The sequence below is a fragment of the Lissotriton helveticus genome, chromosome 7 (assembly GCF_964261635.1).
Source record: "Lissotriton helveticus chromosome 7, aLisHel1.1, whole genome shotgun sequence".
NCBI classification, from domain to species: Eukaryota; Metazoa; Chordata; class Amphibia; order Caudata; family Salamandridae; genus Lissotriton; species Lissotriton helveticus.
The window spans coordinates 1,423,650,770-1,423,722,858 of record NC_136068.1 but is presented as its reverse complement, the minus strand read 5'-3'; the positions used below and the strand labels follow the sequence as shown (position 1 = coordinate 1,423,722,858).

Here is a 72,089-nt window from a genome sequence, read left to right as displayed (position 1 = left end):
ATTATAAACTTATAGGAAACTAGGCTACCAAAACACAATACCCAGCCTCCCCCATTCTGTCCTATGGGCAGAATGGCCTTTCACCAGTGAACATTAAATACAGTGCTTTTTACTGTCAGGAAATAGCACACACCTCAGTATATGTCCTGCCTTTTACTTACACTGCACCCTGCCCAGGGGTTACTTGGGACCTACCACAGGGGTGCCCAACATGTATGAAAAAGGAAAAGTAAGGCCTGACAAATGGTTGCACTTGTAAGGACAACATGCTAACTTAGCAAACTGCACGCAGGCCCTACACTGCAGGCCTGAGTTCCCTTCTCCACAAGCCTTTGCATTACAAGCCCTGGCACACACAGTGCACATCACTAGGGACTTTACTAGTAAGGCAAACATACCAATCATGGCCAACCAATTACCATTACACTTTACATAGGGAACACTTGTAATTTGACACTGATCAGCAGTGGAAAAGTACCCAAAGCATCTAAATTGGCAACTCTATGTCAGGAAAACGGTCTAGGGGGAAAGCAAATAGTTTAGGGAACTTTAGCTAAAAAGGCCAAGCCCTACGGCGCCCCTAAAAGATTTTTCAGGAGAGGGAAACTCAGTCCAATTCTCAGCAGAAGAAGGGTGATTTTAACTGAAATTCAGCACTGGGCATAAAAGTGAACCACATAGAAATGTTCTCAAAACACTCCTGGGCCTGTGAACATTAGAAGGACTACCCTGTTGTCTAATACCTAAAGGAAAAATGGGACTGCTTATTTTTAACCCAGGTCCCCAGATATGAATCCAAAGGTCAGTTGGTTGTCCTCCTGTTTGAGGTATAAGGATACAACACACTTCCAGAGGCCATTTCCACACAACTTACCAGCTGGCCAATGCCAACTAGACCTACCTTGGTCCCTGTTGCTGGCCTCCGTTGGAGTGAGTCCTAACGGTCAAGTGGAGCCTACTCCTGTCTTTGGCTGATGTTAGAATGTACTTCTAGTTTCCCCCAATGGCAAAGTCTAAGACTTAAAAACTTGTTGCCAACTTTCTGCCTGGAGAACCCATGTAGAGTGTGGTCACAGTCGAAGCTGCAGCCATCGATGTTGAATCACCACTTGCACTCACCGTGCTTGTTTGCCATGCAGAAGGAGCTCTGACATAAAAGTTTCCAAGTCTGAAGGTATTGGACATGTAGAGGCCTTCCGGGTACAGATTTCACCCACTCTGAGCTTTCCTTCCTTTAGTCAATGACCACACCGGGACCCCGCTCATCAGAAACCTACCGTCGTTAAGACCCAAGTCGGACCCAGCTTGCAGTTTTTGCTGCCAATGAATCATCGACGACAACTTTTTCTCTACAAAACTTCCTAAGTCAGAAGATAAGGTTTCCATTGGGACCAACATAGCCCTGTATCTGACCCACACTGCATTTTAACTTTTGATTTTGACCCGGGTTAGTGTGACCAGATAACTAAGGTTGGCAATTTGAGCTTTTCCGTGCTATTTTTAATTCAAACTTCAAAAATTCATATCTTTGGTTCTACTTATTGGATGTTTAGTTTTGGGTCTTTTTATTTATTTGATATTCTCTATTTTGCTAAATTGGTTTGGGATTTTTCTTTTGTTGGGTTTTCACTTAATTACTGTTTAAGTACTCAGTAAATAATTTACACATTGCCTCTAAACTAAGCCTGACTTCTTTCTTCCTGGATACCAGAGGGTTAAGCACCATTTTATTTACTGATTTAAGTCATTCTCTCTGACGAGTATTGTGATTACAATTTGATGTGGGTTCTCAAACCCCTCAACTAATACTTACACCTCTGAACTTGATAGTTGGACTCTGTAGGTGGTTATCTACCCTTTCTGACATGTGCAGTTTCTGTAGTCTAATTTATGAATTGCAGGTTGCCTCCTGCCTACAGTACCTTTGTACGGTAAGCACTGGACTACTGATGGTCTGGTGCCATGTAATAAAAGGTGTTTGAAGGACAGGAGAAGGACTGTTGCATCATAGCTGTTCAATCAAAAAAGTTTATTGTTTGTATTTTTTTACCCTCCCCAGCTCCTGGATCTCTTTTCTCTTCCAAATGACATATCTCCACTGCCTTTTCTGTCTACAAACCTGGCCACCCTTCATTTGCTCATCTCTCTATTGACTGTGCATCTCTTCAGTGTTCTATCTCTCTGCATCATTTGCATCTCTTCACTGTCCTATTTCTGTACAAGTTCTGCAGCACTTGACTGTCCAATCTCTTTACATTACCCACTTCTCTTCACTGCCGCATCACTTTACTGTCCCATCTCCCCAAAGCACCTGCTCATTTCTCTTCACTTTCACACTGTTCTACATCCCATGCATCACTTAAGTGTCTGCTTTCATTATAGCTCCAGCAGCTCCTCTCTGCCAAAGCTCTCTACAGCACCAGCAACTCTTCATTGCATCCTCACCCCACATCACCTGTATCCCATCATTGATCCTTTTTCCAGAGCCTCAGAGTCTCTTCAGTTTCACATACCATCTGTACAAATGCTGCAACTTTGTCCTGCCCCAAATGTCCACAACCTTATGCTTCTCTTCTCTGCCCCATCTCTGCAAAGGTGTCTACATTATACCACTGATCTATCTCTCCATAGCCCCAGCATCTCTCTATACTCCCTATTCATTTTTGGACATCTCCTGTTATTGTCACATTTTACCATAGCCTTTGCATTTCTTAACTAATTCATCTCTCAACAGCATTCTTTGCATCTTTTCACTGCCCTTCATTTCAACAGCAGCCTGACATGTCTTCATTACTCTGTTTCTCCCCCGAAATGCAGTTTACTGCCGCCCCATTATTTACTCACAACCGCTTATCTCCCACTAATGTTTCCCAACCCCATTTTCTCTCCACTGCAGCCTCATCTCTCCAAAAAGCATCTGATCAATCGTTTTGTTTTCGCAAACCCAAGCTCTCAACAGAAGTATTGTAACTAATTACAGTTTCAGCATCTCCTCACAGCCTCAGCATATTTCTCAACATAATCCTGAGTTTACAGGACAACATGGCGGCTGTGCTGCAGGCAGAGCACTAGAGAGCATGTGAGCGCGCACAACATGGTGTAATTGAACGCACCCGGCATATGCAGAATTAATGTGCCTCACCGTGTTGGCTTTGGTATCAGCGGAGGCCACAGAGGGGCTGTTGAGCAGGGACAGGAACGTCAGAGACTCGTACTAGTTCATGGGCGCCCTGGAGCTCAGGAAGAGCCACAGGGCGGCAGCGTGAGGTCTCCTGCTGGTCAGTGGGAAGCAGTGTCAGCACATACGCTGCACTTGCGGTTCCTGGAGTGCTGAAGGATTCTCTGGCTGCTGGGGAGAGTGCTGAATGCCACAAATAAGAGCTATTGGTTGGTGGAAGGAAGGAAGAAAGGCTGGAGAAACAGTCCAGGTACGGGAAAACAAAATCTTGGTAAGTTCAAAACTTTGCAAAAGGAGAAGGTTGCTAATATAACGGAGGGCGGTAAAAAACAACTCCCTGAGCAGCTCTTAAATACTCCCCCAATTTGTTTGACTTCTGAGCAAAGTGTGAAAGGAACTTACCACCGAACCCAGGTGTGTAGATCCAAGGAGAAGTCTAGGAAGGAGGCGTAAAGGAAAGGGAGAATGCAAAGAAGGAATTCCATTTTAGACCGTAAAGCAAAAATTACTCACTCGTTGAGGTCCTTTTTTAAGGTCTTACCCCCCAGTGGTGACTCTCCGAGAGCAAGAAACAGGTGCTGTAGAGAGGGTGGGGGGACAAACTAGTTTTATCAATGATGGCAGCGGAGGGGAGTACATCTAGCCCAGAGTGGCCTAATCAAGAACCAGCTTTAAATGGCTCTAGTTTAGAGAACGCTGGGCCCCAAGTGGATGATCCTACACAAGATAAGGGTAAGCAGAAATGTCCACCAGATATGGCCTTAAAAACACTAGGGAAAGAAAAAACAAATGTAGAGGCTCCAGTTGGCTCCTTAGAGACTATGTTTTCTTTGCTCACTGTTGATATTAGAAAGGGTTTCGCTGTATCTGAAGCAAATCAGGATGAAATACGCAGTTTCTGTGAGGCCCTTGAGAAACAGATTGATATTCTGTTTGTAAGGACGCGAAAGCTTGAGACCACGGTGGTGGAGTAAGAGAAGATCTGAGCAATAGTAAAATGGAACTACAGGTGCTATGGTGGGATCAGCAAGAATTGCAGGAGAAACTGGCGCAGCTGGAGAATAACTCAACAAGAAATAACTATAGGATATTTAATGCCCCTGAAGGGAAGGAAGGAGACAAACTAAAAGCTTTTGTAGTCTCCCTTATAAAGGCAACGGTTCAGATTGATGAGAGTGAGGTGGATATTGCAAAATATATTCAACAAGTACATAGAGATCCCTTCAGAAAAAATCCAAAAAGGGTTAAGCCACAGAAGATTCTCCTTAAGTTTAAGACATACGCTCTAAAGGGAAAAATTATTTCATGTGCATTAAAATTGAAGACATTAAGGGGGAAAGACTTTTCTTTTAAAAAAGTAGAAGCGACAGCACAGCTTACATTTCCTGCATCCCTTACAGTTATGCACAATAATACAATGCATGAGTTAAGAAGTCAAAAAGCAGCAGATGACCTATTAGAGGCCATCAAGAAAGGAGGAGCTGGAAACTAGCAGATGATATGTGTACAAGTGGAGCTGTAGGACAGGGTGTGCCCTGTTTTTTCTTAAGAATTGAAAGGGGGGTAAAGGTGGCCATATGAATTTGTTTATGTTCTGGTGGTGGATGCCTGTGGTGCTGGGAAGGAAAATTGGCCTAACATAATGTCCAGAAGGAAGTATGGGTGGGTTCTCCAAGGGAGGGTGAGGGTATAAGGGAGGGGTACACTCGATGGAGGGCATGTGGGAAAAACACTATACAAATGTCCTCAAAAACCTCTGCGAGATATAAGGCATTTAGAAGAGATATATGTGCTCAAACGGAGGGTAGGGAGAAAAAAGCAGGAAAGTGTTGATTCAGGTACTAACATGGAATATCAATATAGGGAGGAGGGTCAAGATACTACAATATCTTAGAGATTCTCCTGCCCATATTTTTATCCTGCAAGAGTCACATGGGGTGAAAAAGGAATAAGTTGAGCTATTTCAAAAACAAAGATGGATACAACAGATGGTATGTACGGATTAGATTGTGAATATAAGAGGGGTAGCAATAGTGGTGAAAAAATATGGATAATGCATACAAGGGTGGATAAGGGCGGCAGGTAGATCATAGCAAAAATAAAAATAGGTGATAGATTACTAACATTAGCAGGATATTATGGTCCAAACTTGGATGACTGTGAGCCACTAAAAACTGTGTTCACCAATCTGTTAGATCTTTCAGGGCCCGTAATTGTGGCTGGAGACTTTAACGTGATAATGAATCAGAATGTAGATAAACCAAATAAAAGCAAAACTATACCTACTCCCAAATCACATGCATTTTTTAAATGTATGATGAAACATGCTCTTTGCGAATTGTGGAGAGAGAGGGTCGGCTGCTTGCAGGGTGCCTCATTTCATAATAAGAAATATGGACATAGATCGAGGATAGCCTACTTTTTAGTAGATGGAGACTTAGACAGGATAACCTAGACATTAGGATTAAAACAGCCCATCTATCAGACCATTCAGCAGTAGCATTAACAATCAGGGATACTAGCAGGTTTTCAGAAAGGAAGTGGACACTAGGACGTACCAGACTAGTGGATACAGAAGTAACTGAAGCTCTGAAAATAGAAGTAGGAGAATTCCTTAAGATCAATAGTAGCTCTGCTCCCATTGGGATAATATGGGACACACTCAAAGTCTTTATTAGAGATAAGATTTCAAGTGCAGTTTGCTACAAAATTAAACAACTCAGGAGTGAGGTGTCTCGTTAGAGGATGAAATGGAAAAGTTAGAGACTGAAATAAAAATAGATCTAGCAGATGATAGTAGGATTTTGGCAGAGACAAAACTGCATTAACTAAAAAACCAAATGGAAGAAATCCTCCAAACTCAGATTAAAAAAAAAAGGATGCTAGTAAGTTAAGCCCATTTTGAGTATGAGAAGGGAGCAGGGAAGCTATTAGCTTAGAAGATTAAGGTAGGCCAAAATAGAAATCGGATTAAGGAAATCAAGGATGGGCAATCAGGTGCAATGCTGACCAGTGAGATTGAGATAGAAGAGGCATTTAAGGACTACTTCCGGGATCTATATTCGAAAGAGGGAACAGTACTAGAAGAGGAGGTTAATGGTTGGTTAGCAAGCTCTATTAAACCCTTGGACTCACCTCAGAAAAAGTTTCTAAACAAGGACATCACAGAGGAGGAGGTCAGAATGGCCGTACAGTCAAGTAAGGGGGACAAAGCCGCAGGACCCAATGGCATAACAGCAAAGCTTTATAAAATGATAGGGGAGATGTTAAACTCATATATGACAACAATGATCAGGGAGATTTAGCTCTTTTCTGTCCAATAGTAGTTTATGACTTGAGCATCTCTCCAGAGTTGTATTTATCAACAGCCCCAGTGTCAGTTTACAATCACACTACAGAAGGAGCGACCTCCTGTTCTGGTTTTCTTGATGTGTGGTACCGTAGCGAGGGAAAGCTGGGCTGAGCGGAGGGATCTTTGGGGTCCGTTGAAAGAGAGGCGGTAGTTCATCTAGACGGGGCCGGTGTTATGGAGGGCTTGTGGGCGTGGGTGAGAAGCTTGAAGGTGATTCTCTTTTCTACAGGGAGTCAGTGTAGTGTCTGCAGGTGTTGGGTGGCGCATTAGTTTGAGAACTAGTCTGAGGGTGGTGTTTTGGGGAGAGTTTCTTGTTGATCCCGGCGTAGAGTGCATTGCCATAGTCCAGTCTGCTGCTGATGAGGGCGTGGGTGATGGTTTTCCTGTGTTCGAGGGGTATCCAGTAGAGAGTTTTACGTAGGAGACCGAAGGTGTGAAAACAGGAAGGGGTGACAGCGTTGATCTGGCGGTCCATTTTGAGTTCTGAGTCCAGGATAATTCCAAGGTTGCGTGCGTAGTCCATGGGTGGGGGTGGGTTCCGAGGGCAGGGGGCCACCAGGTATCGTTACAGGCATCACAATATGGGCCTAAGATGAGTACTTCGGTTTTGTCTGTGTTCATTTGTAGGTAGCTCTTCTTCATCCACCTGGCGACAGCTTCCATTCCTTCTTGAAAGTTGAGTTTCAAGATGTGGGGTTCATTGGATAGTAAGAGGATGAGTTGTGTGTCTTCTGCGTACGATACGATGTTGAGTCCGGGTGCTTTGACGATGGAAGCGGAGAGGGGCCTCTCCCTATCCAACGAGCCCAACACCGCCAGACGCAACTTTCGAGAAGGCATGGAAGCCGTCGCCAAATGGATGAAAAACAGCTGCCTACAACTAAACACCAACAAAACAGAAGTACTCATCATGGGCCCAAACCCCGACGCCTGGAGTGACACCTGGTGGCCCACCGCCCTCGGAAACCCGCCAACCCCCACAGACCACGCACGCAACCTGGGAATCATCCTGGACTCCGAGCTCAAAATGGACCACCAGATCAACTCTGTCTCATCTTCCTGCTTCCACACCCTCCGCCTCCTTCGTAAGACCTTCAAATGGATCCCCCTCGAACACCGAAAGACAGTCACTCACGCCCTGGTCACCAGCAGACTCGACTACGGCAACGCACTCTACGCCGGAATAAACAAAAACCTCATCCGCAAGCTACAGAACATCCAGAACGCCGCCGCAAGACTGGTCCTCAACCTGCCAAAACACTGCCACATCTCCCAGCACCTGCGCACACTCCACTGGCTCCCCGTCGAGGCGAGAATCACCTTTAAGATGCTCACCCACGCACACAAGGCCCTCCACGGCACCGGACCAGCATACCTGAACAGTCGACTCAAATTCCACGCACCCCAAAGGACCCTACGATCAGCCCAGCTTTCCTACGCTGTGGTCCCCCGCACCAGAAAGACCAGATCGGGAGGCCGCTCCTTCTCCTTCCTCGCGGCCAAAGCATGGAACGCCCTTCCGCTCCACCTCAGACAGACAACATCGCTCCCCATCTTCGCAAGAAACCTCAAAACCTGGCTCTTCGACAGACCCCCTCCTTGATGGAATGGAACCATGCACACCCCGAACCCCCCCCCCCACCCCTAGCGCCTTGAGACCCTTACGGGTGAGTAGTCGCGCTTTAACAAACTCCTGATTGATTGATTGATAGTTGTTGAACCGGGTGGGGCTGATGTAGGATCCTTGGGGATTGCGTAGGTTGTTGGCGTGGGCTTCGAAATGAAGGGAAGTCTGATCCGCTAAACTTTTGGCCAGGCCCATGCTGGCATTCTAAAAAATATTAGGACAGCTGCAAGTGGGAGTAGAGCAGATATAGCAAGTGAGTCATCCTAGTCACAATTTGTACTTTCTGAAACAGAAAAATTTTGGGAAGTTCAAATTTTCCATGGGAGCATGGTCCAAAGCTGAGGGAAACAACCTTTACAACGCAACTTTTACAACGCACTACCATTACAACAAAACTTTTATAACGCAACATCCATTGCATCGCATGCCATTACAACGCAACCATTACAATGCATGACACTACAACGCATACCATTACAACGCATACCATTACAACGCATACCATTACAACGCATACCATTGCCATCCAACATTTACCCTACTGTTGCACCCCCTGGAGTTAGAATAATAATTTTTACCCCTACACTATCCAACACTTACCCTACTGTTGCACCCCCTGGAGTTAGAATAGTAATTGTTACCCCTACACTATCCAATACTTACCATACATGCAATGTAATGTTATGTGTTGTAATGGTATGCGTTGTAAAGGTAGTATGCGTTGTAATGGAATGCGTTGTAAAGGTAGTTTTTAAAAATTCGTTGTAATGGCTTGCGTTGTAATGGAATGCGTTGTAATGGATGTTGCGTTGTAAAAAATGCATTGTAAAGGTATGCGTTGTAAAAGTATGCGATGTAACGTCATACAACCAAAGCTGTTGCAGGTGAGAGTCCATCGCAGCCAGATATGTCATGGCATACTCTTGTTGAACTCATTGGTTTTGACAGAGCAATACTCAATGTCATAGCTGCTAGTGTCATTTTACTGCTGATATAGATTTGACACCTCATTCCTGTTTCAAGGTTGAAAAAATTATTAAATGTCACTCCTGGAAATGTTTTTCAGGTCCTCAGGCTGGCTTCTAGGCACCAGATCTCTCTGCAGTCAAGGATATTGCAGGGTCAAGTCCTCTGTGGTGAAGTGTGCCCTTTTGAATTCCAGAACTCTTCTGCTTTTTCTGTCTATGGAGCAGGTAATCAAGAGATCAGCCACCTGAACCTTGGAGAGAAGTTCAAGTCACTGGGTGCAAGTAGGAGGCAGGGGATTTTAATTTCTTTTCTTCCAGCACGGTCTTTTTTCTTCAGCTGTTGCCTATCTAGAGCATCCAGAGCACGATCCAGTGATTGGAATATTTTCCTACTTATTCCCGTCTACGTCTTTCTTTGTACCTAGCTCCTATTGCAGCACCTCCACTTTGCTTTACTGTACACATTCTCATAATCCATATAACTATAATGACTAATCCCTTCCTCCATCAGAAGAGGTTCTGACTCTCCATAAACCACTCTCCTTTTAAGAGTAGGTATCTTCCCTTTGTTAGGGTCAAAAACTGTTTTCCTCTTGCTGGGACTGGAGCTAGCCTAAGAGTTTAGGAGAACACAGGGAATGAATGGGAGCAGATCCTGCTATCCCAATTTGGCACCTGCAAGTGAAAAGAGGCAGTGTGAAGGCTATCCCTTCTCCATACTATTACTGTCTCATTTGATAGTGGTTAATTCCTGTGAAGTGGGCAGTTTTAGACAACACCCAGGCATTTCTGTACCCAAAGCCAGGGCTATTTTCCTCTAACGAATGAGGTAACTCCAGCTAGCTGAGATAAGTAAAAAAAAGTATTATAAGCCAGTTTTGGATAGGCACCACAAAGTACATTCATGTAAAGTTACTTGTACACTAAACATAGCAAAACACTACTTTCCTCATAAAATCCATTTTTACCATTTCAGAATTAGTGGAGCATCACTTTGAATATTTTTTCTAGAACTTTCCCAGGTGGAAAAAGAGTTTTATTTATACCAAGGCTACTTCATAGAGAATGTAGCTTGACCTACAGAGTGAAAACAGCATTTGACTATTTACTCACTGGAAAGGCACATGTGACATTTGTATACATTAACCCCTTCCATGCTTGTGACGGAACCGTTCCGTCATCAGTCACGGCTGAGCTGTGCTGATGACGGAACGGTTCCGTCACGACCGCGCCCTGTTCTGGAATGTCCAGCACAGGGGCGGAATCGGCGCCGCACGGAAGCGGTTAAGCACCTAGCCCTCTGGGTTTCAAGCCATGCTTTAGGGGTAAATTACCAATATATGAAAATATTGTTTTTCTACATGACCACACATGACAAGACATTTTCTTGTCTTTTTGTAGCTGTAGGGCAGCCTAGCCAGAGCACAATGGTGCTTTCTGGAGTCATATATATATATATATATATATATGTTTGTGACATATGTTGGTGGCGTATAAATGCACAACAGTCCACTTACTACATGTAGGTTCCAGGCTCTTGGTGCAATTTCTGTGGCAACTAACAATGGACAAAACTGAAAGTTAAATAAGAGTGGGCGACCCATTTAACAAGCTAGTTTTTGCTTTAGATTCAGGTTATGCTAATGGGTTGTTGGCTACCCCTGTTCCCATGTCACATACTTTCAACAGGAGAGGGTTAGCAACTACCAAAGACTTTATTTTAGCCTCACGTTCGCACGCGCACATGTCCCTCTCTATTACCATGGGGGAAAATGCCCTGAGCGACCACTTCCCCCTTTCCTTATTGGTTAAGTTACCCATCTTGAGACCCAAAATTTCTAACAAGACTACACAAGCATTAGAAAATATCGAACTGGACAAAACAAATGGATACACCTTAAGGTGGGTGAAAGTAGATCCTGACACCCTGGCTAAAAATGTGGTTACGAATTGTAAGTCCTCAATCGACACCTGCTTAAATGTTTTAGCGCCCGATGCTAACATTGTGCGCTCCTTTTATGAAATTTCCAAGGAGGTTAATAATCTGCTAACTATTCAGTATCGTAAGATTAAGAAAAATCATGGGTGGTTCGAAAGGAAATGCACCTAAGCTTATTCTAAGATAGGGACAACGACGCTCCTTTCCTGGTCTAGGGACAACGACGCTCCTTTCCTGGCAGGCAGGAGGGTACCGGCTATCATGTTCGCCGATGATACCCTCCTGCTTTCCAAATCACCGATGGGGATCCAGCGGATCCTAGATGGATTTGGTCTTTTCTGCAGACAACATGGTCTTGAGATCAATACAGAGCAGACCAAGTTCATGATATTCAACCCCTCCCCTAAAACTAGACCTAACCCATCCTTGGGCTCAGCAAGACTGGAAAGGGTTAAAGCCTTCCAGTATTTGGGTGTAACCCTACATGAGAATTTATCTTGGGGCCCTCAAATAGTAAGATCCCGGCTAAAGCTTTGTCAATTGTCTGGTGCAATTTTGAAGGTTGCAAACACTTCTACTTTCAAACCTATTGGCCCGGCAATAGAAATGTATAAAACTCAAGCCAAAGCGGCCGCTTCTTATGGTAGTGAGCTATGGGGGCATAAAGCAGGGAAAGAACTTCTTAGTGTAGAAAATAATTTCCTCAGACGTCTCCTAGCTCTCCCCCGTGGCACACCCCTGCTCCCCTTGAGATTAGATTTGGGTCTCCCCTCTATAGCTGAGGATCTGGAACTAAAGCCTTTACGATTCTGGCACAGGCTTTGGACCACCAGCGAGCTTGCTCATTATAGGCAAGACCTCATTCATGTAATGAACTTGAACAAGCGTGATAAAATTCCTTGGTTGGTCTTCATTAAGAAAGAACTGTATCGCCTGAGACTCCAGGAGTTATGGGAGGTTCCCGAACAAGGTTGCCAAAGGGTCTCCCGCAAAAGACTGGTGGAAATACACAAGGAAAAAAGTTTATTTACTCAGGTGTCCTCACCCAAAACCGGCATCTTAACAGACCGGTTTTTGGATTCCAAAAATTCTTATCAACTTGAAGGTTTTATTTTCCCCATTTTAGCACGAAAACTGTTCATCCAATGGAGGTTGGGCACACTGCCTATTAAAACTAATCATGATGAGGAGGAAATTCATGTCCTGTTCTTTTACCCAGCCTACAATAGACCAAGGAAATATTGGCTTGTGCCATTATGTAGGAACTTGGGCATAAGGAGCCATTTGAACTCTTACAGAATACTGAAAACTAGTACTCTGCCTTACATAGTCTTTGCAGTTGCCAAATACATAATGGCCATGTGGCTGATAAGGAATAAACTTCTAAAAGACTGAACATTGATATGAACTGTAATGTACTCCCTCTCATGAATAGACTTCTAAGGAATCTGGGGGCATATTACAAACGTTAAGCGATATTTATCGCTAACGATGCTTAGCAACAAATTTTTTAACGCTAAGCATCGTCAGAAATTATCGCAGATAAACCTTGCTAATATCAAGGTTTATCGCAAATGCGATAAAAAACGGCCGCAATGCATGAATATCGCTGAAAAGTCAGCGATATTCATGCATTACCGAGCTAATGCTCTTAGCCATGTTATCCACCTCCCATTGGATAACATGGCTAAGAACTGCTCAGGGCAGGTGTTAGTTTTTGGAGATATTCGCGCTTAGCGCGAATATCTCCAAAAGTTGGTAATAGGAGATAGCGATGTTAGCGACTGTTTCCAGTCGCTAACATCTTGGCACGCCCACTTTGCATGTCATTAGTGATAAATATCACTGACATGCAAAGTGGGGCCCAAGATGGTCGCTATCTCCTACTAGCTGTCGCTAACTGGTGATAGCGACAGCTAGGTAATAGGGAGATAATTTTATCTCCGCTTTCTTGGCATTAAAAGCCAAAAAAGCGGAGATAAACCCCCTTGATAATATGCCCCTTAATTTTTATGCAATGTCCTTCACATAAGGGAATGGTCTTTTTAATGTTTTTAATGTTGAATGTTTTTATTGTATCTTTTATGGTCTAATAGACCGAAATAAAGAATTTTTGGATTGGATTGGATTATTCTAAGATAAACAAGCATTTACAATGCAATGGTCTCGGCATCATTAAAGGTAGAGCTATTGGCATTGCTCATGACATTTCTTTTTTCTTTAAATCATAAATAAATGGCATTGTCATTTACATTGCCAATACACAGCACTCTGCACTCAACAGCACACAGCACTCTGCACTCAACAGCACACACCACTCTGCACCTGCACTCACTGCTCTGCACACTCACTACTCTGCACTCACTACTCTGCAATCTGCACTCACTACTCTGCATTCTGCACTCACTACTCTGCACTCACACCCTGCACTCACTACTCTGCACTTACTACTTTGCACTCACTACTCTGCACTCACTACTCTGCACTCACTACTCTGCGCTCACTACTCTGCACTCACTACTCTGCACTCACTACTCTGCACTCACTACTCACAACTCTGCACTCACAACTCTGCACTGACAACTTTGCACTCACTACTCTGCACTCACAACTCTGCACTCACTACTCTGCACTCACTACTCTGCTCTCACTACTCTGCACTCACTACTCTGCACTCACTACTCTGCACTCTCTACTCTGCACTCACTACTCTACACACTCACAACTCTGCACTCACAACTCTGCACTCACTACTCTGCACTTTGCACTCACTACTCTGCACTCACTACTCTGCACTTTGCACTCAATACTCTGCACTCAATACTGTGCACTCAATACTCTGCACTCTGCACTCAATACTCTGCACTCTGCACTCAATACTCTGCACTCTGCACTCAATACTCTGCACTATGCACTCACTACTCTGCACTCACTACTCTGCACTCACTACTCTGCACTCACTACTCTGCACTCACTACTCTGCACTCACTACTCTGCACTCACTACTCTACACACTCACTACTCTGCACTCACTACTCTGCACTCTCTACTCTGCACTCACTACTCTGCACTCACTACTCTGCACTCACAACTCTGCACTCAATACTCTGCACTCTGCACTCACTACTCTGCACTCACTACTCTGCACTCACTACTCTGCACTCACAACTCTACACTCACTACTCTGCACTCACTACTCACTACTCTGCACTCACTACTCTGCACTCACTACTCTGCACTCACTACTCTGCACTCACTACTCTGCACTCACTACTCTGCACTCTGCACTCACAACTTTGAACTCACTACTGTGCACTCACTACTCTGCACTTACTACTCTGCACTCTGCACTCTGCACTCACTACTCTGCACTCACTACTCTCCACTCACTACTCTGCACTCACTACTCTTCACTCACGACTCTGCACTCTGCACTCTGCACTCACTACTCTGCACTCTGCACTCACTACTCTGCACTCTGCACTCACTACTCTGCACTCACTACTCTGCACTCACTACTCGGCACTCACTACTTGGCACTCACTACTCGGCACTCACTACTCGGCATTCTGCACTCACTACTCGGCACTCTGCACTCACTACTCTGCACTCACTACTCTGCACTCACTTCTCTGCACTCACGCTCTGCACTCACTACTCTGCACTCACTACTCTGCACTCACAACTCTGCACTCAGTACTCTGCACTCACTACTCTGCACTCACTACTCTGCACTCACTACTCTGCACTCTGCACTCACTACTCTGCACTCTGCACTCACTACTCTGCACTCACTACTCTGCACTCACTACTCTGCACTCTGCACTCACTACTCTGCACTCACTACTCTGCACTCACTTCTCTGCACTCACTACTCTGCACTCACTACTCTGCACTCTGCACTCACTACTGTGCACTCTGCCCTCACTACTCTTCACTCTGCACTCACTACTCTGCACTCACTACTCTGCACTCTGCACTCACTACTCTGCACTCTGCACTCACTACTCTGCACTCTGCACTCACTACTCTGCACTCTGCACTCGCACTCTGCACTCACACTCTGCACTCACACTCTGCACTCACACTCTGCACTCACACTCTGCACTCACTACTCTGCATTCACTACTCTGCACTCACTACTCTGCACTCACTACTCTGCACTCTGCACTCACTACTTTGCACTCACAACTCTGCACTCACTACTCTGCACTCTGCACTCACTACTCTGCACTCACTACTCTGCCCTCACTACTCTGCACTCACTACTCTGCCCTCACTAGTCTGCACTCTGCACTCACTACTCTGCACTCACTACTCTGCACTCACTACTCTGCACTCACTACTCTGCACTCTGTGCTCACTACTCTGCACTCTGCACTCACTACTCTGCACTCTGCACTCACTACTCTGCACTCTACACTCTGCACTCACTACTCTGCACTCACTACTCTGCACTCTGCACTCACTACTCTGCACTCTGCACTTACTACTCTGCACTCTGCACTCACTACTCTGCACTCTGCACTCACTACTCTGCACTCTGCACTCACTATTCTGCACTCACTACTCTGCACTCACTACTCTGCACTCTGCACTCACTACTCTGCACTCACTACTCTGCACTCTGCACTCTGCACTCACTACTCTGCGCTCACTACTCTGCACTCACTACTCTGCACTCTGCACTCACAACTCTGCACTCACAACTTTGCACTCACTACTCTGCACTCACTACTCTGCACTCACTACTCTGCACTCACTACTCTGCACTCTGCACTCACTACTCTGCACTCACTACTCTGCACTCACTACTCTGCACTCACTACTCTGCACTCACTACTCTGCACTCACTACTCTGCACTCACTACTCTGCACTCTGCACTCACTACTCTGCACTCACTACTCTGCACTCACTAATCTGCACTCTGCACTCACTACTCTGCACTCTGCACTCACTACTCTGCACTCACTACTCTGCACTCACTACTCTGCACTCTGCTCTCACTACTCTGCACTCTGCACTCACTACTCTGCACTCTGCACTCACTACTCTGCACTCACTACTCTGCACTCACTACTCTGCACTCACTACTCTGCACTCTGCTCTCACAACTCTGCACTCACAACTTTGCACTCACTACTCTGCACTCACTACTCTACACTCACTACTCTGCACTCACTACTCTGCACTCTGCACTCACTACTCTGCACTCACTACTCTGCACTCTGCACTCACTACTCTGCACTCACTACTCTGCACTCACTACTCTGTACTCTGCACTCACAACTTTGCACTCACTACTCTGCACTCACTACTCTGCACTCACTACTCTGCACTCTGCACTCACTACTCTGCACTCACTACTCTGCACTCTGCACTCAGTACTCTGCACTCAGTACTCTGCACTCTGCCCTCACTACTCTGCACTCACTACTCTGTACTCTGCACTCACTACTCTGCACACTCACTCTGCACTCTGCACACTCACTCTGCACTCACACTCTGCACTCACTACTCTGCACTCATGGAATCTTCCACCACACTTTCTAAAACTCTATAGTCCGAAGCATAATAGGCACAGGACCAAAAGAAGGGTAGACATTTGCTTAAAATAATCTTATTGTATTTATGAGAAGCAAAAGCGAGACTGTGAAATGTGCTGAATATCAGTTTGTTACGAATCAACAGAGTGGAGTTAGAGAACCAAGAAATAGTAATTTAGAATCCGGGTTAGAAGGAGTAGTAATCACAAGCTGAGGATCAACGGGCGCGAAACAGCGTGGTGGGCGCGCACGAGACGCAGCATGGGCGTGCACATCAGCTGAAGATCGCCGGAGAAGACACCGAGTCTGCCTGCTGCCGTGACTGACCCGCTGCGGAGGGAAAGAGCCCGGTGAGTGGGGGTAGAGGGTGGGCGGCAGAGAGGGAGTGGGCAGAGATGGAGGGTGTGTGTGTGTGTGTGTGTGTGTGTGTGTGTGTATGTGTGTGTGCGTGTGTGCGTGCGTGTGTCTGTCTGTGTGTGTGTGTCTGGCGTGTGCCTGCCTGCCTGCCTGCCTGTGTGTGTGTGTGTCCACAGACCCTGGTAGGCTCGTGCACCGCTCTGTCTTCCCTTGAGAGCGAACTCGGCGACAATAGGTCTCGATGCCGAGACCTAAAAAGGAACTGCATAAGCAGCCCAGATCATTACTCAGAGTCAGACAGGCTAGATCAGAACATAGAGGGGCGGTCTTAGAGAGGAAGCGTACTTTACGTAATGAAGCATGGTACTCCCTTCATAGTGCGGCGTAATTGAAGGATAGTGCTGCCTTTTGGAAAGTTCTGAGGGCCCCTTTTCTGTCTTCTAATGATGGCCCATCTGTAGACATAGCCATTTCTGAAGAAACTTGGATTACCCACTTTTCCGGGTTGTATAGTGACCAAGGAAACCAGGGGTCGACATTGACTGACACTACTAGTGACAATTACGACCGGGTCGATCTTAAAATTACTAGAGCCAAACAGGGTAGCCTGTTCTGTGCTTTTGTGGAACTCACCGCGCCTTTGGCTCTGTAAGACATGAAAGGCTGTGGGAGGTCCTTGAGGCAGCAGCAGCGGTGGATCCCCATATTATTGTTTTTTTAAGACGCTTATATAGTGGAGCTGTTGCAAGTATGCTGTACTGTTAGACGGAGACCTGGAGGGTCGGCCGAGCACAGTGATCGCACAGACAGGTAACTTCCCCCCCACAGATGGACACCACACAAAGATCAGGGTAACACCTTTTATAGGCACTTCTGGTAGTAGAGTGGTACGGTACAAGGCGATCAGGACACGATGATCCTCTCAATTCTAGTCTCTAGTAAGGGAAGGGGGTAGCGGGGCAGTCTTGGTACCTACGGGTACTGAGGTGTAACGGTGATAGCTCACAATCCTCGAGCTCGGTGTTCGGATGGGTCGGACCACGGCAGCGCCTGCAGGTCCCGAAGAGGTCGTAGGTGGCAACGGGCCGCGGCAGTGCCAGCAGGTCCCAACGAGGATGAAGGTTACAACGGGCCGCGGCAGCGCCAGCAGGTCCCACGAGCATGCAGGTTGCAACGGGCCGCGGCAGCGCCAGCAGGTCCCATGAGGATGAAGGTTGCAGAGGGCCGCGGCAGCGCCAGCAGGTCCCACGAGGATGAAGGTTGCAGAGGGCCGCGGCAGCGCCAGCAGGCAGGACAATGGTTCACAAGGCAGGGCTGTGGCAGCGCCAGCAGTCCGTCAAGGATGAGTTCTTCTCGGTGTCTCTCGACTCCAGGATACAACTGCCTTCCTGTCCTGGGGCTGCCTCAGTTATAGGTCTGGCGCCCTTTGATGTCCGGACCCTCGCTCTTGGAGGTCGGGAGGTCTGGGATGAGGGAGTCCAGACACCCAGCAGGGGGGTGGAGCCAGCGCCCGAGGAGGCTGGGGGTGCTCGGCACCTGGCGGGGGAGAGCCATCGACACTTCGTACTCCCATTGACCTGCCAAGTGGTCCGTTCACCTCCTGGGTGGAGGGTGGTGCCGGGATGTCGGGGCCTGGCCAGGCCCAGGGTTGGGGTCGGGCTGAGGCCGCGCGGCCGCGTGGTGCCGTGTCCAAGATGGCGGCTGGGCCGGGCAATGGTGCTGACGGTGGCCCGGGCCCTGTCCTGCGGGGAGGGAGCGAGCCCTTCATGTGGCCTGTCCAACATGCGTCCCCCCCAGCTGAAGGCGGGGAGAGTCACCCATCTTCTTGGGGACTTTCCTCGTCGAGGCGGAAAAAGCGGGACAGGCCGTCCGCGTTGGCGTGGTCTTGGCCAGGGCGATGTTCCACAGTGAAGTCCATCCCCTGCAGGGAGATGGACCATCGCAATAGTTTGGGGTTCTCCCCCCGCATCTGCATGAGCCATTGCAGGGGCCGATGGTCCGTCTGTACCCGGAAATGGGTTCCGAAGAGGTACGGCCGGAGCTTCTTGAGGGCCCATACCACAGCGAAGGCCTCTCGCTCAATGGTGCTCCAGCGCTGTTCTCGGGGCAGTAGGCGTCTGCTGATGAAGGCCACCGGTTGGTCCACCCCTTCGGTGTTCAGTTGGGAGAGGACGGCCCCAATACCATGGTCGGAGGCATCGGTCTGCACGATGAACTCGCGGCTGTAGTCGGGGGCCTGGAGTACAGGAGCGGTGCACATGGCGGCCTTCAGCGTCTCGAAGGCTGCTTGACAGTCGGGCGTCCAGTTGACTCTCTTTGGGCTGTTCTTGGACGTGAGTTCCGTGAGGGGCCCCACAATGCTGCCATAGTCCCTCACAAACCGCCGGTAGTATCCGGTGAGCCCCAGGAAGGCTCGGACCTCTGTTTGTGTCTCGGGGGGTTGCCAGGACTGGATGGCAGCTACCTTGAGTTGGAGGGGAGCCACCAGACCGCTCCCCACTTGGTGTCAGAGGTAGGTTACGGACCCCTGGCCGATTTGGCACTTGCTGGCCTTTATGGTGAGGCCGGCCTGTTGGAGGGCCTGCAGGACCTCTCGGAGGTGGTGGAGGTGGTCTGCCCAGTGGCGGCTGTATACCGCGATGTCGTCCAGGTAGGCGGCGCTGAATTCTTCGAGGCCCGCCAATACCTGGTTCACCAGTCTTTGAAAGGTGGCTGGAGCGTTCTTCATGCCGAAGGGCATCACTCTGAAGTGGTAGTGTCCGTCCGGGGTGGAGAAAGCGGAACGTTCTTGGGCCCTGGGGGTGAGGCCGATCTGCCAGTAGCCCGCTGTCAGGTCAAAGATGCTTAGGTAGCGGGCTGCCCCCATGCGGTCGACCAGTTCATCTGCGCGGGGGATAGGGTGAGCGTCGGTTCGGGTGACCGCGTTCAGCCCCCGATAGTCGATGCAGAATCGGAGCTCAGGTGTGGTGCCCGGTGCCGCGGCCTTGGGGACCAGGACGACCGGGCTGGCCCAGGGACTGTCTGAAGGTTCGATGACTCCGAGGGCGAGCATCTTGGAGACTTCTTCTTGGATGCATGTACGTACCCGATCCGGTACTCGGTACGCCCGGTGTCGGACAGGAGGACTGTCCCCCGTGTCCACGTCGTGCAGGCACCAGGAGGTGACTCCGGGTGCGAGGGAGAACAGATTTGCGAACGGCAGCAGGAGGGCCCGGCAATCTTGACGCTGCTCTGGGGTCAGGGCCTCGGAGAGTCGGACCCCGTCCACCGAGCCATCCCTTTCCCGAGTCCTCAGTAGGTCAGGGAGGGGCTCGGAGTCTCCTTCCGTACCACTGTCGGTAGCCATCAGCAGGCTGAGTTCTGAGCGCATGAAGTGGGGTTTGAGCCTGTTGGCATGGAGGACCCGGAGGGGGTTCCCGGGGGACTCCAGGTCGATGAGATAGGTGACGGGACTCTTGCGCTCGATCACCTTGAAGGGCCCCGTCCATTTGTCTTGCAAGGCACACGGTTCGATGGGGGAAATCACCCATACCTGCTGACCCGGTTCAAACTCGATGGAGGAGGCATGTTGGTCGTACCACTTCTTCATGTCCTCTTGACTGGCCTCTAGATTGGCTTTAGCGAATTCCCTGAATTTCCGGGTCTGATTGCGGAGGGTCAGGAGGTATTTGTAGACGTCCGGGGGGGTCTTTAGGGGGGCCATCTCCCATTCCTCCTTCACTAGGCTGAGAGGCCCGCGAACGGGGTGTCCGTACAGGAGTTCGAAGGGGCTGAAGCCGAGGGACTTCTGGGGGACTTCTCGGTAGGCGAAGAGGAGGCACGGTAGTAGCACGTCCCACTGGCGGCGTAGGGGTTCTTCCAGCCCCATGATCATCCCCTTGAGGGTGCGGTTGAACCGCTCGACTAGTCCGTTCCCCTGGGGGTGATAGGGGGTGGTGAAGCGGTAAGTGACTCCGCACTGCTGCCAGAGGGATTTCATATACTTTGAAATAAAGTTCGTACCCCTGTCGCTGACGACTTCCCGGGGGAAGCCCACTCGAGAGAAGATCCCCATCAAGGCTCGACCCACTACTGGGGCTGTTATAGTACGAAGGGGGACCGCCTCAGGATAGCGGGTAGCGTGGTCCACCAGGACCAGGATGAAGCGATGCCCCTGGGCTGTTCGGGGGTCCAGGGGCCCCACAATGTCTATTCCCACCCTTTCGAACGGGGTGGTCACCACGGGGAATGGTTGTAGGGGTGCCTTGAGTTTGCGGCCGCTCTTCCCGCTGGCCTGGCAGGTCGGGCAGGACCGGCAATGGTTGGATACGTCATTTCTCATTTTGGGCCAAAAAAAGTGAGTCACCAGGCGGTGGTAGGTCTTGTCTTGGCCCAGGTGCCCGGCCAGGGGGACATCATGGGCTAGGTTCAACAGGAAGTCTCTGAAGTGGAGGGGCACCACCAGCACTCGCCCGGCCCCCAGTTCTGCGATTTTCTGTTCGCTGTACAAGAGGTCATTGTCCCAATAAACCCAGTGGGCCCCGGTGGTGTCTCCTTGGCTCTGGGCGAGCGCTTGCTGTCGCAATCCCTCGAGGGAGGGGCAGGTCTTTTGCTCCTGCCGGAATTGTTCCTGGGTGGGCCCCCCTTCTTGGCGCCACTGAGCCAGGTCGGGAAGCTCGGGGGGCTGTGTGGACCCTTCTGGGGTGGGGTCCGGGTGGTCGGTCTGGAGGAAGTCTTCTTCTGAAGTGATCGAGGGCGGAGGTGCTGCCCATTCTGGTTCTTCTGGTCTAGGGATGGTGCGGGTGGCCATGGACCGGGTGGTTACGCACGCCCAGTCCGGGAGACCCAACATCCCCAGATGCTCTCTTCTTTCCACAGCGGCCCACGGGGAGCTCTCGAGATCGTTCCCCAGGAGGCAGTCTACGGGGGCATCGTCACGGACAGTTACTTTCAGCATGCCGGACACTCCTCCCCATTCGAAGGGGACGCAGGCCATCCGACACAGGCTCTCCGAGTTATCTGCCGATCGGACGGGGCAAAGTACGTTTGGTAGGATTTGTTCTGGGGTCACCAGGTGACAGCGGACGGCCGTCACACTGGCCCCGGTGTCACGCAGGGCCTCGGCCTTGCGCCCATTGATGCTCACCCATTGGCTGTACTTCCGAGTGTTGGCGGGCAGGGGAGTCCGCGGGACTATGTCTCTTCCTCCTAGGCATGCCAGGGTCATGGCGGCGGGTTCCCACTCGAACTGCTCCGACTCATAGGTCTCCGTGTCTTCGGAGACTTGTTCTTCTCCCAGGGCGGCGGCCGCCATCTGGCGGGGCCCGGGGGCCTGGTTTTTCGGGTAGGTCGGGTCACTGGCATAGTGGCCGACTCGCTGGCATCGATGACACGTCACGTTAGCTCGGAACCCCGGGCGCATCGGGGGGTTTCCCCGGCCTGCTGGGGCCGGGGTGGCGTTAGTGGGTGCGGCCGGGACGGCGTCTCTGCCCCGGCCCGGGCCTCCTCCTCCTCCTCGGGGACGATGATGACCTTGGTTGGTTCTGTTCTGCTCATTCGGCCCACTCCGGGCCACTCGGGTGCTCTCCCACCGGTCAGCCTCGGTGGCGAGCTGCCGGGGTTCAGTCAATTTACTGTCGAGGAGGTGCTGCCTGAGCTCGACGAAGCAGTTGTTGGAGAGGTGCTCCCACACAATGATATTGAAGAGTTGTTCGTAAGTGGTTACGTTGTTACCCTTGATCCACCCCTCGAAGGCTCGGCTGAAATAGTTCACGTATTCCAACCACGTCGTACCTGGGATCCGGGTGCAGTTGCGGAACCTCTGGCGGTACATTTCGGGTGTAAGCCCATATCGACTGAGGAGGGCGGCCTTCATGTGGTCATAGGACGTCATTTGATGGTCCGGAAGCTGCAGCAGGGCATCACGACCCTCGTTGACGAATCTCCCCCATAGACCGGCTCCCCAGTCACTTCGAGCGACCCGGTGGGCGGTCATGGCAATCTCATAGGCCTTGAACCACTGCTGTATGTCGTCATTCCGGTGATATTCTCGGACCACATCCTTGGGGATGTGGACCTTCTGCTCGGTAGGACCCGGGGAGTGCGGTTGCTCGGGCACCCCTAGGTTTTTGTTCAGTTTGCGTATTTCTATCTCCGCTAGTTTGCACTCGTGCTCGTATGCCAGTCTTTTTTCTTCGAGGTCTCTCTGTCTCTGTTTTTCCTCTCGCTCTTCTCTGAGCCGTAAGTGTTCTAAGTTTATTTTTTGTTCCGCCAGTTTCAATTCTCCGTCTAATCTGAGTCGTGCCAAGTCTAACTCGTGTAATCTATTTTTTTCCCGCTCTTGGACCTCTTCACGGGAAGGGCCTGTTCTCCGTTCCTCCGTCCGGGTGGTGTTGACTTCCGGGGCTGCGGGGTCCCGGGGGGTTGCGGTATTTGTCTCTGCCCAGGCCTCTAGGGCGTTTTTGAAGTCTTCTTTTGTGCTTAGCCCGGTGGTAGCAATGCCTAAGTCCATGCAAAATTGTTTGAGCTCTCGGTGGTTGTATTCTTCCAGCTTTTCCATCTGGAACTTCTCCGCCGATCCGCTCTCTTTGGTCGTCATTGTGGTTTTAGTCGTAGGGTGAGTTACTGTCTGTACGGTACGCGTTGGTTCGGATCGCGCCGCTAGCCACCAATGTTAGACGGAGACCTGGAGGGTCGGCCGAGCACAGTGATCGCACAGACAGGTAACTTCCCCCCCACAGATGGACACCACACAAAGATCAGGGTAACACCTTTTATAGGCACTTCTGGTAGTAGAGTGGTACGGTACAAGGCGATCAGGACACGATGATCCTCTCAATTCTAGTCTCTAGTAAGGGAAGGGGGTAGCGGGGCAGTCTTGGTACCTACGGGTACTGAGGTGTAACGGTGATAGCTCACAATCCTCGAGCTCGGTGTTCGGATGGGTCGGACCGCGGCAGCGCCTGCAGGTCCCGAAGAGGTCGTAGGTGGCAACGGGCCGCGGCAGCGCCAGCAGGTCCCAACGAGGATGAAGGTTACAACGGGCCGCGGCAGCGCCAGCAGGTCCCACGAGCATGCAGGTTGCAACGGGCCGCGGCAGCGCCAGCAGGTCCCACGAGGATGGAGGTTACTACGGGCCGCGGCAGCGCCAGCAGGTCCCAACGAGGACGAAGGTTGCAGAGGGCCGCGGCAGCGCCAGCAGGTCCCACGAGGATGAAGGTTGCAGAGGGCCGTGGCAGCGCCAGCAGGTCCCACGAGGATGAAGGTTGCAGAGGGCCGCGGCAGCGCCAGCAGGCAGGACAATGGTTCACAAGGCAGGGCTGTGGCAGCGCCAGCAGTCCGTCAAGGATGAGTTCTTCTCGGTGTCTCTCGACTCCAGGATACAACTGCCTTCCTGTCCTGGGGCTGCCTCAGTTATAGGTCTGGCGCCCTTTGATGTCCGGACCCTCGCTCTTGGAGGTCGGGAGGTCTGGGATGAGGGAGTCCAGACACCCAGCAGGGGGGTGGAGCCAGCGCCCGAGGAGGCTGGGGGTGCTCGGCACCTGGCGGGGGAGAGCCATCGACACTTCGTACTCCCATTGACCTGCCAAGTGGTCCGTTCACCTCCTGGGTGGAGGGTGGTGCCGGGATGTCGGGGCCTGGCCAGGCCCAGGGTTGGGGTCGGGCTGAGGCCGCGCGGCCGCGTGGTGCCGTGTCCAAGATGGCGGCTGGGCCGGGCAATGGTGCTGACGGTGGCCCGGGCCCTGTCCTGCGGGGAGGGAGCGAGCCCTTCATGTGGCCTGTCCAACATGTACGGTCTGGGTGGGAGTGTTCTAAGACTTTTCCTATTAGGAGAGACAGCAGAAAAGGCTGTGTCCCCTTCCTTTTTAACCTTTACATTAACGGACTAGGTGAAGTACTAGTATCGAAGAGTAAACATTTTCCCTGAGCCGGAGGCCGTCCCATACCGTCACTCCTTTATGCGCATGATGCTGTGATAATGGCTTGCACCCAAAATGGCCTCCAGAGGGTCTTGGATAGTTTTAGCGAGTTTATGACAGACGATGGTCCTAATATAAACATCTCAAAGACCTTTGAGCTGGGTCTCCCTTACATCGCTGATCTTATAAAACTAGAGCCAATACTTCTGTGGCACAGAGTTTGGTGTAAATAGGGAGATCCTGCAAGATAGCTTGAGTGTGGAAGGGGCGCTAACGATTCCCTGGATCAAGTTTGTATATGATTTCATGAACAATTTGGGACATCCAGAGTTTTTCCCTGATCCAACCACTCTGCTGGCAATTCCAAATAAGACTTTAAGATAAGAGGGTCTCCATTTATTGGAATCCAGCAGAATGGCAGGGGAAGTTTCCAAAATTAGTGTAAGGCAACATCAGTTGCTAATCACAACCCCGGGATTGGACCATACCTAATTTTTGTACCCGAGACATTTGATAGATTTCTTCAAACAAGATTTAGGCTGGGTAATGTCCACAGATTAATGTCTTGGTCGACAATGAATAATTGGTCCCATGTACTGCCTCTATGTCCATGTGATAATACCTGTGAACAATCTACAATTCACCTAGTCCTGTTTTACAAATTTTATATTGACCCAAGGAAAATTTGGATAATTCCATTCTTAAGAAATTCAGGTTTACGGCAGTGTTGCCCAGCCCTGATTTTACTCCAGCTACTGGAAAATGAGCACATAGCATGGAGAGTACCTATGTTTTTATAGAAGGCGTTTTATCTTAGTAAACGTATTACAATCATTGAGCCGTAAAATGCATATGTTCCTCCGTGGGTACGTGATTTTATTGCAGTAAAATTAATTGGAATTATTGAAATCTTGTATTCTTGTACTCATCAAGTAGAATTTTAAAATCTTTTGTTATTTTTGCAAAATTAACATGCAATGTAATCGATTTTATGTGCTTTCATGACTGCTTAAAAAACAGCCGAATAAACCTTTATTTGAAAAAAAATATAACTCAACTGGGCAAAACTCATTTACAGTACCAGAGCACATACATTATGACACAGTGCACAGCCATAACACCAATAAAAATGATGTCCTGCTGAAACGTCTAGGTAGGGTGGCAGTGAGGAAAGGTAACATTGATACACTATATATTTATCTGTGTTTTAAGTGCTCTGTACCAAAATAGCAAAGCTTCAGCACGTTCTGAAACTACAGAATTGTCATGTAGCCTCTTAAATAGAAAACCTTAATACAAAACACGAAGGAATGTGATAGCATTCATCTTTTAAATACAAAATGTGCTAAACATTACGAACTGAGGGGCATATTATCAAGGGGGTTTATCTCCGCTTTTTTGGCTTTAAAAGCCAAGAAAGCGGAGATAAAATGATCCCCCTATTACCTAGCTGTCGCTAACACCAGTTAGCGACAGCTAGTAGGAGATAGCGACCATCTTGGGCCCCACTTTGCATGTCAGTGATATTTATCACTAATGACATGCAAAGTGGGCGTGCCAAGATGTTAGCGACTGGACGCTATCTCCTATTACCAACTTTTGGAGATATTCGCGCTAAGCGCGAATATCTCCAAAAGCTAACACCTGCCCTGAGCAGTTCTTAGCCATGTTATCCAATGGGAGGAGGATAACATGGCTAAGAGCATTAGCTCGGTAATGCATGAATATCGCTGACTTTTCAGCGATATTCATGCATTGCGGCCGTTTTTTATCGCATTTGCGATAAACCTTGGTAATACCAAGGTTTATCTGCGATAAAAATCGACGCAGCTCAGCGGTAAATTTTTGTCTCTAACCAAGCAATAGCGATAATTATCGCTATTGCTTGGTAATATGCCCCTGTGTTCTTAAAATCGATTTTTTTGCAGTACTTTGACAGTAGCGCAAATATATAAGTAAGTGAGTGGTTTTGCCTTTGGTATTCGTTATGTATTCTGGGTTCTTATTTCGGCCCTTCTTGGCTTAATGACTTTACAATCGTGTTTCATATTTAGGTGATGATACCATAGATGCAGTGGGCTACGCAAAACTTAAACTGCCAGGAGATTTACTCAAATGTCAATGTACAATTCCCTTTACCACCCACTGTAAAACCTGTCAATTTTTCGTAAACAAATTATCTGAACATTTGGTTATCTCCAGCCACATCCAAAAAATAACAGCCAAAAACAATGAATTATAAAGTTTGCTTCACATTTATTACCCTTTACACTTGTGTGTACATGACAAGATTTACAGTATAAACACAAAGAAGTTCATATTCTATGCACTTCTTCTGCTTCTAACGGTCAGGCCTTCTCATTATTCAGCTTTCTGGAATGCAAATAACAATACAATAATTAAGGATAGTAAGCATCCATTTCAATAAAGAATAATAACGCTAAGTGATAAATAATTCAATTAATGTGCAAGAACCCTTTTGAGATAGCAGTTCTTCAGTCTTGTAATCAGAGGGTAGTAAAGGATGTGCTAAATGATAACTCCGTCATCAGTGATAATCTGTCATTCTGCCCCCTTACACCCCAAACTCTGTGACATGTGGAATGGCTGATATCTATTTATTATGGCAGCAGCATATGCAGATATGGAATCAAATACTAGTTTATACTAAGATTAGACCGTTAAAGTGTGATATTCTGGATTCCATGCTCCCTGCGAAACAACCCGTGTGGCCCTTGGTGCTGGCATTGCCAGTGTATGCATGCTTCCTAAAGCATTGTCTATGGATTTATTGGTGCATGCAACCCAGTGGAATACAAAGCCGCTGTTCATGTGCAAGTCCTCCAGGCCACACGTGCTTTTTCTCTAATTCAACAGAATACCCAAAGCCCAGCTCTTACCTTGCCCATGCCAATGTCGCGGCTCTTCACTCTCATCTTGTTGACCTGAGACTCTGCAATGTCTGCGCGCTCTGAAGCCTCCTCCAGCTCATGCTGAGTCTTTCTGAATCTAGACAGGTGGGTGTTTGACTGTTCCTCCTGAAACCGGTACAACATAGTGTTCTGTTAATGCAGTCTGAGTAAGTGTAACTCATTATCAGCTTAGAATGTTTCAGTGTATGACTTCCCATTTACTCACTAGTTCCATCATTCACATCTAAACAATACTGAGTGTAACAAAGAAGATGCCCGAGCACTAAAGGTGTGAATGCACCTACATGACTGATCTCAGATTAACATATGTAATAACACATCAACCCATATATGAGTACATACACTTACATTGGTTTTCTACATCGTAGCTGATCAGACCCCACACACTTACTAGGGCAAAAACGTTTGCCTTGAAACTGGTCCTTTGTACATCTTTATAAAATGGTACATTTCATAGTTTCAATTCTACTGTATGCCTCTAAATCACATTTACCATCAATTTTATATACGAGTATGGACAAACTGAAAGGACGTATGTTCTCCTATAAGAAAGGTAATTCCTTAGAATGTTCCAGACTCTGATATTTTCCTTCCTCTCTTATTCTTGATCCAGAATGGAAACACCAGTGTGGTAAGCTTAATTGCGGTTCACTATTGTTTCTTCCTACAACGATCTAAGTTAGCTTTTTCTACCCCAGTGCTCTAGAAAAGGCTTGCCAGTGCATTATCACACGACTCCTCTTAATACTAACACTGTTAGGTTTAGTAGGTGGCATAACTGGAATACATATTTTTCCATGACTCATTTTGAAAAAAAATATTTTCAAAATATTTGACTGAAATGATTGCAATAAGCTCTCAGCTTGTCAAGGACGATACAATCCTATGGTATATAGTGAGTTGGAATTCGTATAAAATACTTACAGCATCCTCTACTTGTCTCTTGTATGCTTTCACCTTCAACTGCAACTTGTCCACCAAGTCCTGGAGTCTAAGGACATTCTTTTTATCCTCTTCAGACTGTAAGTAAAAGCACAGTTCGTCATTCCATGTGAAAAAATGACAACATTGTGTTATTATTGCCCAACAAAGCTCCCAAAACCCAGTCCACCGTAGTTACCTGGTAGGTGACCTCCTTGAGGCGCCTCTCATACTTGCGCATTCCCTTAATGGCTTCTGCTCCGCGCTTCTGTTCTGCCTCAAGTTCATTCTCCAGTTCATGCACCTGCAGGATGACATTTTTTGTGAAATTACTATTTCATTTAGTGCTCTTGAACAGTTCTTCTGCTTTGACAAATTTTCAAAATGTTATTCTAGTCTTCATTCTTGTTAACATCTGGCCAACTTGTCAGGACTGGTTGTATGTTTAAGGACATCTTTGACAGGTTTACATGACCAGACATATCCTGTTGAGCTGTATGGCAATGTCTATGCATGGCACTTTCATTCACTAGCTAGAGACCATATGAGAAAACGTTTTTCTATATTTGTGAGTTTACTCCATTATTTGGAGCTAATTTCCAAATATTTTGAAATGTATAAAAAAACTTGAGAAGATGTGATAGGTACAGCTACTGAGGATTACTTATATGCATCAGAATGAGTAAATGTAGCAGATGTATATTTACACAAATATTTAGGTAGCCACTATTTATGGCTCACATTTTCCTTATTACCCACTCACCCTGAGAAGAGAATACTTTTTCTCCAGGGAGAAACCCATTTCTTGCCCACCCCGGGGTGTACATCTCATCAATTGACACACTGACTGCAGATTTACCCCTGTCCTTGACAAGAATAATAGTAAGTCGTATTTAGACAGGCAATGTACCAAATGCCTGTGAAGTTCTCCCTAATTTTGAATCCATCAACACCCACTCTCTGCTCCTGTGAGGACATTTACTCATGCCATTTAATGTGCCTGTGTAATTTCATTTGTGAGTACAAATGCACATTCTGTGAAAAACAGCTATGAATTTACAGTCAAACCCCTCAAAGTATTATAGGGAAGACTTACTTTCCCTCTGCCTTGGTTATATTCCGATTTAGCCAGCATTTCTACTTATATTGATAGTTTACATATGTTTGTGATAATGTTGTACAGATATTGATAATGTTGTAACGAGATTGTGCAAGTATTACTCATATGTGTATAGAATAAATATTTTGATGAGGAGACATTGAAAAGAATGAAGGATCAAGTGGTGCCCCAAACTGAGTATGTATTGTGCTATTAATGGCATAGGCATCAGAGGTCTATACCCTGGCTTCCAGTTTCTGAAGCTGCTTCTTGCCACCCTTCAACGCCAGCTGCTCAGCCTCATCCAGGCGGTGCTGCAGGTCCTTCACTGTCTGATCCAAGTTCTTCTTCATCCTCTCGAGGTGGGCACTTGTGTCCTGTTCCTTCTTCAGCTCCTCAGCCATCATGGCTGCCTGTGTATGGAAAGCAAAAGCCATAATAAGCAAGTGCCACCTCTTTTGTAATACAAGTTTCACTGAAAAATGAAGTGTGTTGTACACAATTTCATTATGCATATATAATGTTAAGCTACTTGCTTTAACTCTTAAGTTCTGAGAAGTAGATGGAAGTGAAAGAGTGAACAGTTTACCCAACTGTCAACTGGAGTTCGTGATAGTATCTTAATTGAACTGAGTTAGACTATCATAAGCAAAAATATTGTCTGATACGAATATCATCTACAGAAATATCAACCCATTGTGGATTTTCCATTATTTATTACAATTGGCTAATATTTTTATCACAATGTATAGGAAACAATTTTTCTGTCAAATGATATTTTAGTTGCGATATTCTGGTACCTTAAGAATTTTTTAGATGGAAACATCTTAGCAATACCTGCTGGGATATCAGCAGTGACCATGAGTACATCTACTGCACTAGCTCTGAGACAGTGAAGCTGAAAATGTGTTTCGGCTGCATTAAAACTCTTCTTATGCCTGAGTGGGGACCACATTTAACACATCTTATGCACAGCAATGAGATTACATCTATCTTTCAATAGCCTTTTTTGAAAAACTGTGATGTCACCGCGAAACCCTTGCAGGGGTTGACTAAAGTACACCGCTGTGGCCAAGAGTCATCATCCATTGCTCAGAGGAATGAGGAGTAGGCCTTACTCCTCAGTCCTTCCAGCAGGAATGCTCTCTTTACTGAGGGTTTTCCTAAAAGCCAGATGCAACTGACAAAAGAGGAGCTCGGAGAAATAACGGGTTTCTTCTTTTGCTACCTCATCTGGTCATCTTTATAATTCTGCCTACACTTTGGGATTTTTCAAGCTTTCACACTGAAAACGCACCTTAGGGAAGTTTAATCAATAAAATGAAGATGAATCAGTGTAAGTACCATGAACCCAACTGCCATGATATTGCAACGGAGACTAGGAACTCACTGGTAAAAACGTCTGGTGTGGCCCTTAATGCTGCTAAAGTACTGTCACTGAAAGACGTCATGTTTTTCCAAACTGTACATTGAGTATGTACTGGGATTATTATCTGAGAAGCCACTTTCAGTATAATGTTTACATCTGGATGCCCTGCTACGGTGCCTAATTTGTTAAAGAATAGGGGCTGTGATAAAGTTTTGTTCAGAAGTAGGCACCCAGCTTTATCAAATGTCAAAGATGCCACATGCCAAGGCTGCCTAATCCGGATCCACCTCATGTCTCCTTCATCCACCACAGACACTCTCTGCCCATATATGTAGCACTTTCTGGCTCTTTTCTCATCCTTGCTTTCTTTGTCGATGATTTCCACCTTTTTGTTCCTTTCCGCCTGTAACCCGAGACTAAATTAAGCACTACTCTGCTGAAAATAAACTGCTTTGCAAATTTAAAGTTAATAACTTGGTAGAGGTAGGTGCCCTACTTGAATTAAGTTTACTTTTGGAGCCACCCCGGTGATGCATTTCCATTCATGCCCTTCACCGACCTGAAACAAGTTTAAAAAGAAATCCTGATTCCCAATTGAATTACAATATTACTAAAGACAACAAGTACTTACATCTGTGATTGCCTTTTTCGCCTTTTCTTCTGCATTTCTTGCCTCCTGGATGCTTTCTTCTACTTCACTCTGTAGCTGAGAAATATCCGTCTCCATCTTCTTCTTCGTATTGATGAGACTGGTGTTCTGGGAAGTAAAGGGGTCATTGTCAATTGAAGCATTAATATTAAAGCAAAGCGCATGAGCAAACATGTCAGCACCGAGAAACTTTCAGTATACCTGAGTGTGTAGCAGCTGCACCCTCTCAGTGACATCGAGAAGTTCCTGTTCAGCCACTTTGCGGCCACGCTCAGTCTGTTCCAGAGCAGCTCTCATCTCCTCAATTTCTGCAGCCATCAGATTGCTTCTTCGCTCAACCATGGCCACCTGTTCTTTCAAATCTTCATTGCTTCGAAGAGCATCATCCAGGTGAATTTGGGCATCCTTTGTGGAATGGAATAAACAGAGTGTGATTTGCAATCTATTGACAGTTGGTAGTACAGCTCAGAAAAAGTAAAGACAGCCAATTGGATCATTTACCTTGAGTTGCGCTTGCACATTCCTGAGCTGTTTCTGTGCTTCAGCTGCCTGGCGGTTGGCATGTCCCAACTGAATTTCCATCTCATTGAGATCTCCTTCCATCTTCTTCTTTAGCCTGAGGGCATCATTCCTGCTCCTGATCTCAGAATCCAAAGTGCTTTGTAGGGATTCCATGGCCCTCTGGCTATTACGCTTGATTTGATCGATTTCCTCGTCTTTCTCTGCAATCTTTCTATCAATCTCAGATTTCACCTGGTTCAGCTCGAGTTGTACACGCAGGATTTTAGCTTCTTCATGTTCTAAGGATGCCTGAAAACATTAAGAAGTATTGCAGCACTTAAATTAATCTCTACATAAAAACATAAATAGTTTTGGCCAATATGGCCTTAACTGTATGTACTTGCCTCAGCTTCTTCCAAGGCAGATTGGAGTTCGGATTTCTCTTGCTCAGTTTGTTTCTTAGCTTTTTCCAGTTCATGAATACTTTTGCTGCCTTCCGCAATTTGTTCGGTTAGGTCAGATATCTCCTCTATAAATTTGAAAAACCATGCGTTGTATCTGGCATGTCAGTATTAAAATTAGCCATTCGGTACATAGTATGGAGCACTAATTACACAATATATTATTAAGATAAACAGTTGTGATTTGTTATCGATATATGCTAGAAAATCATGAGTATTCCAGTTATTTGAAAAGTCAATAGAAGACAAAAAGGCTTTCTTCTCTACGGCCGCCTTGAAATATCATGACAATCTAAGGATATTAACGTGTATAAGCTGAACCCTTACTTTTTGAAAACATGAATCTCATCATGATGATACAGCACCCCAACATTGTAACATGCCTGGGACTTCTTCTCAGTACAGTTTTTCACCCCCATTTACCTCATTGAAGTGCTGGAGACTGCTTCTAAAACTACCACGCGTATTAATAATAATTTGCATTCCACTTAAAGGTATATACACCACCTTTGTGACATATATGAACCCATATTTCCACTTGCAATACAAAAAACGCATAATCCACTGAGGTTTCCTTCTAAGGCTGCTTCCTAATACCATTATAAAACATCTGCCGTACCCTACACTCCATCTGATATTACTGCACTCAGCTCTCTCAAAGTACAAGAGTTGTCTTTTAATGCTTCAAAATCCTATTGTTATCATGTACATAAGAGTCTATAATCTTAAAAATAGAGCACCAGTCTTATAGTTTTACAACACAGTCTGAGTCTATCTGACCAAATATTCATAAACGGTATGCTATCCTATCAGAGGATATTCCAAGTTGACTTTACAATATAGATGCACATTCTATCAGAGTCTGTGCCATTTGATCCTTATACTATAAAAGCGCTCTATCATGAGGCACCACCATATACTCATCATGATGATGTCATTATGAGGAGGCTAGAGCAGCCCACTGTAATGATGTGCATGAGGATCTCAATGAGGTCAGAACACCTTACCCCATTGACACTACTGACATAATTTCTCGTCCAAACCGCAATCCACAAAAGCAGGGGTCCCTCAAGGTTCTATCATTCGCCCATGCTTTTCAACATCTACATGAAGTCTTTACCAGTACTGATCAATAAATTTCACCTCACATTCTACAACTATGCAGATGACACGTAAATACTCCTTCAACTGGAATGCCCGAAAGACATTGGAAAATCACCAATTTTCAGCTGCCTCAGAGCCATGGATCAGTGGATGACTTGGAGCCATCTCAAATTGAATGCTTGAAAAACTGAAATACTCACGTGTGGCGATTGGAAAAATTACAACCCGCTTGCCGCATGGCCTGATGAACTGGGATCACTGCCTAAAGTATCGAAGGAAGTAAGAAACCTCGGAATGACCATAGACTCCAAGCTGTCGATGAATGTCCAAGTGGATAAACTAGCAAGATCAAGCTTTGCTACTATAAAAACGCTGCGACGAATTTTCCCTCATTTGGGAATTCCACACAAGGTCCAAGCTACCATCTCCCTTGTTCTATCCAAACTCGATTACGCCAATAACCTCTTCCACGGATCACCTTTAACAACCATGAAAAGACTACAACGGATTCAGAACTCGGCTGCCAGACTACTCTTGCATATCAAACCACGAGACCACATCTCCCCTGCCTTGAAAGCCCTGCATTGGTTAACGGTTGCCAGAAGATCCACGTTCAAGCTGCTTTGTATTACCCACAAAGCAATACATGGAATAGGACCACTCTTCATCAGGAATAAAATCACCAAACACATTCAACAAAGGAACCTCTGCTCTACAGGAGCATCTCGCCTCAAAATCCCACCATACAAGAAAAAAAACATGGGTGGCTCTTCCTTCTCTGTTCAAGCAGCCAAACTATGGAACTCTTTACCCCCCAACATAAGATCCACCGACAACCACCTTATCTTCAGAAAACTACTCAAGATCTGGCTCTTCCCCACATAAGCACCATACGGAAACAGACATTTACAGCATATCCCTCTGTATATAAGCATTTGTTTTCACTATAGATGTGTACCTATCTTTGTGTATTACTTTATAAAACATGTAACATACTTATGTTGTTTAGAGAAAATAAAAAATAAAATAATAATAACAATATTAATAATAATATTCATCTTTGGTCTACATGTACATACTTCTATTGTGCATCTATGTACCTTCCATGTACTTGGATCTGTGTGTCTGTTACTTTTCTCCTGAAAAAACATATCCAATGCACTACCCTATTTCTCATCCTGTGCCTCTATCAATATATTTAATCTAAATATACTTACTTCCTTTATGTATCTATATACTTTCAATGTACTTATGGATCTATATATTTATCACTTTCTTCTAATTTAGCATTTCCAATGCACTAGCCTATTTCTCAGCCTATACTTCGCTCAATATATCTTCTAGCCCGACCTTCTGACGCATCTCAAACTTCTTTCTACTACTCCTTCTAATGCACTACCCTATCTCTCATCCTATACATCTATCAATATATCCTCTACATCCACTCTCTCATTTATCCCAAACCCCATAGCACTACTATGATCGCCAAAATAACCCTTTCTAGACTTTCTCCTGCTCTACCCCTCCTTGCATTATCTGACATCTCTTTTTACTACACCGATCCCCTAAAACAAACCTTTCTAAATTCTCCCCTCTGACTCCTTCCCTCCAAAACTCCTTTTTACTCATCCAAAAGCCTCTCCCTACTGCTAAGACCTAAAAAAAAAGAAAAATCCTTCACTCTTTTATCCCGCAACTATCCTTTTTCAATCAAAATTAACAGACTAACATGTTCACTTCTCAAATTCCATATTCCATATTTAACTATACTAATATACTGCCCAAATAACTGAATAACATATCTACTACTCAAATTACTTTATATTTATACTATACTAATTTTCAACACTAATCCTTTATGGGTTCCGGAGTGGCGTGCTACTCGCCAGAAAAGCGCTTCAATACCCATCAGGGGTAACAAGTGCTATATGAATGCATATCTTTCTTCCCCTTTTATCCATCCGCTATCCTTCTCACTCCAAGTAACAGACTAATATCCACCACTGAAATTACCTCATATTTCACCATATTAATTCACCACTAATCCTTTATAGGCTTCCTGAATAGCATACGTGAACAAGCGAGCGATAAATAAATACAAACCTTTGTCCTACTCTATCCTTCTGCTATCATTCCAAATCCAAATAACTGACTAACCTATCCACCACATAATATGTACTTGCATGTTTCACTATACTAATTCAACACTAATCCTCTAAGGGTCCCGGAGTAGCGTGCTACCCGCCGAAAAAGCGCTTTGACGCCTCGTCAGGGGTAGTAAGCGTTATATAAATGCAATTACAATGCAATACAATAGAATAGTTTATTAAGTAGGGAGTAGCATCAGCAATGTCCCATCCATAATGGCAGTCAGCAGATACATGACTGACCACATTCTACAGCTCTGTAACATTCTAAGCAAGCATTCTACATTCTACAACCCACATGTACTAACCAAGGATACCACACTTTCATTTTAAGTATGTTTGTAACCCCTATATGAGTAGACGATACTGTATTATACCAAACAACCCAAATAGGATGAGGAAAAGTCTGAAAGAGTAATGAAATGTATTTGTGCACTTAGCTTTAAAAACGTACATCTATAAAATATGTATTTATGCCTACAAAGCAAGGACACCCTGGCTGAATCCAGCACTTACGCTGAAGGTTTTTATTTTCTCTCTTGAGAGTCTCAAGCTGGTCCAAGGATTCCTCATAGGCATTCTTCATTTTGAACAGTTCTGTGCTCAAGGACCGCGTCTCTTTCAGAGAGGCTTCAAGTTCAGCCTGGGCTTCATCATGCTTTTGTTTCCATTCTGCCAGAACCTATGGAATCATACCATTTACAAGTTATAGAACACATGTTAATCTTCCGTTACACTTGAATCTTAACAGAGTTTCTCTCAGAATATCTGTTATCTCTCAGACGAAAAGTCAAATAATTGTTCTATTTTCTACCCAAATCACCCAAATTCCATCTGTGTGCTCCTGAGCTCTCCTGAACTTTTGCTTCTATTGTGCATACAACATTGTATGTCACGTTACAACATGTAATTCCATATTTTGCCTCCACTTGTATTTTTTAGGATTGGGCAGAAGGGCCTGATTTGTCTTTTCATTGCATCGGAAAACTAGTGTATGAGTTCACTGCCTTCAAGGTCTAGATGTCAGAAGGATACACAATTCCACAATCCTCATATTCTCTCACGAGTTTTGATTATTATGCCATAGACCAGTCCCATAATGTCACCCTTCGAAACTGCATGTGCTTGAGTGAATATTTACCCTCGCAAACAGTGGTAAATAGCCAAGTGTGCCAAGAGTGCAAAGGGGTTGCATATTCGCTGTGTTACCTGAGTTAGCATTCCTAAATGCTGAAGGATAAGGTGTCCACTAAAATGACATTCCAGTCTATGGAAATGAGTGTGTTAAGACTTCTTTCTAACGCATTTAGTAAAGCACCACATTATTTGAAACAGTTATAAAATGTGGTACTCTCTTCCATCAGTAAGAGCACATTTATAGTTCCTTGTTTCTGATGTGTTGTTAAGAAGAGGGATGCTTTCTTGTTTAGATGTCCACTTTTGTGGACAGCTAGACGTCAGATCCTCTCCTCTGAAACTTTTTCTACAAGAATACACGACCTCCATTCTATATTCAGGCCATCTGGTATTCTTAAATATGTCCATCTTGAAGTCTGAAGTCATGACAATGAACATTAAGGGTCTGTTGGTCCCTTCTAGAGGTAGAGCCAGAATAGCTTATTGTCTGTAATGTGGCATGAAAAGCTAGAAGTTGGTGCTTATTTACAATTTAGTCCTGAACATCTTCTTAAATTACACAGCAAACTCAGGATTATGACATATTAGGATCTGATTTATAAACTAAAATGTAAATTCAATGTTTCTGGTTTGCATAAAGGAAAATAAGCTTGGGGGTGTTTTTCTAAATTACAGTTCAATATTGGACCTCCCCCAATTGCAAAGAAGAGAATTTGAAACTTTGTGTTTTTTAACTAACAAACAGAAAACGATGTGTCCCACCTAAAACAATGTGTTTACAGAAAATAACTTTTTCCTATAGATCTTCCTAAATACACTGCTAACGTTTTTGAGGAATTCAGTAATGTAAAATTTAAGATATTCCACAAAGGTTTTCCCAAATCACCTTATCAAAGTTCTTCTGCTTCTTGTCTAGAGCTGCACAGGCTGAATTTGACCTCTCTACGTCAATCATAAGATCTTCAACTTCATTCTGAAGTCTCTGCTTTGTCTTTTCCAATGAGGCACATTTAGAATTAACTGCTTCAATTAGTTCTTCTGCATCCTGTAGTCGCTGAGCAAGCTTCTTCCTAATGTGGATAAGAAGATATGGACTGTATTCTGGTGCATTTGTTTCATGATTTGTATACATAAATCCCCTGAACCAAAAAGTTATTTCAAAACAGTGAAAGACACAAGACATTTTTTTAAATGTGCAGTATTTGGCTCTAGACTGACCGCTATCAAATCATTGAAGGCATAAGACCTACATAGGGAGTTGTTGGATTTTTAATATCAGAGTTTATTTTAAAAATGTTCTGAGAGTATTTCACTGACCAAGATCATTTCTCAAATTTTTACATTGTAGTAATACATTAAAATATTTTCAGTTTACAAAAATAAGTTTTCAACCATCAGAAATGGTGCCGGTCCTTCATGCGTCTTATGTGTTTGTTGACATAAATATCTGTCAATAAATCAACTTAAGATTTAAAAAGGCTGGTGTGACACCTGCGCTATCAAGACCTCAGAAGTTCCTTTGCAGAAAAAATAGCTCTTATGATTGAGAACAATATCTTAAATATAATGTTTTAAAGCATCCCAAGAAGAAATGTTAAAGCCAGGCCTGAAATAGCCATTTATTATATCCAGAATCATAAATGTAAGTAACTGTCATAAGTTTTACAAAGGTCAAACACCTTTGCTTAAATCACGAACATTTTACTTATGTTTAACTCTCGCATGCCCTAATCCAGTGATACACAAGACAATACTAGACATACATAAAACATATTTGTTTGAATATGGGTCCTGAAAATAAAGTCTGTTAACATTGGATACAAATCAAAAAGACTTTTTATGACGCAAATAATAAGCTCCCTGTGTGTCTCTGGTTTGTATCAGCTGTATATTAATAACTATGCCAATGGGCAAAAATGTTTGCACCGAACCCAGCATGACGATTCTTTGAGCATCACTCAGATACTCATATGCAAACGGAATTACCAAACATTTGTTTGACTGGATTTCAAAGATCATTCCGGCATCTACAGATTTCCTCTAGTGCAATTGTTTGTAATTATGAAAGTGCTGTCGCTTTTCTCGACAATAAATCAACTGATTTTCTGTAAATACATATAGAAATAGGAATGCAAGCAGTTGCAAATGTCACAGAAACCTACTTGGCCTCTTCCAGCTCCTCGGTGCGCTGGATGGCGTCTGTCTCATACTTGGTCCTCCACTGAGCAACTTCTCCATTGGCTTTGGACAGGGCTCGCTGCAGCTCAGCCTTGGCCTCCTGCTCCTCTTCATATTGTTCACGCAGTAAGTCGCAGTCATGACGCGCAGATTGTAAACCATGCGCAAGTGCATTCTTAGCCTAACATATATGACATAAAATATTTATTTGGATCAAAATGTTTAAGTGAGTCACCCCCATGGTTCTGGGGTGAATTGACAAAATTGTGTAGTACAAGTCAACAATTAAAGGCTTGGAAATGTCAACATGTTCAACATGTAGTAGCTGACATCAACCTCTACTTACCACAGTCAGGATCATAAAATGGACAAACAAATACATTTCAACAATTAAAACATCAAAATACGCATTACAGGGATAGGTGCCATTTTCCACCAATTACATATTCAAATGTGATTACATTTTATAAGTGAATATAATGCCAGAAATACACTCAAAAGCAGTGTATAATCATTTTAAAAAGCCTATTGCCTCATTAATAAGTGTGGGCAATGGAGTCTGACAAATGCTGAGCATTGTGAAAGAATTTGTTCAAAAGGTACTAAAAGCTTTCTAGCACCAAGGCAACTACTATTGTAGACATGCAGGGTGCTCTCTTCCCTCAGTAAAAGTCATGGAGATCAGAAGCCAAACTGTGAAAAAAATACCCAATTACATTTACTTCATTCAATTTTATGATATTCAACATTTCACCACTGTGTGCTAGCCATGAAGCGCCATAAAAGATCAGTCACTGACTACAGAAAATTAGCTTGGCTGCCCTATAAATGATGGGAGTGCAAAACCCCGTATTGGGTGCACTTCATGAGCATTTTGGCTGTGCATTTTGGCTGTGCACCTTGTTTTCAGGATCAAAAACATCACTTGCCTGCTCACTCAAATAGTTCACACTTGTGCCGGAGATACTGTAGTGCATATATGCTTGGATCTGCCTTTACCTTCTCCTCTCTGTCTGCGTTTAAATGACCCAAAGTCATTGTGGGGGGCACATGTATGTGGTGCTTATAGGTTATGGCAATGAAATGCTGAACAAGTATTCACCAATAATTAGCTACTAGGTCTTTCATGTGTGTTTCACATTTTTCCACACTACTTTTGCTTAAACGTATTCCAATTCGAAGAAGAAAGCGAAGTGGACCAGAGTTTTAATTAAGGTTGTCAATCACAAAGAGCAGCTCACTCCCTGATACACATGGAATTGCAAGGATTAGCTCAAACGCACAAAAATATGTATCAACATTAAATAAGGTTACTGTGCATAGAATGAGAATACAGATAAGAGCAACGTATGCTGTTTTACATCAATTACCTTTAGTTCTTCTTCCAAGTGTCTTTTCAGCTCTTCTAGTTGCTGGGTGAAGGCTTGCTTACCTCTACTTAACTGAGATATTAAAGACTCTTTCTCATCTAGAAGCCGAGAATATTCGCCTACAACCAGATTTATCACAAAATCAGCTCTTTTTACCCATGTTCCAACAGTTTAATTGTGCATATAATATAGAAATGTACACTACACGTGCCCTTTGTGTACTTACCATTCTCTGTTGACAGGCGAGCTTTCTGGGTATTTAAATCATTAATTTGGCGCTGATGTTCTTCATCTTTTGACTTAAGTTCAGAAAATTGGTCTTCCAGAGTTCTGCACATTTTTTCCAGATTAGCCTTTGTTTTGAAGCAAAATGAGAAGAGTTTAGATAAACATGTTGCAAAACTATAGCTGCAACTCATGATACTCCCTGGGATTGAGAAACAAAATAATTACCTTGGTTTTAGAGACAGACTCCATGTTACTTGCGAGGTCATCAATCTCCATCTTCAGTTCACTCTTCTCCTTCTCTAGTTTCTGCTTGACTCTCTGCAAATTGTCGATTTGCTCCCCAAGTTCTGCTGCACTGTCTGCATGCTTTTTGCGCAGAGTGGCTGCTGTTGCCTCATGCTGCAAAGTTGACTCTTCCAGGTCACGGCGCATTTTCTGGAACTCTGCCTCTCGCTTTTTGTTCATCTCAATCTGAACTGAGGTGGCCCCACCGGCCTCCTCCAGCCTCTCACTAATCTCTTCAAGTTCCCTGGAAAAATCTGATCTCTGCTTCTCTGTTTTAGCTCGAGACGCTCGTTCTGCTTCTATCTCCTCTTCAAGTTCTTCAATACGAGCCTAGAATAAGCATTTTAAATATTACCCACTGTTGTATAGCCATAAGCTGCCTCTGCTTCAAACTGGCATTTGAAATTAACAAATACTCCATCAAACTCGACAGAGCTAGTTGATAGATCTCTAAAAACCTAAAACTTTAATCTGAAAAAGAGGTAAAAATGGTTATTCAGAATTTCACAGAAGCATATATACACCATTTTACACACACACATACACTCATACAGACATAAAATGTTGATATTTATTCTGCTTATTAATTTGCAATATTTTTCCATGTTTGATTGAAGGTTGGGGTAAATATTGCCCCTCTCACTTGAATAATATAAATGTATGTAAGCATGTATACATAGAATTACCTGTAATTCCTTAATTTTCTTCTGTGATTGAGCCCCTAGAATCTGTTCATCTTCAATCCGGCTTAGGAACTGGCTAATCTCAAACTCCTTTCTGTTTTAGGGGAAAACAAATACACATATTGATTGTGTCAAAGAAAACATGTTGTCTAAGGATGTTTATCCATCGCAACCCTGATTATCTTCCGAATCATAAATGTGCCATTACTCCCCTTGAAAAGGTCTGAGACTCAGGTGGTATTTTCACACCAATATTTTCCACCATAACAAGTGATATATTCCTTTAAACGAGGTAGACTATGATAAATTCACCATCTGTCAGACTCTAGGCTTTGCCATTTATTATAGAACCCTCAATCACCACCACCACAGAGCAATGACAATGGCTATCATATTTATTTCCCGTTGTCTTTGTTGAAGCAACATTATATTATTTATGTTTTTACTTTTTGTTCTTTTCGTCCAGTTGCTGCTTGTCATTTTCCATATCCATTAGAGACTCCTGGGCAAGTTTGAGGTCACCTTCAAGCTTCCTTTTTGCTCTTTCAAGGTCCATGCGCAGCTTCTTCTCTTGTTCCAGAGACCCCTCAAGCTAACAAAACAGAAAAAACACAAACTATCATTATTCTGGCCTACATGATATGGATTTTTGCCAACTGCCACTATTAGTACAGTAGTAGTCTTACATCATCCACTTGCTGCTCCAGTTTAGATTTCGCTTTTGTTAGGGTATTGACTTTATCTTCCTCAGCTTGGAGATCATCCAGCGTTTGCTGATGGGCTTCTTGAAGAGCCTTTTTCTCCTTGGTGAGCTTGGCAATGCTTTCATCCAGGCCAGCCATTTCTTCAGTAAGATTTTTAACCTAAATATGATTGAAAGATTTGCATATGTATCCATATTTTAAAATAAAAGTGATGTATGTCTTTTATTTACTTTTTCTGTGCATGCTTCCCACAACTCCTTAAAACAATTGTACCTATAATTGTGCATAGACAATGTATTCTATCTTTAGCAATTAAGCAAAAAGTAGCAGCATGTTATTTTAACTGAAAGGGCAAGATAAGTTTAGGCTACCAGCATACATTTTTGAAATATCCAATTTAATACATCATTGCATGCCAGTCTCTCTCACAGGTAAATTATGGTGACATATTTAGTTTGTTAGTTTTATGATCAACTGAGGGACACGTGGTGGCACAATGGGCGTAATGCATAGGCAAAGGAACTTGATATTTTAATGTTAAATTGAATCTATTTACTGAGGACACCAACCCAATGATTAAATTGTGAACCACATAAAAATCTTGTCTAGATATCACCAATCTGCCAGATAATTTCTGATGATATAAATAACCTGTCCAGGCCCAATATATGTATGTGGAAGAGAATGGAAACTGTGGCATCAACATAGCCCAAGGAAAGGTCAAAGACATGGCCCAAGTAAATATCGATGACGGTTCTGCATTTCAGCAGTAAGACAAAGGAGAATTTCATGTGTCATTTCTCTTTAAAACAATGTGTCCACATTTCTGTATCACACAGTGTTCAAAGGTTGGACACCTTCTGATGAAGCATCTGCTCAGTATGACATACCTTATTCTCCGTGGCATGTTTCTCCTTTTCCACCTTGGCCAGTGTCAGTTCAAGGTCATCAATATCTTTTTTCAGTTCAGAGCACTCGTCCTCAAGCTTCCTTTTCTTGGCTGTTAGCTCAGCATTGGATTCTTCTTCATCCTCAAGCCTTTCAGTCACTTCCTTGATTTTAGCTTCAAGACCAATCTTACTTTTAATGAGTTGATCACACCTCTCCTCAGCATCAGACAGATTTTCCGATTCCTTATATAGGTAAAACAGAAATTTAAAACATCAGATTCAAAATGTAATGCTATATGCCAAAAATCTAAAGTATCAAACATAACATTTTATGTGGTTGCTTATGCCTTTTGGTGGATGCTGAAGCAACAGATATAAGTACTCATGTTGTGGTGAAAATTGTTAAAATTAGCCTCTGCCTTAACCATACTATCTTTTCTAATCATGTCCCTCCTTACTTGGCACAGGTATTTACCTAACTCTACCTTCCTGAGATTAAATTAGCTGGCACTTTATGATAACATCCCTACTATTGCCTACAATTCACAACATAACCTCTCACAGTTGACACTGAGCCTGCTCCATTCTCAAAGGAGAAAGAATATTCAGGTGTCATCTTGTATTTTCTTCCTATATGTATGTAATGCCATGTGCCAGAAGCATCAAGCAAGTTAGGCCATTTTACTGTAAGAATTTTTTTTATGCCACAAAACTGCAAAGGAGGGCAAATGGGAGCTCATATTACCTTAATGTGCATTGAATGAGCTTTTGTTCTTTTCTCAGATATATAGATTTTCCATGTAACACCCTCCATCTTCATACATGCGTATCACAGATACATATGAAAATAATCTTGAGGGAGATAAGACTTTCACACTCTGACTCAACTGATTCAATATGCATTTTGAACAGCTCAGTACTTGAAAAATCAATTATATCAAGTAATTTCCAATTAGTGCTAACTGTTACATAAATCTTGACTTGGAAATTCACTAGGAGTTGTAATGGAATTCCGTAATGCAATGCATTAGAACAATTGAAATGGCACTGAATAAGTACGGCAGAAGAAAGCTGGGGTGAATTGACAAAATCACTCTCAACAATATTGTTGAACATAAATGCTGTGTCCTAATTACTATTTGCAAAAATCTTATCTAATCGGGTGGAGATTTTCTATTATTTAATCAAGTGGAGAGATATGTTTCTAAACAATATTTTTGTCAGAATATATTTGGTCCATGATATTCTGGTACCATACCGAAAGCTGTAGGGCCAATGTACCAAGTCAAAACACGTGCTGAATAACAAAGTACTGGAGAAGTAAACTGAAAGGTCAGTATATACATGGAGCTGCTAAGAGAACATCATCGTTTACAAATCTGCATTGAGATCGCATCTCCAATTGAACTTAATGTGTGCATTGTTCCTAAGACATATTAGCCCAATTAGACTAAAAGTCTCCTACTATCAACTAAAATGCCATGTGGCTAATCACTTGGTTGGTATGCAAAGTATCACTTTAAAGACTACATTTAAAGTTGCAAAGTAGAAGCTCCAAAGATTGAAGCCCTTGCCAATTGATGTCAAATAATCCTTGAAAATATTTGTCAGTCAAAGGCATATGCTGAGTTTTTTCTATTTAAATTAATTTATAAACATATCCTTCATTTAAAAGTACTCGAATGAATGTCAGTGGGCTTGGGTTAATTTGAGATTTAGAGGCACATCAAGATTAGCTTTTTACAGTTACTTACAGACTGGACATGGAGAAGCAGATCATTCTTTTCCTGCATAACTGCAACCATTTTCTCTTCCAGTTCTTTCCTTTTAGCCTCAGATTTAGCCAGATTTTCTTTGGTTTTCTCAAATTCTTCCTTCATGTTGGCCATCTCCTTCTCAGATTCTGCACTCTTCAGGAGCGGCTTAATCTTGAAGTACAGCTTCATCCATGACCAATGTTTGACATTCATGAATGAGCGGATGTTGTACTGAATGGTGAAGATGGACTCCCTGAGAGTTAATAACATAAATTGGTAGGTATTCAGATAAAAACAACAGGAATAACACATTATTGTTAAACCTTTATGTTCACAGTAATATAATGCACTTAAAAGGTATGTAAAGTTACATTTACACAACAAGTCACCTTCTCAAAGTACTGTTTATATTAGTTTCCCTTTTCTGATTTCCCTAGATTACCACACTGTTCTAATCTAACACAGTAATATGAGAAACAAGAGAATAAACATCCTTCAATAGTCAATCCATATGACTTCTATTTTATGTTACCGACATGGGCAAATGCTTTTCTGAAAACTTCATCCTTACCTAGTGTACTCAGTCCATATATAATTTTCTTGTTACTCCTGACTTCCCAGTCATTTAAACTGTTGCCTTTTTCCATGGGAAGAAGGTGAACACAGGTTATGTTCTCACACTGTTTTACCTAAGGACTAACAGGTTAATGTCTGATGGAAGGATACAACCCAAGGAAATCACTGATAGAAAGTGTGCAGAATAGAAGGAAAATGTATGGAAATGTATGAAGTATTGGGAAATAATGTAATTTATCTGCATATATGGAACAGGTGCATAGCAGGAATTCAGTCAATGAGAGCACCACCTTCTCATGCCAGTACACATTCTTAGTGTTCAATACATAAAGTGACTTGTACTGTGATCCACACTTTGGAATGAACTAGGAATCTAACTTACCTCAAATTAACAGTTCAAAGCTAAATTTTACTTTAATATTTGCTTTTCATGTTTGAAATCTTAGAACGGCTAATTTCAGGGTTACCAGATTGTGTCTTAGAAATATCATACAGTCCTTTATTTTTTTAAGTTTTATATAGCGCAAACTTGTCCCAAAGGTATCAGAGCACTTTACGCTAGCGCCAGTTGTTTTAGAGATGGACATATTCATTTTTGTTAGGCACAAGGAGATTAAGTGATTTGCCCAGAACCACAAGAGGTTGAGCATCCATGCCAAGACTCGAACCCGGTTCCCCAGCTTCAAGGTCAACAGCTCTAGGCATTAGGCCACATAAATCCTCAGTTATTCATTCAGCCTCCTGTATTTCCCATTTATAGCATTTAAAGCACACAAGTGATGGATTGGGACAGAATGAATGCAAGGTAGCCATTCCTAAGATTGAAACCAAAGGTATCTTAAACCATTTGCCTGTATTAACTGTCCTCGTATTTGTCCAACAAGTAAAATTTACACTTTCTATACAGCATTGAAATTGATTGTAGATTGTTAGGAAAGATTTTGGAAGTGACCTTTGATGATCGGAAATTAAATGTTTACTATATCTCTGTTTTTCTACTATATCGATTTAATAAATGTAGTTGCGTTTTGAGATGAGGGCTCAGGGAGTATGGCAGCCATGATAGGGTGTATAACCTAAGCATTGGGACATGTGGGGGGGCGCTCTAAAATAAATAGGAATGTTATTGCTAATGTCTTTCCTTTGAAGGCTGATTTTGTGAGATAAACTGATCTTTGTTTAAAGGTGTCTCACTTATGGAATTATCCAGATTAAGGACACACTTACAAAGATGCAGATTGAATCAGTGATCCTAAGTATTGTATCATGTATTACATTTAATTTCCTTTTACCTAAACATGCAATCTGTATATGTTTTGCATGTCAGTATCACATGGAATTGATGTTGCCATTGTAATATTAGTGACTCCTGATTTAGTGGATGCAAAATACATTACAATACATTAGATTTGACATAGTGCTTGGTTACATGCAGGAGAAATGTTTTCACAATATCACTCAGTTCTCACCTCCTTTGCATCATCTTTTGAAATTCTACTCTCATGAGGAAGCCACGGCACATAGCCTGAGTGCGAGTTATCAACTGGGCTAAGCGTTCATCTCTCATCTCTTCAAGGGTACCCAAAATGCCAGCTTTAAAGAAAACCTATTGTGCAGAGTGAAAGGTTGGGTAACAGCATATACAAAATGCAGAAACCATAACAATAGTAAGTATGTACGTAATTGGCATTTGAAATTGAAACTTGCCAAGGCATCAATTTCACCAATTAATATACATATTGGTAAGTTGTTTAAAAACGTAATTTTACACAATGTGATGCAATAATTGTGTGCAGCAGATATACAAGCACAAAAGGCACAGAGAATAGTGATGTGTAAGTAATGTAAGTTACCAACAAGAAAGCAAGTTGTGCCTTTGGTTTTTTTATTGTGACACAATCATCCCATAGCATCAGTACCCAACGTGTTTTCACCATGTTGGGTGCACCATTCTCCTGCCCATAATTATCAGGCAAACAGATTCTAAAGAGAATTGAAATTCATCTAGCAAGTAAAAGAATTGCAGTCTCTTGCATGGTGTTTGGAAGGGTATGTTTCTCCAATGGCCAGATAATGTTTTGTAAAATCTGTACCTCTATGGGGCCATTTTCTAATGACATAAATGTCAGCAATCTATTGCCCACTAAAGAAGATATTTAACACATTCATAGTTGTTTAGTGACATTAGCTGATGTTACAGATAACTTTGGTTGACTTCTAATCTAGCTAGTTTCTAAAACAAGATGATATGAAGAAGTACATCACTGATATTTCAAACCCTGAGCAATGTAGATCGATGATTGAGGACTGTGTTTCTAATTACATGATTTATAAATAAATGAACACATATTTAAGATATGTGTCAGCAACATATTTTCAATTTAGGCACATGTGGGTATCTGCTTCTAATATATTATTATATAACAAAATAAAAAAACAAAAGTATCATAACATTTAGTATTTATTGCAGCATAAATATATATATTCAGAGAATATGCGATAAAACATTAATAAAAGCTATTTACCTTTGTATGCCCAAATTTGTACTGAGTATGGTCAATATCTATAGATCCAAGAAGCTTCTCTGAAGCTTTCTTACTGTCAATGAACTGACCTTCGGGAATTGCACTTGCATTTAAAATCTTGTACCTGAAATAAAGTAAAAGAGAGAACAATGCTTTGTTCATAAATGATGGAGTGGATTAGCCAGATCATATCAGCACTAATCTGCATTCTGATGAATAAAGATGTATGACTTGCTAGACCCTGTGCTTCCCCCTTCATGTTTGGAGAGGGTATAACCATAACCTTGACCAGCCTGGCCACCGTGAACTCTTTAAATCCATAAACATCAATGAATACCCACTTAACACACTTTTGATTAATGTGATTAAAACACTGTGTAGAATGAAGATATTATCTACTCAACTGGAACAATATATACCATCTCATCATCGGCCAAGATGATAATCTCCACAGCCCTACATCACTGATCCTAACTAGTACTCCAGAACAAGGAATACAGGCATGTTTGCACATTTTAATTATATATTCCCACTTAGGTTAGACACACGCTCTAATTGTGATCATGAAATTATTCTTTTCCAAATTCTCAATCCATTTTTGAGTTATCAAAAATTTTGCTTTGCTTGCTAATAGATCAATAGATGAACGCACCCTTTTGAGATTTCTATAGACTTTTCATATAGACTTTTTCTATTAGTATTTGATTTTTGATTAATGCTTGATCAAAAAGTTGTCAAGGTTTTCCTTTTAACATATTTTCTTGTAGGTATCACACCTGGGGGAAGTTGCACTTTTGTCTCAGAAGTTTCTCCTTACAATATAAATGTGACTTAATTCTTTGCTGTCTTAATATTCAATTGATGCTGGCATTAAATAGGTGTCAGTATAAAACCCACCTAGATTGAACATTAGAAGTGACATGTGAAAATAGCAGAGAAATGCAATGATAAACAAAGGTGATATTTATGTAACATATACCGTTGCTTGAAGTCAGCATATAGAATTCTGCTTGGGAATCCTTTTCGGCAAATTCTAATACCTTCCAACACTCCGTTACACCTCAGCTGGTGGATAACCAAATGGTGATCCATGGCGCCTTACAGAAATCCAAACAAAAAATAGCTTTAAAACTAAAAGTGCACATTTAAACATGTACCAAATTGTATATATCAGCGCCATTTACATTGTAGACACATAAATCATCATTTTATAAATATTCTGTCATATTGATAAATCGTAAGCCCATGATGTAGAGCCCGGTTCACAGAGCCATTTTGACCATGAGCGTGTGTTATTCATATATACCCTTTGATGCAAAATAGTTACATATGCTATACACAAAAGGATACTAAGCAACTGTAAGTTCATTTATTCCTCTGTAATTGTACACCGACTGACTGTATGAATGAAGGATTTATAGCCTTCCATAAAATCTCTCAAAGTCTTCTCACTACCAATTGGCAATTTAAATGTTCTCTTACCAGGCGTCTTTGTTTCATTGGGAATGAGACAACGCACAAAGTGGGGGTGGGTGCTTCTCAGGTTGGACATCAGTTTGTTCAAGTTTTCCTGTGGTTTAAGCATTGAAAATGGTTGCATTAATTTCGCTATATATTCAAACAAAAATAAATAAATCTGTGAATGTGGCTTACCCTGAACAGAGCTGACACAGTCTGGAAAGAACCACCCTTCTTCTTGCCGGCCTTTTTGCCAGCGGTATCTTAATTGAAAAGAGGAACAAGGTAAAAGTACTGACATGATAATTTATGGCTGTAAACATGAGCAAACAGATAAAAAAGTATGACATACTGTGTCCCATTAAGCAGGCAAAAAGCAACACCATAGTGTCACAGTGGTCGTTTTTAGTGTCAAGTTTTCTGTTTCTTTATTTTTGCTCCATTCTTTATTATGAAACTTTGCTGATATATTTCTAAGGACTTCACTGATTGTGGCATCATTGTGTGCAATAACACCCACAAAAATGGAGATACCATGGAATTCGATATTACTCTTGTGCAGTATTACCTAACCATTCTCAGTGCCGTAGTTCGGAAAGAGGGATCACACAGTAATTCCACAAGTGTTCACCCTTTTAGAGATGCCATACTCAGTATATTGGTTTTTTACCCATGCACATTCCAGCATTGCTGCCGTTTATTCTGCAAAATCTGTGTGGCCAGCATTGTTGGAGTTTATTGAGCAAAATATGTGTGGTAAAAAAAATCCATGGTCAATGTAACCTTTGTGCACAAGTTTTAATTGTGATTCAAGCTCATTCTTATAGCAGCCTTCAGAATGACAACCAATGTGTCTGATAAAGTGTGAGAACACATCAGTGATATCTACCAAATTCTGCCCCTTACTGCCTTAAGCAGTATTGTCATTTGGGCATATGTGTATGGGGGAGGGAGGGAAAGGTGATCTTTCCCACATTTAGGGTCTCATTACAAGTACACCGGTCCCAAGTGGGCTTTTTTGGTTCAGTGCGCTGAATAAATGAATATAATGTTAACCATTACCGCCTGCTCTTGAAAATAAATGAACTTCCAAGTTGTCCATTCTTTTAATAATTGCAAAGCATCCTTCAAAGAAATGGTTCACTTCATAGCAGTGCATTCGTGATATGACACTTCACCTGTTAGATTTTGTGAAATTGTAATTTGTTATATTGCATTGGGCAGGATTCTTGTATTATATATAATTATATGAGATGTTCACTATGACCTGCAACTATTTAACATACAATCTAGCCCCTTCGGTGATGCAGCAAGGACCTTCACTGGTCAGCAGCATAATATATTCTGACTGTAACAATTACATGCTGCAAGTTCTTCGGAGCTTGCTAGGTGAGACCTGCTAAATTCCTTCTTTTCATCCACACAGGAGAACTGAGATAGATAGATAGATAGATAGATAGATAGATAGATAGATAGATAGATAGATAGATAGATAGATAGATAGATAGATAGATAGATAGATAGATAGATAGATAGACAGACAGATATTTCATCTAATGTTATACCTTCAGCACCATAAGAAGTATAGAGGAAGGACAAAAGCTTCACTGATGCTTTCTGGTACAGTTGAATAACAGAGTCATTCAGTGGATCCTTGTTCTTTTCAAGCCAGCCAGTGATGTTGTAGTCCACTGTGCCAGCATAGTGCACAAGTGCAAAGTGGGCTTCCGCTTTGCCTTTCACAGGCTTGGGCTTCTGGAAGTTGTTGCACTTGCCCAGATGCTGGTCATAGAGCTTGTTTTTGAAAGAAGTGTCTGATGCCTTGGGAAACATGCACTCCTCTTCCAGGATGGAGAAGATGCCCATGGGCTGAAGGATGAGAAAATATAAATGTAGTGGTTAGGCATCAGATATACTTGAATAAATAGCATGACAAAAGAGCTTAGTAAAGGGAACTTCCTGTAATTTGTAAGAGGGAGTGTGGAGTTGTAGGGCAACAGTAATCTTTATTACCATGTATAATGAATTAACAGTATAATGTCAGTGCCCATATGGGAAGCTACGGCCACTGATCTATAATGAACAGATATAAGTGCTAAACAGGACTGAATGAGGCAACATTGCAGTGTGCTGGATAGTATGCTTGACAGGTAGTTTGTGCCATTGTATCAATAGACAATTGTACAACTTTGCTTTTCTTTCTGTGGTATATTTTATTAATGAATGGTTTACTCATTTCTAGATTGTTTTATTTCTAGATTTTGGGTTAGGTGTAACAGTCACGGTACTGATCATTTTTTCTTTGTTTAATGGTCATATTGTTACACAATGGAGTTAATGTAGTACAAGCTTAATAGCATCAACTATGCAAGGGGTGGCAGCGCCTCTTATTAACATTAAAGGATCCATCACTTTAGATGTCTAGCAAAGAACACAATAGAGCTCTAGCAGAGTAACTACATCACTTTACCTTCTCAATAAGCTCAATGCAGGCAGCCAAGTCCATCCCAAAGTCAATGAACTCCCACTCAATCCCCTCTTTCTTGTACTCTTCCTGTTCCAGGACGAACATGTGGTGGTTGAAGAATTGTTGCAATTTTTCATTGGTGAAGTTGATGCACAGCTGTTCCAGTGTGTTGAACTGAACAACCAAGAGGCAACACGTGTTTGTGAGTAGAAGTATAAGAAAAGTACTCATCTTCAAATTCCTTAGGTTACAGATCTGTCTCACAATATTTCTATTCCACTTACATCAAAGATCTCAAACCCAGCAATGTCCAAGACGCCAATGAAGTGCTGTCTTGATTGTTTGGTGTCCAGCTGCTGGTTGATGCGAACAACCATCCACAAGAACATCTTCTCATAGACTGACTTAGCCAACGCGCCAACATTGTTGTAAACCTTAGTAGAAATATTATTTTAATGAGTACGCACATTTTTTCATTGCTAGTGCTCAACAGACAAACACTGACAAAACTACTGTACCTGTGCAACAGTTTGGCCTTTGGTCACATACTCATTCCCGACCTTCACCCTTGGGTAGCAGAGAGCCTTAAGCAGATCTGCTGAATTTAGACCCATCAGGTAAGCAATCTTGTCAGCGACTGCAATCATAAAAATACACTTATTGAGGATATTTGGAACAGTCAAAATAATTGCACGTAACCGAGAATTATCACAAATTATCGGTAATATTCAAAAACACACGTAAACATGCTACCAGTCCTAAATAATGCTAAATACAAAACAAACCTGGAACTGTGAGAGAGATTCTTTTACATATGGTGTATGAGTGTCCTGCAATGTACCTCTTTCACATACACTTTTCCAGCAAAATAAGGAGGGCATAACAGACTTGCCTCTGGTATTCACAGTCATAACTTTATGAGTTTAATCCAAACTTGGGCTACCACTTGCTTTTTCTTCTGACAATGGAAAGTCAAGAGGAAAAGTTGTACGACATAATTTATCCTTGTAACCTTTTGATGAAAATAGGGATTAAGCTATGAAAGGTTTTGCATATTTTTTATCACGACAGTCCCATTCCATACCATTCATAAAATCCATATTTCTTCTGAAAAGCAAGCCTTGGCATTTATGTTTCTTTTGTTTGTTTAAAAGCAAGGACTCCAGCTGAACATGTGTGTATTCACTCTATTTTTCTGTTATCTATTTTCCTGTCAATTCCGCTATCAGTAGTTACCATTGAGCAGAAGACAGCAAAGAATGCGATTGAAAATCTTGATTGCGTAGGTGTGGTGCTCTATTTTAATGCCAGCTTTTGATTTGGCAAAATTAACATTTTTGTGCCGGGAGTTCCGACAACACATGTGTAAATCCAATACCAAGTGAACTGGAAACGTCAGAACAGTGTAACATTTACCTTCAGTGCCATCTGGCTCCGCCTGCTCCTCTCTTTGCTTCTGCTTGAACTTCATGTTCCCATGGTGCATGACTGCACCAGTCAGTTTGTAGATGCCCACTTTCTCATCTGTGTTGAAGCCCAGGATGTCAATGGCACTCTGTACGTTAAACACAGTTTCATTAAAGACATGCCGGGAGGGTCAGGATGCAGTGCACAACTTAGAAAGAGAACACTTGGATGTTAAATTTAATGCTTTACAGTAGATTGCTTCTTTCAATAATGTGGGTCTACAGTGCACATGTACTGTTTATTACCCAACATTATGTGATTGTCTTATATGAATGAGATCGTCCACTTTGAACTGTGTGTTTGTTTGCAGTGTTATTGAAGAATAAGCATGTTTACATGCCAGACTAAAGAACTACACAGGAATTCAAAAGGCCACAGATGAAGATTATATCCAGCAGTGTTAATGCTGCATAAGCAAGTGTGAATCTGGTAAGGTTTGTTAAAGGGTTTCTGAGAAACGGGCCTGGCGAGACTCGCCTGGTGTGAAATTTCAACATTTCCTCTTACAGTGTTTTGCATCATTGGGACTTGGAAACCTAATCACAGGTTGGCCTCATTTTTTAGAATGTTTTTCCCAAGCAAAGCAGGATTAATTTTTTTTTGCTGAGTTTTATATAGCGCGAACTAGAACAGAACCGAATCAGTTATCAGAGCGCTTTACATAGCACCAGTTACGTTACATGAGGACACACTTTCATTTTAGGCACGGGGAGATTAAGTGATTTGCCCAGAATCACAGGGGTTTTTTTTTGGCGTCGTTACCGAGACTCGAACCAAGTTCCCCAGGTCCGAGGTCGAGCGCCTTAGCCGTTAGGCCAACCCCTCTCCCAAGCTCCCTAACCTCTAGTTAGGTCTGCATTTAGACAACCATAGAATGGGGAATTCCAGTCGAGTTTTCAGAAAGGCCTAAAAACTTACAACAACTCTACTGTCACTTGTTATATGTACATTGATACTCCTGATTTAATGTTACTATCCTCTGGAACTTAGAGGTCAAGCAGGGGCTCATAAACATTTTAGAAAAGGTATGTCAACGTTAACACTTACATCAGTAGCCATTAATTCCTCCTGGTCATCGATACTGGCTACAGTAATTTCACCTTGGCTCACATATCCAAAGTCATACGGATTGGTTGTAATCAGTAGCATATCTACAAGAGATGTGGTGATGTTTAGTATTAATCAAAGTGGATAATGAAGAGTGTTTTCAATTTTAGATTTCATGGATGGAGCCATGCAGACTCATACTTACCAATAAGCTCTGGTTTCTTGTTACACATGACCTGGTAAAAGATGTGGTAGCTTCTTTCTGCTTTTAGCTGGAATGTTACTCTGGATTTTTCCAGAAGATCTGCCAAATTTAAGAAATATTAAAGGCATTATTGTTTTCATCCTTGTCATTGAACTGTAAATTTGCCACTCTACTACCTTGTTATAACTTACAGGTTTCAATATCAGCTGAGGCCAGTTTTCCTGTAGCCCCAAAGTGAATCCTGATGAATTTACCCTGTGAAATAATGATAAATACATGTCGCATTGAAACGTCCACTATGGTACAGTGATATCAAGTGCTTTTTCATCTGCTTTGGAACGACACATAATAATATATTTCAAAGCAAGGTATTAAAAAATTACTCATGTGATGACAGGTAATGCACAACAAGACAAATAGAAAATATAGACCCCTGTCACTAGCCTTCACAAAAGGCACAGCAACAGAACCTGGCCAAAATGAAATATAAACATGTCAGCTCACGCCTGTGCTGACAGCAAGTGAAGCCGATATCATGCAAATGCTCTGCATACTTGATTCATAATGTGTGGTTCTTCTGCTTACAGGGTTTTCCCCTTATTAGAATACAAAACTGCTAAAAAAACATGCTGTTTTGCCTGCGCTCTAGTAACCAAGGTCCCCACTACAAAAGATCATTGATTATTCCCAGATACACTCTTGTATATGAAGCATTGTGTGTTGTTTGAAGATGTATGCCTGCTATGCTCAACGTAGGGTAGAATTCCTGGTAGTTTTCGATCAATGTTGGGAGGTTTTCCCTAAATCCCTCAAGCTATTTCAAGGTGGGCAATTGATGGATAGGGAGCATGAGGTAGATAATTGGGTCCTCCACTTTGAAGTGGGGATTCTGATGTAAATGCTGTCTTTTCACTATGTCCCTTTCTATGTCCTCTTCTCACCTTATCCAGTGCATCAACATACACTGTGATGTGGAAATGTGTGTGATTCGGGGGCTGTAGTGAACTACAGGCAAGACTTATGGTCTAAAGGCAGGGAGATGTAAGCCTAACTCTTCCCACACAGTTTTGCGTAATTCTCCATATAGGTGTGAACAGTAGTTCCCATCTAGGTCATAATATAAAATAAAGATATGGGCCTTTTGATGATTACAATTGTGTAAAACACAGTCTTGCAATAATAAGATATCTGCTTTTCCTAATTACATTTAACAGCTTGACCTAAAGAATACACATAACAGTAGACAATGAAATATCAATTGTATGTGACACCTGATTAAGAGGATGGGGTACACATTTAACTCCTGATATATATATATATGCGCACACATATCTATATGCATATGTTTGTATGCGCCTCGCCAGATAATGGTATTGTGAAACAGGATTTTATCAAACTTTTTACTGCTCTTTCTCATTTTAGACAAATCTTTCATTAAATATGAATGAAACTTAAAAACAGTAGGAGTAACAGTAAGAGTCAAGGTGGATCCTAGAAATATAGATATGGGATAGATGGAGCGAAAAGGAGAAAAAGTGAGTGTAAAGGTAAAATAAAGGCAAGAGAAAGTAGATGGGGCAAGGAAGAGAGAGGATAAAGTAAAAAAGGATTATATGTATAGACAGGGAAAGAGAGCTCAAGAGCTATCGGGAGGAGAAGAGAAAGTGAACAAATAAATAATTTAAGTGTGAGAAAGAGGTGAGTGGCCTGTTTCTTTAACTAAAAGATGTGATGAACGTCCATAGTCTTAAATATATACTCTGACTCAAAGAATTGAGGGGCTTTCCACAGCTAAATCACTTTGTGAGGGCCTTTCCTATGTATAATTTATTCTCTAACTCAGAGTCTGAGGGTTCCATCCCTCTGAATGATTTTCTCAGAGAAGAGTTAACTAAAGCATTTGCTGATGTTACTTGAAAATGACTGAAATAAGCTATGGAGAGAAAATTGCTCAGTCATAAACTTACAAAACGTGATGAGTTGTCATTTCTCACAGTCTTAGCATTACCGAAGGCTTCCAGCAGTGGGTTAGCTGAGATGATTTGATCTTCTAGGGTGCCCTACAAGAAAAACATTTTAGAATTGTGAATTGCCATTTTGAATATTCCACTGTGTAATAATGTCTATATTTTTTTGAAGAGCAGTGTAGAAAGTAATTTGCAATAAAGTAAAATCTGATTCTAGATCCTCATCTTCTAAAAATGTTAACTATGATCAAAGGGCTGTCATATTGGTCCATAGAAGGTTAAGGAGTGCAAACTCAACATCATTTGCAGATCATGGATTTCTAAAAATGACTCTGCTGAGTCTTGTAGTATATGATCTTACTCACTTCTATACCTGTGTCTGACTCACTCAATATGGACTCTCCCTGCAACATGTGAGTTACACAGTAACGAGTGCGGACCCATGAAGAGAACATGGACTAAGTCAAGTTTATAATGTCCATTTCCATTACCCAGTGGGTATTACAGTATTATGCTGTGTTAAGAACATCAGAATGGGAAATAAAGCAGTATCATTGTATGTTTCTGCGGTATATTTCGGTGGGAAACTTGGGATCATATAGATTCCTCCACCTAAATTCTATAGATCATGTGAGTAATAATTACCACACTACCTGGAATCCAGATTCTGGACAAAACTATCTTTTGTACAAAAATCAGAATTTCCTTAGGACTCAGAAGGAGGACTAAAACTTGGGTTGAGCCAAGTAAGCTGAAGGACAAATAACAGTGACAATATGAGTATGATTAAATACATCTATTCTAAATATATTAATCATTAAAAACATTGTTGAGGGATATATTTATTAAAATAGAATACGTAATTCCTAGGGGTATCTGCTGAGACTGGGCTTAACTAGATTACTATGAAGGCTCATGACTTTTCTACCAAACTCTTCACTTATCTGTAGTCAGCAAAGGAGACATTGGTAGAGGTGTATACCTTCCATATCTCTTATGTATGGTGAGTGTTCACAGAGCTCACAATGACCAACTGAAACCTAACCTCTGGCTTACAGTTATTCCCGCCCTGGTTCACTTAGCATGCTCAAGCCAATTTTAACTATAATGTGCCAACATAAAGGCTTTAAACTCTGAAAAGAGACTAATTGAGCATAAATTGGTCCTGAGAGGAAACAGAAATGTGAGCGTAAAGTTTCACACATAACCTGCTGTTGCAGAAGGCCCAGCTGCAACAGCTCTGATGTAGTTAAGTGTTCCCCATATGGTGATTCCCTCAAACATATTGAAAATGTCCAAAGTAGCCACACCAGGGGCAGGACAAAGAATGGGGTATTATTGCTGCCCACACTTTCTTCTGAAGGAGCAAGATGGATTTATCTACCTCACTTGAATGTTGTAATGATGCAATATTTTATAATCAGTTATTAGCAGAATGACACAACTATTCTAGTTCAATGTCCTCATGAAAGGACATTTAGCAAGGTTCCTCTGCTTTACCTGAATCTTTCCAGGTTGTGGCTCCTGTTTCTTCTTGTCAGAAGAGGCTGCAATTGATGCAAAGTACTGGATGACACGTTTCGTGTTCACAGTCTTTCCTGCACCAGATTCTCCGCTGTGGAATACAAAGAAGGCTATGAAAAAAACATGCAATTCAATAACGCAGCCTATTTAGTTATATTAATGAAAGCACACTTACGTGATAAGGATTGACTGATTTTCTCGGTCTATGGTTGGAAACAATTAGGAATAGTCAATTAAAATGCAGAACAACGCAAAGATTTGCAACAGAAAATATTTCTTCTAAAGAAGAATTCATCGAAAAGTTATTTTTTGGCAGACAAATAGACATAGCAGTCATCTGACTCTCTATTCAGGTATTTACCCCAGCTTACTTATGCTTGATACTCTTGTATGCCTGTATGCATTAGTTGCTGCAAGAAATTCCTGGAAGTGTCTGTATCTAAGCAAAGATTCAGCCTATGGTCTGGGAGATTACTTACCAGTTAACATGGACTGATAGGCATTGTCAGAGATGGAGAAGATGTGTGGCGGGGCCTCTTGACGCTTCTTGCCTCTGTAGCCACTCACCACTTCTGGGTTGTACACCGGCAGCCACTTGTAGGGGTTGACAGTTACACAGAATAGACCTGAATAGGTCTGAGGGAAAACAGAGAAGAATGCATTGGTGTACATTGGTTGGGGCAAGGTAGTGAGTGACACATAAAAAAGAATGTGACAGTACAGGTGCACAAAATATGGCAAAACCCTTTTGGAAGCATGTTTGAGGAGAAATTAGTATGTGTGTTTGTGTATGATTGTGTGTAAACATAAATACGTCTGCTTGCTGTAAGAATGATGCCCTTAAATCAGGTAGCCTTGTAGAGACTCTGAAACATGCCCACAAAATGAAAAGAAATAAATGCATGAAACCTGTTTGTTCTGCGCTGTGATCTCTACTGTGAGCCATGAATGCAGAAATTAAAAGGATCACTAAGGGCCTTACATCAGTGAGGGGCTGGCAGTTAGAAAAACATTTACTGAGGTAATGAGTAGGGGCAGATGGCGGTAGAAAAAGTGCAGAGCATCGCCTAAGGAATTGGTGTAAGTGTCTTAAAACTTTAAGTGCTGTTAGACGGTTGTAAAGGAGATGGGTTGAACACTTCCAACAATGAACAGGTCATGGGATCCAATCTAAGTCACTGGCTATAGAAACAGTGTCTGTAGATGGATCAGTGACGGACAATGCAAATTGAAGAGTAAACTTAGATCAAATGTCTGGAGCTGAATAGCTTGTTTCACACTACAAAGTATCATTAGACTTACGTAGATCATCCATGCTGCATAGCGCTCTTTGAGGTTATACAATACGGTTGCTTCATTCAGGTGAGTCATCATAGCCATGTCCTCAATTTTATCATACTTTGGGGGATTCATCGGGAAGACTTGATCATCCTTCACGGTGAGTGTCTGTGAGTAAGAAGAAACAGTTAAAGGTTTGCCAGACTGTGTGCGGAGAATCATACCTTTAGTGGGTCAGCAACTGTGTCCAGTGTTACTTACTAGACCACTTTGTGTCTTCACAGTGACTTTGCCACTTTCTCTACTTTGGATGACACCCTTCAGGTACATCTCCTTTGGCTCCATCACAAAATATGATGTTTTTGCATCAAAAGGACGATTCTGGTCCTCAATTCTTTCCTTCTCAGTCTTCCTGAGAAACTGGGCAGCCACCCCAAAGATGGCCATCTCAGCATCTGAACTCATGGTTGCAGAGTTCCTGTCAAAGAGAAATAGTTTTCAATAAAAATTCATTATGCATTTAACTATTTATCCTTGTGACTTAGAATATGCATATCTGAATGTATATCCATCTGTCTCTCTATCTTTTATTCTGTACATCAGCCTATCTACACGCCAATCTAGCTATACATCATTCTACCTACTTTTTTTAGCTATCTATGTCAGAAAAGTGTAGGAAATGCACCCTAACATATTTTCTAAAAGAGAATTTATAACAGGGAAGTGACCACCTTTTAGTTGCGAACCTGCTATGTGAGACATTTGTTTAACATCTGTTGAGATTTAATCATCACGTGCTATATATAAATTAGCATACCCATCTATGCCCACCAATATGACGCTGGGTAGTTATAGTGTAACACTTTCATTTACCTGTAAGGTAGCATATTGGTACAACAGAAAACAGAGAAAGAAAGAAATATGTAAACATAAAGCACACGTTTTCCTCTGTCTATCTAAATAAATATATGTATATATATATATATATATATATATTTATATATGTATATATATATATATATATATATATATATTTTTTTTTATATATATTTTTTTTTTGTTGATTATAAGAAAAAGATTTATTATATTTTAGTTAGAAGTAGGTAAGTAAATAGCTGAGCCCCACCAGGAGCGCAGCATCCTTGTCGCTCAGCCAATATCTTCAACTGACCCTCAATCCCACTCAAAACATTCCCAACATTCAACATGACCTCACAAACTGTCTCAGCAGCAGGAACTCGGAAAGCTGGGGAGGAGGCATTAAGTTACAACAGTACCATACATTTTTAATGTTATTTTATTAGCTAACCTTAGATCTATCAATCAGACGTTAATGGATAAGACCAGAGCTCATTAATCATGTAAAGATATCCAGATATTTCCCAGGTACAGGTCAAATGGACGAATCCCTGTCGGTATTAAAGGAGTGAGGTGAAATTAGGAATGGAGGTTCGAGGTTTAAGAAAATGCCTAAGAGTTGGCTGCTTTAAGATTTTATTGCTCAGTGGGTGTCTTCTTCTCAGGCGCCGAGAGATCCCCCTGGGGATGATTCGTCACACCATACAAATGAGTAAATAAATACAGGTGCGACAATGCAAGTTTTTACACATGTGAGGTCTAGTGTTCTGCAAGTACTCTTTCCATGATTAACCCCCAGCATTAGAACACTTTGTAGACAGAGTATAGGAGGGAGAACGGTAAGCAGGGGTCACCAAAGGTAGCTGCACACGTAGCAATCAATGCTTGGATTTTTAGCATATTGAAAATAGCTCTGAGCACATTTGAATTCATTTTACTGATTGACAGCTCCCATGTGGTATTCTTGGCTGTCTGGCACTTCTGTCGTCTTGCAGTCGGAGTCGGAATCACATAATTTAGGCTTGGTGTGCAAGTAATTCCCTAGTTGGTTCAAAATGTTTAAACATCGGTTAATGTTCAGTGATGGACCATCCCCTGCATAGCTATGCTCTGTTTCGCACTCTCACACTAGCGCTTCCGGTATGTCTTTACTTTACGTCCTCATTCTGTATAGAAGACAGTATGAGGTACAGTTGCACAAGCAGTCTTGGGATGGCTGAGTCAACAATGTGAGTGCTTCATTGCACCAGATTAGGCAGTTAGGTGCATGTGTTTGCCTTCAAACACTTTTAGCCACCGCCTTTCCATGTCACATGCCTATCAAAACCTTTACAATATTTAGCAAGAATACTATTCACAAGTTCCTAAGTGCAGCAAGAAAGGTAAGACAAGATCTGCATCTAGGAAGGAGGCTTCATGGAGTTCATGGTCTGTGACATGTGCAAAATGTAATTTGGACCATGGTCCTTAGAACTTACATTGTTTCTTTCTACAGTTCTGCGTCTTCAGATAGCATGCTGTCTTAAAGAGCCTTCTCAGTATTCCCAAAACCCATCATGAAAAACTCTCCTCTCTCTTTCTAATGAGTGCCCCTCCTTACGTTTCATCATTTGCATGTCACCTCTTTTTTTAGATCAGCCTGCTTTAAGTCACATGTATAGAACAACAAACAATGTGTCTCGGCACTCTTAACCTCTTCGACGCTCATGACGAGCTGAGCTCTTCATGAGCCACGGCGCTCCGGTGCTCATGACGAGCTCAGCTCGCCAGGGCCCGTAGAACACTCAGGTGCGGGGAGAATTCCCCCGCTGTGCTGAGTGTTCCACGGGAGCCAATGCACCTGTGACGAGCTCAGCTCGTCATGAGCACCGGAGCGCCGTAGCTCATGACGAGCTGAGCTCGTCATGAGCATGGGGGCACTGTGCGCGCCCCCAGAACAACGGGGGAATAACCCCCGCAGCGAAGGAGTTAATGTCCATAATTCAGTCTATGCTGGTAAGCAAAAATAGTCTAGACTTTTTCTTTGACACTGCCCACAATACATTGAAGATATCAATAAGTCATTTGTAGGGTAATTTATCAAAGCATTAATTTTTTTTTCTTTTTTATTATCTAGTAATAATACTTCACATAATAATCATAAAGTCCGAAAAAACAAGTTCCATAGAGCATACTAACAAATATATATTGTCTGCGTCAATAGTGGACGTAATCCCAATGTGTCCTCAATGGGTTTTTTTTAGGGAAGATGGCAGCGGACACGTGTTTTGTTACACCCTGTAACTTTTGTAATAGTTCTCAATGTTTTTTTTTTCTTCCCTCAAAAAAAAACATGGTGGACACATTGGGATCCCGTCCATTATTGACGCAGACAGTATATATTTGTTATTATTCTTTATGGAACTTTTTTTTGGGACATTTTCATTAATATGTGAAGTATTATTACTAGATAATATAAAAAAATTAAAATGCATGTTTGCCTTAATATTGCTACATTTATACCAATTGCCATCATTTAATTCCAGAATTTCAAAAATCACATCCTCTTTTACTTTAAAAGGTATGCCTGCAACCTAACATTATAAAATCCCTTCTATCCGTTAATCCCATCATCCAATTGCAAGACATCACATACTCTTCCCAACTGATAATCATACATAACTCCTGTTTATTTAAATGATTACAAAGAAACTGGAGTAAATCCATGGAAGGGTTTTCTTTGAAAACACAATGTTAATCCTAATAACCACTAGATTAACTAATAACCTTGGATTCCGGAGGAGCATGCTGTCCAGTGTAAACCTCTTCAAAGCCTCATCAGGGGTAGTAAGTGCAATATAAATTCAACTACAATAAAACACCATATATAACCCTCCCTGCCCCAAATAATGCCATAAAACTCACTGGACTGGATAGTAGTTCATACAGTCGGAATAACAATTGCCTTATGATGCTTAACACTTTCACATTCTCATGACACAAAACTGCCATGTTAGGTCTTACGTTCAGTGGTGTATCAGTTCACAGCAATAAACCACCCATCGCCAACGTAATAGGCATGAAATAACTGAAGAGATCTGCCAAACGCTGCTGGCCAACAGAGGACTTTAATTTAGTCCACCACTTCAGGTCCGGACAGGTTACATACTGTGACAACTTCTTGACATCTCACAATGACAATCAGAAATGGGATGATATTAACAAAGTCTTTCCCAGAAGATCTCTCAAATATTTCTCCCTCAAACCTATTCCTGCCCTGGACCATAAGCTTTAAAAATAATCTCTCACACTGAACAACCAATGAAGTTACTAGTTAGGTTCCTATTCGGTGATCCAGCCATGCATGCAGGTGGGACTGCGCACTGAGGAACCCGTGCAATGTGAGAAGCATCTTCTAAGAGTTACTGTAACCGAATATGAGGACCTTGGGACTAGTAACAATGGTTAGTGGTGCATGAACCACAGGGAGTCAGATTGTTTTCAGGTCATTTCTGCTACTCCTTCGCCTGCTGCCAGAGATCAATACATTATCGATTAATCCTAGCACCTGTGCTTGGAGGTAGAGTGCTCGAATCACGCCCTACGGTTGTTAGTCATACCACCACGGTGTGTCGGTGAAATCCTAAACTGAATGCTGCTTCATTTTAATTGACTTTCTAAAAACTTTTAAAAAGTAAGCATTGTGTTTATTACGAGCACTTCTTTTCAACATTTTTATCCCCGAGGTTCTGTACATCACATTTTATAAATTATAAATGTCCTTTTTTTGTACCGTGGATGGAAGACTACCTTGTCAAGCCTTTAGAAAGCATTTCAAAGTTCACAGAAGTTCCAACCTATCAAACTGATTCTGGGTTTTTCTATTGTGTTCCTGTTTTCGAATCCCAAGCAGACCTGTATGTACTCCGATATTAAGGGTTTCTGCGATGAACACAAGGCCCATAACTAGTGCAGCGTCAAACAGCTGGCTAGCTGGCTTACTTTCTTCTCCTGTGTTATCTGGCTGGTTATGCCAGAATGAACTATTATCATATACTCTTTTCTTTTTGTTGTCCTGGATAAACCATTATACAACTTGTAATCCCTTTCTCTTGCGTTTGCATTCTAATTCGACAGAGAGCGAGACAATTGCACTTGCCCATTATCAATATTTGCCCCCATTCAGACACCAAACCAGGCTGTATTTTGAAAATACCACTTACCTATGCCGCCTCCCAGATGTAAAAAACAATAGAAGAACGAACCGGGCACCCCGAAGGCTGAAAGACAAGAGAGGTGTTTGTAGGCCCGGCTGCTCGTGGTTAGCGTTCGGTGCGCGCGCCACGACGCTAAGAAACCCCGGCATTGTGCGCAATAAAAGGGAAACAAACAGAACATCCTGGCATCTATCGCTCGGCTGGTCTGAATGGCCTGCTGAGCGCGCCTCCGGGATCGCTTACAGCACCAGAGGGCACAGCTGGTGTCTGCTTACTTTGGACAAGCTCTCCACATAACGGAGAGCGAAACAAATAATTTCCGTATGCATAGATGACATCGGGTAAAAGCGGAATAGGTGTAGGGTCGGGCCAGGCTTTCTATGTAACAGCAATTGTAGGGGACGCATCTCTCGTACGTCTCAACGCCATGTCCTCACTTACCTCTGGTCTGTGAGCCAGTGACGGATTAAGGACAACGGTGGACCTGGGTCGCTTTTATAGTCAGGGATACGCCAACACAGCGTGGTCGGCGGCCATATTAGGGTAATCATTTAATGCGACTCTGAATGTCAAATGTCAAATTCTATTGGCTATAATTTTCCAGCCTTGGTGAGAAATAATTGGCTGACACATGCATGTTATGTCCTGGGGTGAATTCCTTTGGTTCCTATTCTCCACGAAGTGACAACTTACACCGGGCTCTTCCACAGTGCTCCTAGACAAGAACACAACTTTAGTATATGAGAAAGGGATGCAGCCAGCTACACATAATGCACAAGAGTCTAAGAAATACATTAGAATTATGTTCAAACCGAATTCTATTTTAACATAGCAGTTATTCTTACAGATATTATTTTTACACACTCTTTGATATTGTGCAAACAAGTTGATGATGTAACATAATCTAGCACCTAACCGCAAGTGGGTTCAGGCCATACACAACGTGAAGAAAAAATACCTCCTCCACATGATACCTTAGCAAAAGGCCAAAGCCTTATGAAGTCAGGGTTATATGGGGCTGCTTTATGAAATATAAGAGCACGGTTCACATGAGGAGGGTGGAGACTTGTATCTGCTTCGGTATTTTGCTTGCTAGTTTTATCAAAACATGAGGAGTATAGTTTCTTTTGAATGCAGCTTTGCTTTAAATTGCATTCATATAGGAGGAAAAAGCACCTCAAAGCGAATCTGCCAACGTTGAACCTAATTCAGAAAGGTAAAGTTAGACCAAAAGTCTAACTCATACCAAAAGTCTATCTTTACTATTTTTCGGTTTTCACAAAGGTAAGTTACTACTAGTAACTTTACTACTAGAAAAATTGCTACTAGTAAATATTCATATTCAATCCCACACAAAGAATTCCCCCATGTGATCAAGGCTTTTGCCGAAAAACGCCTGTGCTGATTTATGGAATAAATAAATTTGCATTGGATCACTTGTGTTTAACAGTTATATGTGTTTGCTCATATATGTATATATATATATATATATATATATATTCACTGAAAAAACCATAGGTTATAGACCATATATAGTTAGGAATTAGCATTTACAAAACCTTGAAAATTCACTGAAAAAACCATAGGTTATAGACCATATATAGTTAGGAATTAGCATTTAGAAAACCTTATTTTACTCACACAAAACCATTGAAATTCCATATATAGTTAGTTGCACTAACTATATATCGCGCACCCGCAATCCACTGCTGATGATGTCACATATTACATCATTCATGACATGGTCAGTGACATCACTGATGACATCACTGATGACATCTCAAGTGACATCACTGATGATATCTCATTTGACATCAATGGTCACATCAATGATGATATCATTAATGTGACAATACAATGCATCTCCTCACACTTTAATATAACCTCTGTTACACCCAGTGTTAAATACAGAGTATAATTTTTGAAACCATTGACACACCAATACTAGTTACTACATACGCACTCACTGATTCCTACGTCTACACACACATTCACTCATTCACCCATACAATCATTCATACATACAATCACTCATCTTTACAACACTATCATATGCACTCATACACCTATACAGACACTCACACTCTGCCACTCATCCATGGAGTTACTCACACACCTAGTCAGTCCTGTAAAGAATCAATCACAGTTCCATTTTCTAATCTACACAGTTAAACATAGAGTACCTTACATTTTCAAACATATACTAACACATACTTACTCTCTTATAGAATCACTGATACAAGTACACATTGATCTGCACAGAGTCACACACCTCCCAGCCAGCCATACACACACTCAGTCTCCCATACAAATACTTGTGCAACCAATCAATAACCCATATAGCTACTTATATAGCTACTGATCAACACATGCAGCAGCTTGCACAACAACAGACATGCTGATGCACACTTTCAGACAGTTTAGTCACTAACCCGTGCATTTAGTAAGACGCATTTAATCACTCACTCATGCAGTCAATCACGCACCTACTAAAACCTTCATTCAGACACTTATACATCCACTCATTCTTCAATATGTAAAACATATTTAAACTTTACAGAAACACATAATCACTGGATGTTGTCATCAGTGATGTCATTTGAGATGTCATCAGTGATGTCATCAGTGATGTCATCAGTGATGTCACTGACCATGTCATGAATGATGTAATATGTGACATCATCAGCAGTGGATTGCGGGTGCGCGATATATAGTTAGTGCAACTAACTATATATGGAATCTCAATGGTTTTGTGTGAGTAAAATAAGGTTTTCTAAATGCTAATTCCTAACTATATATGGTCTATAACCTATGGTTTTTTCAGTGAATTACCTACTGGCGGTCGCCAGTAGGTATATATAGTTAGGATTTTTTCTCTATGGGTTTTTTGAAAATTCTATGTCTAATAACTTTGGCGTTTGTGGACGGAATTGGCTGAAATTTTCAGGAAAATGGCACATTTTGTTTCTGAGCAGCCCTTGAAAATTTGGGGGGGGTTCGTCAAGGGGGGGCCGAGAAAAAAGGGGGTCCCAAAACGTGTTTTTAACATTGAGTTTTCCATAGGGCGGTTGGCCTCACTTTTAGCCCGAACGGCTGAATGGATTTGCACGAAACTTGGCAAAATTGTAGGGACTGGTAGCCCGATGTGCCTTTTGTAGGTCTCAATATATGTGCTCCAGTGGATTTTGAGAAATTAACGTTTAAATAAAGATATATATCTGTAACAGCGGACCAGGCAGCGCTCCGGTTCGCGTACTTTACGCGCAACGGAGCTTTGTGAAGCGAAGCTGATTGGTTCTCCGGCGTCTGTCAACATTCCAAAAAGTCCGTAGCGGCCGCCATCTTGTCTCTCGGTAGGATCGAGAGACAAGAGGAGGTCAAAACAAAGGGGGAAATAACTATAAGGGGGCATAGTAGATCCTCGCTGACCCCCTAGGTTTGATGTGGAGGTTTTAAAAGGGCCCCGCGGGGCAAAAAAAAAAATAATAATAATAATCGAACGGCTGAATGGATTTGCACGAAACTTGGCAAAATATTAGGGACTGGTAGCCCGATGTGCCTTTGCTAGGTCTCAATATATGTGCTCCAGTGGATTTTGAGAAATTAACGTTCAAAAAAAGATATATATCTGTAACAGCGCTCCGCTTCGCGTAACGGAGGTTTGCGAAGCTGATTGGTCATTCTGTCACTGGGCTATAGTTGGGCTACATCTGGCTGATATTTGGGCTACATTTGTTTTTTTGTGTGTCTGGCGGCCATCTTTGGGCTACATTGGGCTACATTGGGCTTCATTGGGCTACATTGGGCTACATTTGGGCTCCAACATATATATAGGCCAATGTAGCCCAATATATATTTTTCAAAGTTAATTTTCTTAAAAACCACTATAGCATATATCTTGAGACATAGCAAAGGCACATCGGGCTACCAGTCCCTACAATTTTGCCAAGTTTCGTGGAAATCCATTCAGCCGTTCGAGCTAAAAGTGAGTCCAACCGCCCTATGGAAATGAAGGAAATGAATGGGTAATTTGTAATTAGCAAATAGCTAATCGCAAACTAGGAATGGTAAAGAATCGCTATTTATTCCTTAAAGTTCGCTATTTAGGAAATGCAAAAAACTTTGATGATACATATGGCGGTTCATCTCTAACAAGATAAGAAGCATAGGGATACATTTATGATGACTGGCGCATCACCAGGGATGTGTTAGTCATTCTGTGCCGCTGTTCCGTCACCTATGGTGTGCTGCATTTACAATGCGGCGCATCATGGGGCAAAAACAGCACAGATGCGTGATGTATCTGTGCCGTAAAGGTGGCGCATTGCTGGAGTTGTATCGCAAGTGTGATGAAGCTCCAGCAAGGGTCGGGGGTGCCCCTGTCGCAGGGTTTCTGTTCTCACAAAGAACTGTGGACAGAGGATTGGAACCTCGGCGAATTAGGGTGTCCCAAAACTCACGTTAGTAATCAAAAACTCCTTAGCAAGCTAGGTACAGTGTCACATTGGATATAACAAACTCTCAATGTTTAGCCAATCCAGAATATGAACTTATAGTACCTCAGGATACGTGGAACTCATGAACAGTCGGTCGTTATATATTTCTTAGAAACCAGAACATGGAGTTAAGAAGAACACATGTGTATTTGAAATGTTTATTTACTAATGCCGTCTTCTCAGGCGTAGTATCTTAGATAATAGAAGTACACATATTATCAGTAGCAAAATTACCAGCATAGTTACTAGTACATAAAAAGCGAATGGTGACAGTATGTTAACATGCTGTAAATGAATAAGAGTTAGCAACACTTATAAGCAGCCGCGGGCCGTGGAGGGAGTTACGGTGGGGCAGGGAGGCGGGGAGGGTGAGGGGCAAGGTAGAGAGGGCTCCACCCTGCTTCTCCCCCTCCCCGCCTCCCTGCCTCACCGTAACTCCCTCCACGGCCCGCGGCTGCTTATATCTCACCCTCCCTAATACACATATTATATTATTTGCTAAGAAGGTCTCTTTGTGTTGGTTTAGGGCGTGCCCATACTTTAGTGTCTTAGATTTGAAGGAATCACATCAGCATACACCAGCTCTCTCTTCATGTGAACCGCATCAACTGTTGTGTATGTGTGTTCGGCAAAGCAATATAAAACCCGCCTCATGCCCAGAATTGGCAGAAGTTGCACTTATGTTATGAGTATGAAGTCGTGGAGATCAGACCTCATAACAATTCTGTATCGTGTTGTTCTTGAAACTTTAGCACTCGCTGTACAGATATAGTTTAACAAGCAAAGCAGATAGTAGAGCAATAACATATTATTCTCATGTAAACCACGATGAACTACTAGGTGGAAAGCTAAAGCAACAACTAAGTGTCGTGTGCAGAAGTTGCAAAAAAGGAAAAATGGCGTTTAAACCGGTAATGAGCCCATGCTAACTTAACACGGTGTAAAGATATCCAGGACCTAGATGACACCTCCCCATGATCCGGAAACGAACTGAATAAGATAATAGAAGTGCCATCTCATGAGAGCAGATTGCAAGTTTATATGTGGACGGTCCGCAAGGTAAAGCATTAAAAACTAGGAAAATGTAATGCTAAAGAAAAATAAAACAGCCAAGTACTTTATCGAGTCTTAAGCCAATAGGCAAGGTAAATAATAAAAACTTGACAAATAAGTCAATGAATTGTCAATGAAATGCTAGTACTCAGCATATCAACCATGAAAAAGGTCTATGACATAACTGTGTATGCAAAATAAGCTGCAACAGCCTCCAATAGGAAGTCACCGTCTTCATCCGAAAACAGTTCAGCCATCCAATTTAAAAGCGGAAAAGAACATACGTGCTCTCCCAGCACCGGATCCTCTATCACCATCAGAGGACAGCTCGGTGGGTTTTCAAGAAAGCTCTGTTCCAAGAAAGACTGTGCTGCCGCCAGTAAATTCCAGGGACCAAGTAGTCCATGCATCAATGCCACAGCCATAATCCTTTCGCCAGGACAAACCAACTCGTGAGTAATGATAGGAGTCATCAGCTGATTAAAGTCGACGTCAGGAGAAACCGGTCCGCAGAGACACAAATCAATGGCCCAATCGAAATCACAGGTCAGGCAGTGAAATACAGGCTGGACACAGGTGAAGTAGGAGAATCGAAAAGATAATCCATATGCCGTGCTTAATATCGCCAACGGCATTGTGCCATAATATTCTAGCATGCGATTGCGGAACAGTGTCAGCAGCTGCAGGGTGGGAGGTTGCATAGGAGGGACATCCATATTTAAAAATGTAAAAAAGCACAAGAGCGTCCGCTGGTAATGCAAGTAAAAATGCCAATCCACGAACCGGAGTGGAGAAAATAGAATGAAAGGAAGCAGGGATGACTCCAAAGATTTTCTCAAATGAAGTCACGAGACCACTGGTAACAACTTTAAAAAAGTGCGCCAGGGTCTTTGTGGAGGATGCGTTAAAGATAGTCGGAACCATCTTGCTGAAATTGAAAGGCAAATCTGAATTAAAAGTATTCCTTTTATCGTAACAGTAAGTGAACGGGTTATTTGCTGCAGAAATGTTCTATTTCCTCCCACACATGAACATAGGGAGTTTTCAATCTGGCCACAAATACCAACCTTGGGACAGATTTCAACGGCATGGCAAGAATAAGAGCTCTTTTGTCTCAGAGAGAGGTGGCCTTGAGTTCGGCCCGTGAAACTTTCGTGCTTCACATAGCGAACACCCGTACAGAGGTGCAGACCCTTTTCAATTAACTCAGAAAAATCTTCATTATTGAGCATCAAATAACTACCATTTTCCAACAACTTGAACGTGGGGATGATAGCAGGAACTGGCGTGCCTTGCAACACGCAAGCCATATTTGGTCGGTGTTTGTTGCATGAACCGTGTAACTGTATGTGCCTACACATTAGTGAATGATCTGGCGTCTCAGTGCATTCCTCTCCATTCAGATAAACTTCTTGATCATCTTTGAAACATCTGTATGTGTATGGAAGCGACCAGACCTCATGAAGAAAAGCACTACCTAAAGGTTCATAACGACCTATTGGTATATATTTCATACAATTTGAAAACTTATATAAAGCAAAAGGCAGCGTTATTAAACCGTGGATAAGGCACGTTGCCAAAAAACCCGCAATCCTCTGCTGATGATGTCACTGAGCATGTCATGAATGATGTGATATGTGACATCATCAGCAGTGGATTACGGGTAATAGTATCTCTAGTTTACTCCCCT

At 42.7% G+C, this 72,089-nt stretch overlaps 1 protein-coding gene across 1 annotated transcript; it reads right to left on the bottom strand.

Moving 5' to 3' along the window:
* Window positions 1–27,102: 27,102 nt before the first annotated feature.
* Window positions 27,103–65,416, bottom strand: LOC144770327 (myosin-1). The gene is made up of 41 exons (XM_078654759.1): window positions 65,292–65,416; window positions 64,857–64,913; window positions 60,058–60,274; window positions 59,821–59,964; window positions 58,998–59,154; window positions 58,694–58,721; window positions 58,495–58,609; window positions 56,995–57,087; window positions 55,219–55,282; window positions 55,028–55,126; window positions 54,823–54,926; window positions 53,725–53,863; window positions 52,827–52,945; window positions 52,593–52,742; window positions 52,312–52,482; window positions 51,407–51,710; window positions 50,037–50,104; window positions 49,866–49,953; window positions 49,363–49,480; window positions 48,384–48,507; window positions 47,328–47,464; window positions 45,280–45,535; window positions 43,526–43,768; window positions 42,618–42,794; window positions 42,378–42,523; window positions 41,935–42,025; window positions 41,189–41,578; window positions 40,962–41,088; window positions 40,736–40,854; window positions 39,350–39,546; window positions 38,074–38,257; window positions 36,567–36,732; window positions 32,743–32,867; window positions 32,339–32,647; window positions 32,039–32,242; window positions 31,820–31,945; window positions 30,062–30,232; window positions 28,920–29,024; window positions 28,724–28,819; window positions 27,767–27,904; window positions 27,103–27,239 (listed from the first exon to the last, which is right to left on the bottom strand). Exons 1-41 carry the CDS (start codon window positions 65,399–65,401, stop codon window positions 27,228–27,230), a joined length of 5,988 nt encoding a protein of 1,995 aa, XP_078510885.1. The 5' UTR covers window positions 65,402–65,416; the 3' UTR covers window positions 27,103–27,227.
* Between the last annotated feature and the right edge of the window lie 6,673 nt (window positions 65,417–72,089).

Bases quoted from the DNA above. Each gene is read 5' to 3' on its own strand.
- LOC144770327 (XM_078654759.1), bottom strand. From the start codon at position 65,401: ATGATTACCCTAATATGGCCGCCGACCACGCTGTGTTGGCGTATCCCT. The intron at 52,743-52,826 runs GTACAGTAGTTT...ATTTCTACTAAG, and splicing joins AAGGCCAAACTGTTGCACAG to GTTTACAACAATGTTGGCGC. The intron at 47,465-48,383 runs GTAAATAGCTTT...TCTGCACAATAG, and splicing joins ACAAATTTGGGCATACAAAG to GTTTTCTTTAAAGCTGGCAT.